The sequence below is a fragment of the Arachis hypogaea genome, chromosome 13 (genome assembly GCF_003086295.3).
Source record: "Arachis hypogaea cultivar Tifrunner chromosome 13, arahy.Tifrunner.gnm2.J5K5, whole genome shotgun sequence".
NCBI classification, from domain to species: Eukaryota; Viridiplantae; Streptophyta; class Magnoliopsida; order Fabales; family Fabaceae; genus Arachis; species Arachis hypogaea.
The window spans coordinates 37042518-37114606 of NC_092048.1; the positions used below are offsets into that span (position 1 = coordinate 37042518).

At 38.4% G+C, this 72089-nt stretch overlaps 3 protein-coding genes, 1 long non-coding RNA gene and 5 other non-coding genes across 14 annotated transcripts; 3 read left to right on the forward strand and 6 right to left on the reverse strand.

Moving 5' to 3' along the window:
• The first annotated feature begins 4721 nt into the window (after nt 1–4721).
• LOC112738103 (protein LIKE COV 1) lies at nt 4722–8292 on the forward strand. 4 transcript variants are annotated; one of them, XM_025788397.1, is made up of 8 exons: nt 4722–4840; nt 4962–5188; nt 5605–5657; nt 6352–6461; nt 6542–6709; nt 6803–6900; nt 7496–7622; nt 7972–8292. In XM_025788397.1, the coding sequence occupies exons 2-8, from the start codon at nt 5045–5047 to the stop codon at nt 8064–8066; spliced, it is 795 nt and encodes a 264-aa protein (XP_025644182.1). In that variant the 5' UTR covers nt 4722–4840; nt 4962–5044; the 3' UTR covers nt 8067–8292. The 4 variants fall into 4 exon arrangements, with proteins under 4 accessions (XP_025644182.1, XP_072067887.1, XP_072067886.1 ...); XM_072211786.1 differs by lacking the exon at nt 5605–5657; XM_072211785.1 differs by lacking the exon at nt 4722–4840 and having other exon boundaries at nt 4905–5188.
• Nucleotides 8267–10357, reverse strand: LOC112738104 (uncharacterized). Of its 2 annotated transcripts, XR_011869627.1 has the most exons (3): nt 10181–10357; nt 9871–10023; nt 8267–9084 (listed from the first exon to the last, which is right to left on the reverse strand). It is a non-coding gene; the product is annotated as an uncharacterized lncRNA (long non-coding RNA). The 2 variants fall into 2 exon arrangements; XR_011869626.1 differs by lacking the exon at nt 8267–9084 and having other exon boundaries at nt 9396–10023.
• An 854-nt stretch (nt 10358–11211) lies between these two features.
• Nucleotides 11212–13778, forward strand: LOC112738106 (chloroplast processing peptidase). Of its 2 annotated transcripts, none has more exons than XM_025788399.3 (5): nt 11212–11858; nt 12499–12636; nt 12927–13013; nt 13249–13316; nt 13422–13778. In XM_025788399.3, exons 1-5 carry the CDS (start codon nt 11352–11354, stop codon nt 13561–13563), a joined length of 942 nt encoding a protein of 313 aa, XP_025644184.1. In that variant the 5' UTR covers nt 11212–11351; the 3' UTR covers nt 13564–13778. The 2 variants fall into 2 exon arrangements, 1 of the variants encoding a protein (XP_025644184.1); XR_003169255.3 differs by having other exon boundaries at nt 11215–11858; nt 12927–13157.
• Nucleotides 13779–19023: 5245 nt separating this feature from the next.
• LOC140177563 (uncharacterized) lies at nt 19024–19683 on the forward strand. The gene has a single exon (XM_072210685.1). The coding sequence runs from the start codon at nt 19024–19026 to the stop codon at nt 19681–19683; it is 660 nt and encodes a 219-aa protein (XP_072066786.1).
• An 11158-nt stretch (nt 19684–30841) lies between these two features.
• LOC112739550 (small nucleolar RNA SNORD14) lies at nt 30842–30965 on the reverse strand. The gene has a single exon (XR_003170483.1). It is a non-coding gene; the product is annotated as a small nucleolar RNA SNORD14 (small nucleolar RNA).
• A 216-nt stretch (nt 30966–31181) lies between these two features.
• LOC112739668 (small nucleolar RNA SNORD14) lies at nt 31182–31305 on the reverse strand. Its single transcript, XR_003170601.1, has one exon. It is a non-coding gene; the product is annotated as a small nucleolar RNA SNORD14 (small nucleolar RNA).
• A 104-nt stretch (nt 31306–31409) lies between these two features.
• On the reverse strand, nt 31410–31513 carry LOC112739689 (small nucleolar RNA snoR99). The gene has a single exon (XR_003170627.1). It is a non-coding gene; the product is annotated as a small nucleolar RNA snoR99 (small nucleolar RNA).
• A 173-nt stretch (nt 31514–31686) lies between these two features.
• Nucleotides 31687–31779, reverse strand: LOC112739679 (small nucleolar RNA snR60/Z15/Z230/Z193/J17). Its single transcript, XR_003170615.1, has one exon. It is a non-coding gene; the product is annotated as a small nucleolar RNA snR60/Z15/Z230/Z193/J17 (small nucleolar RNA).
• A 511-nt stretch (nt 31780–32290) lies between these two features.
• On the reverse strand, nt 32291–32388 carry LOC112739681 (small nucleolar RNA Z43). The gene has a single exon (XR_003170617.1). It is a non-coding gene; the product is annotated as a small nucleolar RNA Z43 (small nucleolar RNA).
• Nucleotides 32389–72089: the final 39701 nt, after the last annotated feature.

Below are 72089 nucleotides of genomic sequence, written 5' to 3' on the forward strand. Positions count from 1 at the left end.
ATATATCTTTAATCCAATTATTCTACAATTAAAATAACACACAAGATATAGATAATAAGATAATATATATCTCTAACTAATTTAAAGAAGGGGGGAGAAAAATGTTATCAAAGGTGGTGCATTGCATTGTGTACCGTGCCGCCTTATATGGATGAGATCATGAGACCAACTGAAACACAGCATTGACTCTTCTAATCAGTTACTCATTCTTTGACCGGCTGGCTAAGCATCGTCCTTCATACCTCATCACACTTGCGCAATCTCGACTCTTCATCTTGACAAATTCAACCAAGAGATTAGAGATAGGCTTGGAAACTTTGCAGCCACACTTATCTCTCTCTAAAAAACATGCCTCATTTCTTATATTTGAGATTGAGATGCATGGTTGCACATGGACACTCACTAAATAGAATTAGCACAAATATACACCCAGTAACCAACCGTATATGTTATCACTAAAACAAAAAGAAAAAGTCACAACATTGCATTATTAGTGACAACTCATAACCACACTTGACAGCGACAAACTGATGTATCTACACAAGCACCTGTGATCAAAATTCAAAACTAACATAGACTAAACTACACATCCTCCCACGGTCCCTCATAATATACATTCAGTCCCTTACTACCTACAACAATCAACCACATGAATCAATGTAGTAACTTATACTCCACTTTCAGTTTAAGGGTATTTTAATCAGTAATTTGTATATATTTTTGGTTACTAATCGGTCCAATTTTATATTAAACTTAATTTAAAAAAACATTTTAATGAAAAGAGTGGTACAATTTAATATCAATCTTTTTACTAATTAGTTTACTACTAATCTACTATGATTAAGTAGCCAATTTATTAAATAATTAAATAAATTAACTAAGTGGATGAAATAAATTTACTCACCTCGCCTAGTTCTCAATTTATTAAGTTAATAAACTAACTAAACTAAAATTATAATAAGTAGGATTGTTCTTTTTCTTTTTCTTTTTGTTTTTTTGTTGTTTTTCTTTTTTATATTCTTATTTAAAAAAAAGAGGTAATGACCAAATCAGTACCCGAAAGATTGAAACACTGACATTGCGGTACCTGACTATTGTAATCGACAAAATGGTACCTAGTTAATTTTAAAAATTGACAAACGTATCCATAAGCTTGTCGGACCAAAGCTCCGGTGAGGACAATGCTTACCTGGACACCGGATTTTGCTGACAAATCATGTTTTATTTGAGTTGTAATTTCTAATTAATTAATTTGTTAGCCTAGGTGGAAATTAGATCAATTGAATTTCATTTTGCCCCAAATCAAAACTCTTTTCCCTAATCCCAAATTAACAAGTGATGTTACTGCTTGGTGACTTACTGTGACTTAGTGTTTCACTAAGAGTAAAACTCAAAGGTCACGTAAAGAGGGAGAGACGTTGCTCTGGTAACTTGGCGCGAAGAAGAACGAAGACGAGTTGATAGACATTGTCGAAGGCGTAGCGTCAACAGTGAGGGGTTGCTAGTGGCATCATCGTGACCCCAGTCTTCACTAGGAAGAAACCTACGAAGAGGTAAGTTCGCCTTCACTCCATCCTCTCATTTACGTGGCTTTTGTCGACAACATTATGATCATTTTGATTGTTTTATTCATTGTATCTTCCCTCTACGATTTTTTAGATGGATCGTCTAGTTATGTTTGTTTATCATCACATGGGTGCCTTGAAAAGGGGTGTTGACGGTAATGTGATATACGACGGGGGTTTAGTAACTGAGATACACAGGGTGAATGTAGAGACATGTAATTTATTCTTTGTTGAGGGGTTATTTCTAGACTTAGGTTACCCTGGATACAATGAGGTGTACTGGTTAAAACCTGGTTTAGACTTAGGTAAGGGTCTTAGAGTGCTTAGGACAGATGCTGAAGTCATGAGAATGTGTGAGAGTGCGATGAAGAATGACAACACTGTCCACCTATATTTTGATCACCCCATTTATGCAAACTCTGAAATCATTGATGAAGAAGTCATGTCTGATGGTAGCACTGATAGTGTGGTTGAAGTCAATCCAGGTGATGATAATGTCAACGAGGTTGAAGTTACTAATAAGGTTGACGGTCAGACTAATGAGAAGGAGAATGAAGGTGTGAATGAGACCAGTGGTGAGGTTAATGAATTGGATATGGTGTTGAGTGTGGTTGTGAAGGAGAATGTGAATGAGGTTATAAATGAGGCCACTGTTGATGTTAACGAGTCAAACAAAGGTGAGAGTGGTGCAAGGGAAGAAGCTGCGAATGACGGGAATGAGGAGAAAGACACTGAAGGAGCATCAGCTCCAGAGAAACCTACTAAGAAGGTTAGAAAGCTCCATCCAAGACCACCACCTAGTGGTTTACCCCGAGAAAGAAGAGCTACCGAGAATGAGGTTCCTGAGAGTAATCCTCGAGAAGCTGAAGCTGTGAATGAACCCACAGAGGAGACCAATGCTGATGATGTTGCTGATCTGAATGAAGGTTCTGGTTTTGGAGAACTTTTTGTGGATGAGCAAAGGGAAGGATAAGGAACTTAAGGCAGCATTTTGGCAATGTGCAAAAGCAACTACTGATCAAGAATTTAATGATGCAATGGGAGCTGTGAAACGGATCAACAAACAAGCATGGGAGTATTTATCAAAATTTGAACAAGAACAGTGGTCGAGATCAAGATTTTCAGAACCAACACCAGCACCAGCACCAGCACCAAAGAGGAGAGGCAGACCATCTTTTGTAAGGGGCAACCCAGTTCCACCAAGAGGAAGAGACAGCACCACTCGAAGAGGAAGAGGCAGCACCACTCCAAGAGAACTGGCAGCCACTACAACACCTCCAACTCCAGCACAAAATGCAGCAGCTGCACCACCACCCCCTGCTCAACCTAGAGTTGTCAGGCCTGATGTTGGGTCTAGATCCCAAATTCCTGCATCTCCATCCAATGTTGGGTCATTGCCTCAAGGTCCATTACTTAGGCCCACTCTTCAGGCCCAACATACAGCACCATTTAGGCCACCAACTGTGACTAGGGAGACCATGGCAGCAGCAAGCCCAGCCACACAGAGCAGGTTCACAGGCTTCATGCCCACCCCATCCTTGAAGAAGAAAAAGCCATCCGGACCACCACCATCAAAGCCATCAACAAATGACAAGAAATGAGCTGAGATTTTTGGGTTTTTTTAATTTGTTGTTATTTGCATTTTGGACAGGATTTAGTTAACATGCACCCAACTGCCATTATGGCATGTAAGTGCCAACCTAGTGTTTCTGTGTTTTGTTACTGTCATTTTGGGTCTGTAGCAGTTACTATGAACATGTGTCATTTTGGTAATCTTATTTGGGGCCTGAACTTTGTTACTCTGAATAGTTAATGGTTATAACTTGATGTTATTTTGGTGTTTTATTCAGATTCTGTTCACAAAACTATTTTACATGGCTTACATATACTCCATATATCTTGCTCAAATCACAACAACAATAACCCAATCAAAGCACAAGAAGAACACCGCATACATTAATTCATCTCAATTACAATGAGGACAAGATTACAAAATTTCAAAGTCTCACTGTTATACTATTATACTGTGCAATGTCTACCTACTTAGCCAAACTAAACATAATCAAAGCCACATTTATCCCAATCAAAATACACATAAAAATTAGGCACAACTCAACCCTCTTCAGATTCTCCTTCATGTCATTCACCACAGATAGTACCATCATCATCCTTTGAATTTCCTGGCCATCCCACAGTCGACATTGATTCTGCCTTTCTTTTTGGGTTCTGATTTGCCCAGCATATTACTGTTCTCTGAAGAAATTTTTCCTTCCACACATTCCACTTGTATTTCATCCAACCATTGGAAATACTCGCAACGCATTTGTGTGTTCTAGCACAACACGAAAATTTCAAAGGTCAGAGAACAATCGAATACTAAAACTGAATAGGAACAGACGACAAACCAAGAAGGGATATTATTCTACTTCCTCACATATTCATCACAATTCCAACCTTACCTTTCACATAGGGCAGCGTAAAAACCATCTATCAGGGTTGCTACTTGTCTTCGACTTCAACAGAACCACTGGAAGGGGACAAAAGCAATAGCCATCGTAAGTTTTGCTCACAATACCCAAAGCACCATCCACGTCGAAGGCTTGCATCGATGAATGTCTTCTCAGCGTTGCAGCTTTTTCACAAGCCCTTGCTGTATGCATCTTCCAATCTTGGATCCCCTCCTGTGAATGAACGAACAGAGAGCTTGTTAATTTGGGATTAGGACAAAGAGTTCTGATTTGGGGCAAAATGAAATCCAATTGATCTAATTTCCACCTAGGCTAACAAATTAATTATTTAGAAATTACAACTCAAATAAAAATGATTTGTCAGCAAAATCCAGTGTCCAGGTAAGCATTGTCCTCACCGGAGCTTTGTTCCGGTAAGCTTATGAATACGTTTGTCAGTTTTTAAAATTAACCAGGTACCATTTTGTCGATTACAATAATCAGGTACCACAATGTCAGTGTTTCAATCTTTCGAGTACTGATTTGGTCATTACCTCTAAAAAAAAGGTCTAAGAATCAATAAAATTTATTATTCTTTTATAATATTTTTAATTATCAATCTAATTTTTTAATTTAACAATTCAACAATATATTTTTAATAATCCAACATTATTAACTAATTATTATTTAAAAAAATAAATTCTAATAGCTCAGCATTACTCTCAAATTTTCGCTTCACCTGAGTTAACCTAATCCTTCACAACTCACAAGTCACGACGGGGAAAAAGAAGACAAAAGGCGTTACAAGCGGGGCGTCACGACTCGCGCGTAAGAGAAATATCGAAATAACCAATTAATATAATTTAAATAAATAGGTATTATTATTTCAAATTTTCAACTTTTGAGCTAATTTCGAAAATATTGTCATTTCTGAATCTATCGGTTTCAGAACAAAAGTTGCAAAAAGAAGGTTCTGTGCTTCCGGAATCTCAAAACGGCGGCGTTGTTAGTTGGCGTTCTATTTCTGAAGTGATGGCCGAGGAAAAAGTTATGGCGAACAGAGATAGAGATCGAGAGCTTCTTATCCCCGTCGGTGATTCCGGCGATGAAGGCGCCTCCTCCAAGCCATCACCGTCTTCCTCCTCCTCCTCTTCTGTGCATCATGCTGGTCGCGAGGTCACGATTTCTTCCTCAACTCTTTTAGGGTTTCACTTGTTCATGCTTGCTGTGTTAGGAGCTTCTTTGACTTTTTTTTTGGGACTCAATTTAGGGATTTTATGAACTTCAATTTTGATTCATTTCTTTTTACATCACTCGATGAGCTCGTTGCTTTGAAATTCATACCAGTATAGATAATAAAATTTCACAACATAATCCTCTTTTTAATTCCCCCCATTTCGGTGATAGAATTAAGCGATTTGTGTAATTTCATTGAATTTGCATTCTCGTGTATTGGAGTGTATTTTATGGTGGATTTTGATTGAATATCTAGCAAGAGTTATCTGACTCTTTCTGTTATGTGAATTTCTCTGCATTTATGAATGAGTTTTTGTCTGACAAAATGCCTTGTGTTCTCTCTTGTTAATTTGTAGACCTTTTACAAAGTTGTTAGGAGCTGGGCTTCAAAAAAGTTCATGACTGGATGGTGGGTAACTCTTCCTTCACACCATCGTGCTCCGGTTAAACGCTTGGATAAATGCTATGTCATTATACCTTCGTTAAATATTGAACGAATGTGTACACTGCGCCTTGATCTTCGTTTAGTTATTACTATTTCCTGAAGGAATCTTTCGATGCTTCTCTCTCTCTCTCTCTCTCTCTCTGATCATGAATCTCCAAATTGCTTATAGAACCATACTAGCCAAACTATAGCCCTTCTATTCCCAATTCCCCATGATGTTTAGAGTAAAAAATATATACAGTCCTCAATACTATCCCCGTCGTTGATTTTAGAAGAATAAGAGATGGAGAAAGTTATTGTTATTATTATATTTAAGTCATCAAAGATGATTCTATTTAGAAGGCTTACGGCAAAGAATTTTCATTCTTATCCAGTGTTCATCTTTCTATTTGTGCGTATCTTAGGTGTCTCATGGCTGTCTTCATGTTCCAACCTTTTAGACTATTAGTTGCCTAGTTTTACAATATGGTCTATTATGCCATCTTTCCTTTTTATTAGCACATGCCTGCGGTTTTTTGTATTTTATCTTGTCATTTAGGTTCTATTCCGGTTCTGGGACACTATACCTGAATAATAGCACTGGCAACCAAGTGTATGAATTCCTGTAGTTACCTGTTGTGGTGAATTGGTGATAGATTACTGTTCTTATGTTTTGCAGTGTCATTCTTTTTCCAATTGCAATCACCTTTTACATAACATGGTGGTTTATTCATTTTGTGGATGGGTTTTTCTCTCCAATCTATGCTCAACTTGGCATTAATATTTTTGGTAAGAGTTTCTATTTTATGATATTCCACTTTTAACCTTTACATGTTGACATTAGTTGCTAATGGTTAGGGTGTGTTCAGGTCTTGGATTTGTAACGTCAATAACTTTCATCTTCATGATCGGGGTTTTCATGTCATCATGGTTGGGTGCATCTGTCCTGGGACTCGGGGAGTGGTTTATCAAGCGAATGCCCCTAGTTCGTCATATCTATAATGCCTCCAAGCAGATTAGCGCTGCTATCTCACCAGGTGTGTTTAGCGACCCAACTCTGATATTGTGCTGTTTATAAGAGTGTAGTGTTGGGTGGGATCTACTTTTATTAACATATATGTTTATCACAGATCAAAATACGCAAGCCTTCAAGGAAGTAGCCATTATTCGGCATCCACGTATTGGTGAATATGCATTTGGATTTATCACCTCATCAGTCGTCCTTCAGGTTTCTTAGACACCTCTATGTTTGATCGCTTATTTCAGAAAATTTTATTTCATCTTTGCTTGAATATATTTCAATTGTGAAAGCCATGATGTCACTATTTTAAAGTTGCTTATTTTCGTAAATGTTGTTTTTCAATGGATTTGTGTCAGTCTGCATATTTAATAGTTTGAACTATTCCATTGCTTAATACTTACTGATAGTGTGGTGATCCATGTGTTGCTGGTGATATATGTAATAGTACTGGTCCATATGATAATGCGCTATGAATCAATGTGTTACGAATTTATGATCTGTTTATATTCTTTAGCACCTATAACTGATGTTTCTCTATTGGGTTAATTAATATTACAACTATTATATTTTTGCCACCCTGTTATTGTTCTTGCTTGTGCCACCTACCTTACAGTCATTCTTCTGATAATTTTGGTTGCCAACTTGCCATGTAGCCATCTGTATAGGTTTATTTATATAATTTTGGTTTCCAAGTCAGTTCTTGTGTTAATAAATGAAAATGTTTTATGATTACCAGAGATTTAAACAATCTGTACTTGGGTTAATAAATGAAAATATGTTTATGTAGTTTATTATTTCACAGAATTATGCTGGAGATGAGGAGCTATGCTGTGTCTATGTTCCAACAAACCATCTTTATATTGGTGACATATTTCTTATCAACACCAGGGATGTCATTAGACCAAACTTATCAGTCCGGGAAGGGATCGGTGAGTTATAGTTTTGAAAATTATTCAGGGTGTTTATTATAGAAGTGAGAGTAAAAAGCAGCCTCAATTATTTACTCCTAATTATTTAAAGGACTGGGATAATGGTATTTGTATTTACACTTCAATCAGATACTCTGAATGCGTTCTGTGCAAACCAGAACATGGTCTCCAGAGTCATGTTGCAGTTTGAGTGTTACTCAAACTAACATCTGTAGGCCAACTCATGCGTTCATGTTGAAACAATAAACAAATATATTCCATTTTAAGTGGGAATACAAGCAAACATTAAATTGTAAACCTAATCCAATTTAATTCCTTCCAATATATTAACATATGCTAAGTTTTGCAGAGATTGTCGTTTCCGGAGGCATGTCCATGCCGCAAATCCTATCAACCCTGGATTCTCGTGTTCCTTCGGATTCAAGTAGACATGAGATAAGATGACGAGGCTAATGGGCATTATAGTTTGCTGGCATATGTAATATTTTTTTTCTGTGTATTAAAGTGTAAAAGTTAGTTTGTTTGAAATATAGTTTTGATAATTCAGGCGCAGAGGATTCTAGTTTTTTGTTCGAGTCTCAAATAACTTTAGTTGTGCATATCATGGGTTGCTGTTACAATTTATACCTAATGCGATGAAATAATTATGATAAAAGGTTATTTATTAAAATAGTTATGTTTTTAAGGCCAAAGATTTTACACTTTCACATTTATGTAATAGTAAGATAGATCATCACAAAGATAATTATAAATTGATCCTTTTCGTTCATAATTATATATTTATCCTTTTATATTTTTATTTTTCCAAAATTTTTTCCTTTTCTTTTAAAACGTTCTTTTGAAGAGGAGTCTTTCCCTTTTCTGTTATCCACCCTGTAGCATACTCAGCACCTCCTCCCCTGCTTTTGTCATCACTCATCACCACATAACACCTTTGCCTCCTTCGGGTCCACATTTGGGTTACGCTTCGCGGTTGTTGTTCTTGCTCTCCTAGGAATAGGATTGTAGAAGATCGTTGTCGCCGTTCTTGCTCTGCGAGGATTTCAGAAGATCATCGCCAAGTCTATTACTACAGTAGTCAGCACCACGATTCTGCTGCTGCTGCCCCATACAGTCTACCTCTGTGTTGAGTGTCGTCATCCCTGCCTTGTTCCTCTTTTTTAAATAGCTTTAAACATATATCTTGAGATGCCTTAATTCTCTCAATATAATTATCATGATAACAAAATAACAAGATCCAACAAGAGACAAATTTTGAAAGAGAATGGCAAGTCGCTATACCAGTCAAGAAGCAAACAAATTAAATGTAGAGACTGACTCCAAAATCCAGAGCCTACTAGCTATGTGCCGACTATTCCAATTCCAATTCCAATTCCAATTATTCATTCTTTATTTACACTGCATGCATTCATCATTTGTCCCGATACATTCATCTATGTACAGTTGTACATACACTTATACCCTATAATAATAATACTCGTGAAAATTAGTGAAGCAAAAAGGTTTGCAGCACTATAAAAAGACAAAGATAAAATGGTGGGCTGTATTAGACTATTAGTTTATCCAACACAGAAGCTGTTACGAGTTAACTTGAGATGTCAATCTAAATTATACATATTTCGGTGAAAAATTCATTCCGATCGAAAGGAAATAAATTCTTCTACTCCTTTTGTATACTCATTTATTTTAGGTACAAATTAAATTTCACAGTATATTCATTTATTCATGCCAGTGCATCCGGAAAATGCAAAATTTCACTTGCAGATAGAAAGATAACAATAAACTCTCATAATAAGAGCATAGGTAGGTATTCATTTTGATTATTTTCTATTAAATTAAAAGTTTATGACCAAACAGAAACTAATAATCACATATAAAATCTGTGCTTCATTCTCTCTAAAACAGATTCATCACTGATTCAATGGATTATTCATCAACAGAGAAAATTAAAGAGACTATTTAACAAGAGGTACACATATAACACAGAACTTCAATTGCAATTCCAGTATAAACACCTGATACAGTCCAAAACATATTTGACATATATATTCATCAATAGCACCACAGAGAAAATAAATGTCACTATCTTCTTTCACCGACACATCTATTCAATAATGATATACATGATCTAATAAACTTGCTGGAAAAAAAAATTATGCTTAATAGCAGAAGAAAATGGATGGAAAAAGCAGGCATATATATAGGGTGAGAGAGAGAATGAGTATAATTTGTGAATTATTGTTGTTACCTCTGATTCTGAAACTGAAAGCATGGTGACTCTGGGCTCAAGCCGTCCAGTTGGGAGAATTAGTTGATAGAAAAATGATGATCAGAGAAACAAGACATCAAGTAAAAGAAGACGCTGAGACATCAATTTTAGCCATCACATCATGTTCGAAAACTTCAATCACAAACAATTCAATTCATAATCACAAACACTTAAATTAATTCCAATTTAATATGTGCTTACAGGTAACTCTCCTTTGTTACTACTAATTTTTAATTAGTTACTTTAGGTATAAAAAATAGGACACAAATATGCACATCACTATACTTACTCTGTATATAATTCATAATCTTAGTGGAATCACATTCACTTGCAAATACAGATCAGAACATGTTCTTAATATTATTATACATTGAAACTAGAAAAGTCAAAATCAATTATATGACTCTATGGTCCTCTGCATTTCTTTTTCTTCTTCAAAACAACATATGCGACTCTGAAATTACAATGTTCTATAGCACACTTCAAAACAATATATTATTTTAGGCTTGATTTTTATATCTTTGAGTATATAGACGAGATAATTAAAGAAAAAATAGATCTCTAATTAGAATTAAAATATGTATTTAGACATATCCTTGAGTATGTACTTTTCGAATTAATATGTATTTATTAAATTTCTTTATTTTTAACCTTCATTTTTTCATTTTAAAAAATAATTTTGTTATGAAAGTATCATAATAAAAATTAAAAAAATACATAAAAACTTAAAAATATTGACAAGAAAGTTGGTTTTTTATTTTAAATTTTTTTAGCTTTAATATTTATTTATTTATTATTTAATTAATAAATTATTTGTTAAAAAAATTATTTACATCAATAAATTTTGATATTAATTAATTGATTCGGTTGGTGTAAAACTAATTTTAGTTTCAATTGATGTTTTTTATTGTTATATAGGAAATATAAAACCAACTAATAAAATAGTAATTTATTTCATATTGATATCATATAAAAATTAATTGTTAATTTAATAAAAAATTAAATAACTAAAACCATACATTTAATAAAAATATAGTTTTATAATTTTAAAATATTAAAAATACATTTTAAAAATAAACCAACCAAATATATTTTTATTATTTTGGATACTTAAAAATAATCTTCTTTTCACAAATCAATTACATTTTCTAAAATACGAAAAAGTTAAAAATAAAAAATATTTTCCCAAACCAATGGTTGTTTACAAATTTTTAATATTTTTTTACATCTGTTAGAAATATTTGAGATTGTATTGGCAAAAGCAAAAAAAAAAAAAAAATGAGACAGCCTATGTAAAAGCTAGTATAACACTTGGCATATATCAATAGTTCAATACTAAAGTCTAAACCCCCTACCAAGTGAAGTGAAGAAGATAAAGAGCACCAAAAACTGAAAAACGGATTTTATTTGTTGGCAGCAACAGAGTGTAACAGACGGAGCAACAAACGAAGACTGAAGATATGCCTTCTCTGTCTATCTTCCCGTCACTGCCATCGCTTCAAAACCCTAACTTGGAGCATGCCCACCTCTTCAAATCCATTGGAACCCTAAATTTCAGTTTAACTTCACGAGCAGAGTGTCCCTGCCACTTCTCGCACCACTTCAAAGCCACTCTCTCTCTTCTCTCTAGGGTACAGAACCATAGAATCCCGTCCCGGAGGATACACTGCAAAGTCTTGAAGGATCCTGGGGAAGAGGTTAAGGTGGTTTTGGACTCCGACGGTGGAGATGGCGGCGGCGGCGACGACGATGGCGATGGTGGGGATAAGAGAGAGGTTAAGAAGAAAGAAGGGTCTTCGGGGCCCTTGCCAGAATGGTTGAATTTCAATTCCGATGACGCAAAGACGGTGTTCGCGGCTCTGGCTATATCGCTTGCGTTTCGTGCGTTCGTGGCTGAGCCGAGGTACATTCCTTCGCTGTCAATGTATCCTACCTTTGATGTTGGAGATCGAATTGTTGCTGAAAAGGTAGTAACTTCGTTGCTATATTTTAGGAGTTTCACAATGATGTGCTTGAACTTGTAATGAGCTATGCATTTTAACTGCCTCAACTATAATTATTGACAAGAAAACTTTACAAAACAACGGCTTTAACTAAAGAATCCTTTGTGATGAAAGTTAAGTTTTCCTCTTTCATTCTGTAATTTATCACCAGTTACCTTGTTGGAATTTAGTGCCTTATAGCATATAGGGAGCCTGGCAGGCACAGGTAACATGGAAGCTTAGTCATCTTAGATACTAATTTTAGAAATTTATGGTGTAAACGTGTTTTTGTTTATAGAAGTTCACGATGCAATATGCATTAATCAATAAAATTTAATATGCTGGTAACTTGATTGATTTTCTGTTGAAGCAGAATAATTTTCGCTGAGGTGTTTACTAATAATAGTAGATGGACTCACGATTTGTGAGTACATGTTGAATGCAATGAGATTAATTATGTTAAGTTGACAACTGCAATAAGAAATTGTTAACCCCCCCCAAAAAAAGTGAATGTTAAGCTGAAGGTCTCAAAATTGGAGCAATATCATATATATATATATAGGCTATCTTCAATAGAATTTGTCAATTTGAAGTTACTCTATGTAAACATCTTCCTTTTTTTCAGGTTTCATACTACTTTAGAAAGCCATGTGCGAATGACATAGTGATATTCAAAAGTCCTCCAGTCCTTCAAGAAGTTGGATATACTGATGATGATGTTTTCATAAAACGGATTGTTGCAAAGGGAGGTGATATTGTGGAGGTAAGATTTTTGAGGTTGACACTCCTTCTATTGCTTAATGATGGTCTATCATTGTTTGTTCAATATCTGGTATATCATGCAGTGTTCTACTTTGTGACCAAACAACCTATTTAGCTTAATATGTATACTGTGTTCTCTACGTGTATTTCCATCAATAGCCTTAATGTTTCTTGACGACTGTAGGATCTTGCAGTTAGTATTCAGTTACAACCTAGGCTTGAGAACTTGGTCTTTTTTTTTTTAAAATCATATTCTTGGTCTCTTAAAGGCTACCAACCGAATCATTGCAGGTTCGCAAAGGTCGTCTCATAGTTAACGGGGTTGAGAGGAGTGAAAAGTTCATCCTTGAACCACCTTCTTATGAGATGAAGCCCACGGTAAGTTCCCCCTTCTGCATTAAAACTCGGTTCTCTGAGACTCCTTCTATCCCTTTGTGCAATGTGGTATGCTAAGAGTACTGGGGACTAATCACTGCATCATCTTTGGAATATAAGAGAGTGATTGGCATCCTTATGCAGAAGGTGGCATATTTGTTTCCGGCTTAACTGATTTCTATCATTGACTACTGTTAATTGATCTTGCATTTTATTAAATGATGATATTGTTCTGCAGCGTGTTCCAGAAAACTACGTCTTTGTGATGGGGGACAACCGCAATAATAGCTATGATTCCCATGTGTGGTAATGTTCACAAATCAGAATAATGCATATGCATACTATCTGGCTAGTGGCTATTGTTATTTCCTTTCTTGTTCCTTAAATGTTGGTGTGATTTGGTTTTGTTAGGGGTCCGTTGCCAGCCAAGAATATCATCGGAAGATCAGTGTTCCGATACTGGCCTCCAAATAGAATAGCCGGCACTGTTTCGGAGGATACTTGTCCCCTTGAAACCAAGCAGGACACAACTACTCTAGTTTCTTCTCAATGATGCCCACTTTAACTGAAAGGATATTGTGAATTTTGTAATTTTTGTATCCTATGTATTCTTCAGTACGTCAATTCTTATTTATGTATTCCTATGTATCCTATTAGTTGGAGAAGGAAAGAAACAAAGTGTTACTTCTCGATTTTCGCATTACAAGTGTAACTGACCATGCTGTTGGTCAAATTAAACTTCAGATAATTATCGGGGTTTAAGTGCTATAGGGCCATCCTTAAACTCTGCTCCATAAGTAGGGAGTAATGCACTCTTTGTTAATTCAACAAAGGGATAACCACAAAAAATGTCTCCGAATTATTCAAATTCTAACAAAAATGTACTCAAAATTTATTATCGATAAAAATTACTTCAAATAATTTAAAAACGTGATAAAAATACAAAATAGTAAATATATATTTTTAAAAAATGTCTTAAAGATTGAATTTTTATGCGATTTTTTGCAAACATGACTATAAAACTAAGATGTTATTATTCATAAAATTTGGTAATTTTTTTTAAGGATATATTTCCAAGCAGACAAGAAATTAAGTATATATTATCCATAAGATATTATTACTCATAATAACATATTACAATTTAATTATAAAATTAGTAATATATAATAGATGTCATAGTTACAAGCAGACAGGCCATAGGCTTGCCAAATTTTCCATATGAAGCAAGGGAGGCATCACATTGTGATAATAGGTAAAAAAATTAGTATACATACACCCTCAAATTTATTTTTTTTGGTACAAAATAAAAAGCAAAACTTAAAGCTAAACTTAAACACTTAAAAACTTGAAGCTTATTTATTGATTTCTCAAGGAGTTTTTGGTAGGCCAAGAGAAGGTAGTGATCTTGATAACAAAATCCTTGAGATTTTTCATCGTGATTGGACTATTAGTGTGGCTCTTATTCAGCGAACAGCAAATTTTACAACGAACCATATGACTAGACATGCAGCAAGAAACAGCTAATGTACTTGGAATGTCTCCAACCATAGGTTGCTTTAGATAATATTGTAACAGAGTAGAAGAAATTCACCCCTTAGTCTCTCTTCCTTTTTCTTTTATTGTTATCTTCAAACACACACACAAAAAAAACACTTAGTTTCCGTGCAGTGATAAATCTGGACTATGGCTAATTCAGTGCCTTCTAAGAATAGAGATTCCTAATTTATTCTTGATCGAAGAACTCCAAAATTCAGAAAAACAACAAATGATCTTGTACAATACTACCATCACATACAAACACAAAAATTATTGAAATTGTCAGGATTTAAAAATATATTCTATAATCAGTACACTACAGATAAAAGTTTAAGCTCGAAACATTCATTCCCTGTTTAAACTTGAGTATTGACAAACTTTTCTAAAATATTTTTTTGTTTTTCATTTCTGTTGTTATTCTGCAATTCACACTGCAAGAGTAAGTGGTACAAGTTGAATCCAATGATAATTAACTAGTCAAGATTTTAACTTATTTGAGAAACCAAGCCATGATTGTCAACAAGCCAATATGGCTCTACTTCCCTATCATTCCATGAACACACCAAACAAGCCAAAATTCCTAAATTGCAAAATCAGCATCCTGCTTATGAGATAGAAAATCATTGGAATTGCCCTTAAGTTGGAATGGAACATCCTCTTCTCTCTTCTTCTTAAACATTAAAAATTTTTAATTCTTTAATTTATAGTACACATTATAACTTCTCATATATTCGAATACAAGGGAACATATTCGAAAGTGTTTTGTGCACTATATTTGAAACTCTAAATGTCAAAAATAAGATCATATTGGACTGTATAAATTAAACAATGAAATATATAATTGAATATGTCGTGCGAATTCCATTGTTAACATGCATGAAAGAGATGAGTAATTCGAATACAACCTATATTCTAATATTACAAGGTTGGTTGTCTTAGGTAGGGAAAGATATATTGGGACCTTGATGGTCCAAATAGAAAAAAACTAAAATATAAGATAGTAAATTGTATACATACCATCATCTTCTTCCTCTTGTTTTTCTCTATAACCATAGCAACTATCACACCATTTACTGTATCTTTATCTTTCTCCATAACGATAGCAACCAACACACTATTTACTGTTGTGCAACCAACATTATAATATTATTACTAATTTTTTTTCCTTTTCATATTATTATTACTTTTTTTTTTTTTTTTTTTGATGAGCATCATATTATTATTACTAATTATGAAAGAATGGGTGGTGAAGGTTCTGGTACTATAAATTTTCAGTGAACTATTTTAAAATATGACCATTCTTTCATGGCACTCTATCACTTGTATCTGTAATTAAGCATTTGGAATTGCAAATTTTGGGTCTAATATTCTTCTTCGTCCATTAAGTCTTTTTCTTAGTTCAATGCAACTCAATAAAACAAATAGAAAGGCATAGAAGAACTCTTTGTCGAATGAGTTCTATTTTTTCTGCTTTCGAGATACACTGGAGGCAAAATTTCCTCCTAACTAATAAGTTAAACTTTGTGCCTAGATCGTCCTGAAGATGGATGCCACAGGAGGAAGTGGCATTTGGAAGTGTTGCTGACTTAGCATTTAGGTTTCGGCATAACAAAGCTTGCACGGTCTTTTCGCACTTAGGCGCACAACGCGCAATTGGTAATGATTCTACTACGGTCCCACAAATTCGTAAACTGATCCTAAGTAATCGTTGTTGTTCATTAAGTTCCGGAGGAACTACTTCGTTAGGATGGGGAATTGCTGCGATTCTTCCTGAATAGCCTAGATTCTCCTGTCGAGAGTTACTTTGAAAGTCTCACCTAAACTCTTCCGACTAAATATGATGAAGCCTATAAAACAACGAGCTACTATCATTTCTTCATTATAGATTGAGATCTTCTTTGAACTAAATGCACAAATAGATGGAATAGCAACAAATAGCATCTTTCTAGCTTGCATATTCATGGAACTCATTCCCGATTAGAAAGGTTCTCTCTATCTTTCAGCAACTGAATGGGAAGGGATTTAGGAAAGGATTTTAGAATCAATGGTTGCGCTCGCCCAACGAGAAAGGCCCTGACCATGCCAACCAAGTCAAAATAAAAAAGAAAGAGAACGAAAGGAAAAAATAGAACTTGGTATTTTTGTAATTCTCTAACAGTCTGTTTGGACATGTTTAAACGATGGAATTAGAATTCAATTCCATCAATAAATGAATTTCTAAAGAAATAGAATTTAATTCCATAGTTTGGAACAACTAACTCATTTAATGAGATAGAATTGAATTCCATTGTTTAAAATGACTTGTTGATGAATTACATTATTTTTTTAAGATATTTTTATCCCTCAATAAATATTAAATATAATTTTATTTATCAATTAAATTAGATAATATAATTATATAAATCACTTATAAATAAAATTGGTCTAACACAACCTCACCAATTAGATTCATCTCACCCATGAAATCATGATAGGTGGAATTTTTTTTAAAATGAGAAATTTAAATTATTTTTTAAAAATAATCAATATCTCATAACTTTTTCATTTTTTTTCTATAATCTTATTTGTGTGTGATTATGACACTTGATACGTTACCTGTATCCTCGGTCACCCGAAATACTCGGCACACAAATATCCGAGGCTGACGTCACATTAAACAAGCTCGGAACAAAAGCAGATAAGCTCGGCCTCACCCATTCGAATAAAAAGACACGTGCATCATAAAGCTCGGTCCCGTATCAGCCGTCCGAAAATCTCGGCACGTGAGCAGGACCGAAGCAGCATCACCTAATTGAAAATAAGAAACGTGCTCAGCAGATTTATAGCACCATAACAGAATATCCTGACCAATCTATAAACTAGGACTCACCCACCAACGGGTGAAAACGGACTCCTATAAAACCTAGCTGATATACTCAGCTAGGTCTCAGGCTCCACTATCAGTTTTCATATTTACTTATTCACTCTCACTTAATTACTCTCTCTCTTTTCTGAGACTATTACTAACTTGAGCGTCGGAGTATCTTTTGCAGGTATTCCCGCCGCGGTGTTTGACCATTGGCCGGCGTGAAGCTCTTCCTCTCAGTTGACGACTCACCCGGAAGTGCTTAAGCTCGGCCTACCCAGTGTTCAGACGAATCACTTGGCGCCCACCTTGGGGCTGGAGTACATCTAACCCCACTGTTTCCTTCGTTTAGTCTTTTACCTTATCTTGCAGGATCCCCGATCCTCGGACATGGCTGACAAGGAAAATCCACAACTCTCACAGGATGACCTCCTGGCTCAGATCGCTGAGCTTCAGGCGGAGGTACGAAGGATAGCCGAGCTCTCAACACAAAATAATGGAGAGAACTCCAAAGGCTCGGCTCAAAGTACGGCGGACCCTTTAAACATCGTCCCGCCAAAGGAAAAGCTCACCCTCGACAACCCCTTCTCCGAGGAGATCACGAATTACCAGATGCCAAAAAACTTTACGCTGCCCACCGCGCTGGAGCCGTACAAGGGGTTCGGCGACCCCCGAGCCCATGTGAAGAAGTTCCAATTGATGATGTTCTTCAACGGCCCGAACAATGAGCCCGTCCTCTGTTGAGCATTTCCCACTTACCTAGATGGTGCGGTGTTACTCTGGTTTTCTAAACTTTCTGCAGGTTCGATCTCCTCCTTTGAAGACCTCGCCAGATCATTTATTGATTACTTCGCCGCATCAAGAATATATGTACATGGCTCGGACTTTCTCGGCACCATCAAACAAGGTCAGCACGAGAGTCTGAAAGACTACATGACCAGATTCGCTGACGCCACTATGGAGATCCAAGACTTGGACCCGGCCGTTCACCTGCACGCTCTCAAGGCCGGCCTCAGACCTGGCAAATTTCGGGAGACCATTGCCATAACAAAACCAAAGACGCTAGAGGAATTCCGAGAAAGGGCGGCTGGGCAAATGGAGATCGAAGAACTCCGAGAAGCCCAGAAATCAGACAAACAGCCACATCGGAGAGATGAGGAAAGGACTTTCAGATCGCCGGGCAACAGGGACACAAAGAAACCTCCTAAGCCCGCGTCAAAGTACAACACATACACCAGATTTAACACCAGAAGAGAGAACATCATCAGAGAGATCCTCAACGCTAGAATCATAAAACCACCAGCCCGAGCAGGGAACTACCAAGATCAATGATTCGTGGACAAGACAAAACATTGTGCCTTCCACCGAAAGTTCGGTCATACCACAGATGACTGCATCGTTGCGAAGGACCTCCTGGAAAGGCTAGCACGCCAAGTTCTCCTGGACAAATACATTGAGACCCGGAAGGGCAGAGGAGGAAACCCGGACAGGGCAGAGCATAAGCAAGCAACGGCTGACGACAAAAAAGAGAGGACGACTCCTGATCTGCCAAGAGGAGTCATCAACCACATATCAGGAGGATTCGCAGGCGGAGGAGAAACAAGCTCGGCCAGGAAGCGGAGCTATAGAGCAATGCTGGCAATCGAAGGAAGCATACAACCAAAGAAGGGCAAAGAACCAGACATCACAATATCCTTCAACCAAACAGACTTCAAATCGGCAAGCCCTAACCTCGACGACCCCGTGGTAATTTCCATCCAGCTCGGAGAACTGTTGGTAAGAAAAACATTGTTAGATCCAGGTAGTAGTGCTGACGTTTTATTTTACTCTACTTTTACAAAAATGAAATTATCAGAAAAATTGATACAACCCTCCTCTGTAGAGCTAATTGGGTTCTCCGGAGAGAGAGTCCCCATCATGGGACACATATGGCTAAAGACCACGATGAGAGAGATCCCAATGTCAAAATCAATTGATATCCAATATCTAATAGTAAACTGTTACAGCCCTTATAATATTATACTTGGGAGACCCGCACTGAACATATTCAGGGCAGTGGTGTCCACATTACATCTGTGTGTCAAGTTTCCAGTGCAGGAAAACAAGATCACTACGGTGTATGCTGACCATCAAGAAGCTCGGCAATGCTATAACGCTGGTCTAAAACCAGACCAAACAAAACAGGAAGCTCGGCCCCAGGTCCAAGCCATCCAAACGTCTGCCAACACAGCAACACTAGCCGATCTTGACCCAAGGAAAGACCTCGGCCAGTGGACAATCTTCAACAAGTAACACTAACAGCAGACGACAACCAATGCACATATGTTGGAGAAGCCTTAGAAGGGGCAGACCGAGCAAGACTCATTCACATACTGCGTCAGAACGCCGACCTTTTCGCATGGACGCCAGACGATATGCCCGGAATAAATCCAGAGGTCATCTGCCACAAGCTAGCAATTGACAAAACAGTCCGACCAATTGCACAGAAGAAAAGGAACCTCGGAGAAGAGAAAAAACAAGCAGCACTCGAAGAAACCCAGAAGCTCCTCAATGCAGGCTTCATCAGAGAGATTCGCTTCACCACATGGCTGTCTAACGTGGTAATGGTAAGGAAGAGCTCAGGTAAATGGCGCATGTGCGTCGACTTTACAAACTTAAATAAAGCTTGCCCTAAAGATGCATATCCACTGCCTTGCATTGATAAATTAGTTGATAACGCCTCTGGTTTCAAAGCTTTGAGTTTTATGGATGCATACTCTGGCTATAACCAGATCCTAATGCACCCAGAAGACCAAAGCAAAACAGCTTTTATAACAGAACATGGGAATTTTTGTTACAAGGTAATGCCATTTGGCCTAAAGAATGCAGGTGCGACATATCAAAGGCTAATGGACAAGGTGTTCCAACAGCAGATAGGCCGCAATATGGAGGTCTATGTAGATGACATGGTCGCAAAAACACCTTTGCAGAGGTCCCACTGTGACGACTTAGTAGAAATCTTCAGACAACTCCGAGCATATAACATGAGACTCAATCCAGACAAATGCGCGTTCGGAGTACAAGGAGGGAAGTTCCTGGGATTCATGTTAACATCTCGAGGCATCGAGGCCAACCCGGAAAAGTGCAAGGCCGTGCTGAACATGACAAGCCCAAAAACGGTAAAGGAGGTTCAGCAACTTGCAGGACGAATAGCTGCCCTGTCACGTTTCCTACCTGCAGTGGCAAACCGATCTTATCCCTTTTTCCAGACATTCTCTAAAGGCAGGAAGTTCAACTGGACAGACGAATGCGAAAATGCTTTTACCGAACTTAAACAACACTTAACATCACCACCAATCCTCCAAAGACCAGAAACAGGTAACCCACTGTATTTATACCTATCAGTATCTAACCATGCTATAAGTTCGGTTTTAGTAACAGAAACAGGAAGAAAGCAAAGCCCAGTATACTTCATCAGTAGGGTGCTACAACCAACAGAAACAAGGTATCCGAAGATAGAACAACTGGCGCTAGCACTAATCACCACAGCAAGAAGACTGCGGCACTATTTTCAGAGCCACACAATCATAGTACGAACGGAGCAACCGCTAAGGCAGATATTAACCAGACCCGAGCTCGCCGGCAGATTGATAAAGTGGTCAGTCGAGCTCTCCGAGTTCGACATCCAGTACGAATCAAGGAAAACACTGAAGTCACAGGTGCTAGCCGACTTTATATCGGAGATGACTAATGACACACATAATACAGAGGTCAGTTGGAGCATACATGTGGATGGAGCGTCAAACAAAGAAGGCAGTGGGGCAGGGATACTACTAAAAGAAGGAGACAAGGTGGTGGCCGAGCAGTCACTACAGTTTCGCTTCAACGTAAGCAACAATCAGGCAGAATATGAGGCCCTACTTGCTGGACTAAAGCTCGCCCTACAACTACACATACCTCGAATAACAGCCTACTGCGACTCTTCCTTAGTGGTACATCAAATAAAGGGCGAATTTCAGGTAAAAGATCCTTTGTTAGAGAAATATTGGCTCATAACAAAGGATCTAATTTCAAAATTTAAAGAATTTGATATTATCCATGTAAACCGAGAACAAAACACCAGGGCCGATGTGTTATCTAAGTTAGCCACAACACGGCAAGCCGAAAACACATCGGCACTGTCCCAGCTAACACTTGACAAACCAAGTTTTGAGCAAGAAACAATTTTAAGTATTACACAGGTCCCAGATTGGCGAACACCTTTTTTCGATTACATCAATACAGGCACCACTCCAAAAGGTGAGCCGAACTTGCCGCTCTTCAGAAGAAGAGCAAGCTTCTATACAGTGCTCGGAAACACCTTATACAGGCAAGGACATTCACAACCATTGGTCAAGTGCATCAGCAAAGAGGAAGCCGAGGAGGTTATGGCTGAAACCCATGAAGGAGTCTGTGGCAACCATATCGGCGGCCGAGCATTAGCAACGAAGATCTTGCGAACAGGATACTATTGGCCGACGATAAAACGGGACTGCATCACAAAAGTCAAAGCATGTGATAATTGTCAAAAGCATGCCACCCTCTCAGAGACCCCAGCCGAGGAGCTCCATACCATAGAGGTAAGCTGGCCTTTCGATAGGTGGGGATTGGATATCCTCGGACCCTTTCCGAAAGCGCCAGGCCAGGTAAAGTTCCTCTTAGTGTCAATTGATTATTTCTCCAAGTGGATAGAAGCACAACCACTAGCACACATAACAGCAGAAAAAGTGCGATCCTTTATATGGAAAAATATCATATGCAGATACGGTATCCCACGAGAGATAATCTCGGATAACGGGAGACAATTTACAGATCATAAGCTCGCCACTTTTCTGACAAATTTTAACATCAAACATCACTTCAGCTCAGTAGAGCACCCGCAAACTAATGGACAAGTTGAATCAGCTAACAGAATTATCTTGCAGGGATTAAAGAAAAAACTCGGCGAAGCTAAAGGGGAGTGGGCCGACCTCATTCCAGAAATTCTATGGAGTTACAACACCAGCATCCAATCTGCCACAGGGGAAACTCCCTTCAAATTGGTATATGGCGCAGAAGCGCTCATTCCAGTAGAGGTCAGCGTCCCAACGTTAAGGACCGAGCTCTATAATCAACCAAACAATCAACAAGCTCGGTCAGCTGAACTGGACCTCGTAGAAGAAGACAGAGACATCTCCGCCATAAAGCAGCGAGCCAGAAAACGATACCTAGAGCAAAGACACCACAAAAGAGTAGTCCACAGGTCTTTCAACAATGGAGACCTTGTACTCAGACGAACAGAAGATGCACGGAAACCACCAGCACATGGCAAATTAGCGGCAAATTGGGAAGGTCCTTTCCGAGTTCTCCAAAACCTCGGAAAGGGGGCTTACAAATTAGAAACCCTTAGAGGAGAGCAACTCCCGGGAACATGGAACGTCTCCTCTCTAAGGGAATATCAATCGTGACATAGCCTGTGTAATAAGCGAATGATGGTACTCTTTTTTCCTCCGACGGTTTTTTCCCAAAACACAAGGGTTTTACCCGGAAAGGGTTTTAACGAGGCCAGACGCAACAAATCATTGTACCCATACAACTTAATGTTCTCATTTTGACAGTTAGCATACATTTCAGTTAAAAAACACTTCAAACTATCCGAGCATAATCCTCGGAACCCTAAACATCACGAGCCCAGCATATTCCTCGGAAAACTACCAGCATAAGAATAAGTCAAGGTTTATCTAATTAAACTGATCCGAGCTTCATACTCAGAAAACAACATGCGCATGCCGAGCATACTGCTCGGAGGAAGTACAAACAAACAATATCATCAAGTCACTTAAACAAATCCTAACGCGCTTCCATTCAAAAATACAAGTTCTACATTAGAACATCTACTCTCATTTCCAACAAGTTCACTTAAACAGAGAATGGCTTTGGCCATCTTCGATACATATATACGATTACTTCCAACACACAATCATAAGTTTATCCAAAAAATCAAATTTTATAAGATAAGTCATCATCAAGCCGAGCTATATGCTCGGAAAACAAAAGTATCACAACCAAGTTATACACTTGGTACCCAAAACATTACCGCCAAATATTCAAAAAACAAAGTTCAAGATAGACAGCCACAAAGTTCAAAAGAGGCCACAAATGTACAAAATAATCAAATACTAAAGGCCTAGTCTGCCTTATCGCCAATACTAGACTCCCCGCTATCATCTGAAGCAGCAGCACCATCATCCACAAGCTGCCCGTTCACAACCACTTTAGTTGCATCAAGCATGTCCGCATCTGATCCAGGAAACAACACCCGCACTTGAGAAACAACGCACTCAAAGCCTTGTGCATATGACTCAAAAACCTCAGTCTGCAACTCCTTCACCCTTGACCCCAAGCGATCATTGTCAGCCTGAACAGTCTTCGTCTCCTCTGCACAAGAGAGGTGAAGACGTTTTTCCTCAGCAAGCTCGGACTCTTTCAACTTTAACGAGGAGGACAATTCCGTAATAGCTTTCTCCTTTTTTCTCCAAAGCTGAAGACAGCTCAGCAACATCCAGAGCAGACTTGTGTTCTCTCTCAAAAACTAGCTCTTGAGCACGACCAACAGCTACCATACGTGCACCAATCACCTAGAACAAAAACGAAGAACATCAAACACAATATAACAAACGCACACCAAGACAAAATACAACCCTCACCTGCATAAAACAGCTCACTCCTACATGGCCGACATCCTCGACCATCTTCATATCATCCGGGAAGCAACAAAGCTCATCAGCCATGACAGAAAAAGGATACAATTTTCCCCATAATGAACGACAATGAACATTTTCCGAATAGCCATGCAGTCTTTTTTGAAACTCATAAGCAGACTCCACTCGCTGAAGCTCCACAGAAGACTCCCCTTCCTTCAGGAAAGCCTCAGCAATTTTTTCTTTCGCAAAACCCCTCTTTCGTTTAGACTTAATAGTAGCCTCGGGCTGAATCACAGGGCCTTTATCAGCATTGGTAGCCGAGCTCTCCTTCTCAGCCTTCTTCCGCTGATTGAAGAATGACTTCAAACCAGCAGTAGTAATCGTAGGCACATTCTCACCTGCACCAAAAAGGAAACAAGGTAAGAACAGACAAGGACAAAACAACAAACTAAGCAAAAAACAACTAATTTACCTAGATATCTCAGAACCGCCTCTCTATCAGAATCCCATTTTAACAATTCGGACACAGATAGCAACCCCTTTGGGCCCAACTTCTCAAACAGAAACTCCATCACAAGTTGATCATCAACCGACCTATCATCCACGTCTAAAGCTTGCACAGGCTCGGAACACCAAGACAAAGGGAACTTCTCAACAAGAAACTCATTTAAATAAAAAGGAAACTCCTCGGGTACACTCCTCACTTTAACATACATGGTTTTAAAGTCCTTAAAAGAAGACTTGTAGAGGCCAAAAATAGCGCGATGGGGGTAACTACTTAGATTAACCCAGAGACCTCGGTTAACCCCTTTAGCTTGAAACAAGGAGAAAAACAACCGAAGAGAGGGAGGCTGCTCAAGGAATTCCATCAACACCTCAAAAGCCCTAACGAACCCCCAGGAGTTTGGGTGAAGTTGACTCAGAGCACAATTCAACCAATAAAGCACACCACATTCAAAATCAGTAAAAGGGACCCTAACTCCCAATTCAGTAAAAAGGCAGCTGTACATATAAAAGTAAGCCCAATCATCACGAGAATGAAAAACCCGGTCATCAACACCACAGGGAAGTATCTCTATCCTTATATCACTACCACTCCTAACCCAAACATTCGAACCCAGCATATCAACAGACTCTTTATCACTGAACTGAGACACATACTCCTTAACCCTAGAATCAACCCAACCATATAAACCCCCTCACCCTCATTAGACATTTTACCTTCCATAAGAACAGGGAGCAGAAAATCAAAAGTAAGAGAAGAAGAGAGAAGCAGCAAGAAAATGAATCAACACTCACCTTTCTTACTCATTTTCTCTGAAAACGCAGAAGCACCCAACACAAAAAGGAAAAATATTTGGGAAGGGGAGCACGTTTATTACATAGTGGAAAGGCAGTTACATATGAAACGTTTCCCTCTGATCTACACCCTTAGAAAGCCCACGATCAACGCTCAGCAGATCAAACGGTCAGGGGCTCCTCGAAACTTACAATGCAATCAAATCAATCATTCATTACCGCACGAAGAATAACGCAGGCAATAAATGCCACAAACCATTTCAAAACACCAATGCGCCAAAACTAAGACAAGCTCGGGGGCTGTAAGGAGCACACATAACAAACAAAGTGACCGAGGATTTTGCCATCCGAAGTATACAAAGCTCGCCTTAGTCTTGTCCAAACCAAGGCAAGCTTGGGGGCTATGATACGTTACCTGTATCCTCGGTCACCCAAAATACTCGGCACACAAATATCCGAGGCAGACGTCACATTAAACAAGCTCGGAACAAAAGCAGATAAGCTCGGCCTCACCCATTCGAATAAAAAGACACGTGCATCATAAAGCTCGGTCCCGTATCAGCCGTCCGAAAATCTCGGCACGTGATCAGGACCGAAGCAGCATCACCTAATTGAAAATAAGAAACGTGCTCAGCAGATTTATAGCACCATAACAGAATATCCTGACCAATCTATAAACTAGGACTCACCCACCAACGGGTGAAAACGGACTCCTATAAAACCTAACTGATATACTCAGCTAGGTCTCAGGCTCCACTATCAGTTTTCATATTTACTTATTCACTCTCACTTAATTACTCTCTCTCTTTTCTGAGACTATTACTAACTTGAGCGTCGGAGTATCTTTTGCAGGTATTCCCGCCGCGGTGTTTGACCATTGGCCGGCGTGAAGCTCTTCCTCTCAGTTGACGACTCACCCGGAAGTGCTTAAGCTCGGCCTACCCAGTGTTCAGACGAATCAACACTCATTTGATATGATCATGTTTTTGTTAAAAAATAATAAAATTAAAAATGAGATAATAAAGAAACGGTATGTTGATGATAATAAAGAAACGGAATGACATTGCATTGGATAGGAAAATGATACATGTTTAAAGAAAGAAACTTAGTTTCCTCTTATACCCAAAAGAACCATCGCATGAAAGGGATGACATCACAATCACAAACCCATACAAAAGCCTTGAAAATTAATTAACAGTAAAAGGCTCAAAACAAAATAGCCATTCCATCCAAATTTGTAATCATGTGTCAAAATATCTTTCGTCGAGAACGGTTCTTTAATTGAGTCCTATCCAATTTAACATGGGAGCAACAAAATAATCTATAATGAAATAGCCTTTGATTTACATACACCACACTATAATAATCACCAAACAGTAGCAACAAAATCAATTATACATGAGAATTGCGGGCTAAAAATAAAATCACAAGTTGTTGCGGGTATGAGCATGAAGAAGTGATCAGTCATCAAACAGATTGGAATCGCGTGCTCAAAATAAAAACAAAGATTGAAGATTATGACCATCAGCAATAACAAGCCAAAAAATCATGACAATTTATGAAACTAGAAATCAAATTAGACATTTCATCAAACAGATTGTGCACATTAAACAAATACACAAATCTAGAGTATAGGTAACAATTTTTTGCCAAAGTAATCAATATTCTCCTACCTCTGATTCCAGCTCCTAGCAATTGACAGAGTGAAGAGTTTGCGTTGCTCGAAGAGGAAGGCTTCACGGCACTGCAACAAAGAGCTTGCACCTTGTCAGAGAATGGTGAAAGTAGCGAACAATCCTGACGAACACGAACAGGGTTTCATGGTGTGCAGCTTCAATCCTCCAACAAATAAGCAAAATAGGGTTTAAGAAAGTGAAGGGATTATGGAATATTATAATTTAGACAGGGGTATTTTTGATACTGCACAGTTTGAGTGAGATTTAGGTGAGAATTGATTTTGAAATCAGACCAAAGTAGGTCTGATTTGTAAATGTGGGTAAAATGAGAATTGAAATTCTCACCGAAATTCAACTTCATGTTTTTTTTTCTATTCCAAAGTAAGGAATAGAATTCAATTCATCTATGATTTCAAATAAGATGCATTCCAAATAGGCTATAAGAGTCATGTTTAACCTTGAATGCTATTAATAAATTCTACAGCAATAGTCCCTCCAACTCAGAAAGTTGTAACGAAAATGGCTAACCCAATAGCTTATTCTGCAGCCACTGTTGAAACCGAGGAAGCAAATGATTGACCCATTATGTGTGTGTTTGGATTACAGTTTGCAAATAAGAATTTGCATAAATTTGATTTTGTAAAATTGATTTTGATGATAAGTTAGTTTGGGTTAACGTGATTTATGCTTGTCAATCTTTATATCAAAATTGATTATAGTAAAATAAATGTTGTTTGGATTATACTACTCAAAATCACTTTTAGATGAAAAATTACTAAAAGAGACATCAATCTTATATACTGCAAAATCAGAATACTATAAAAAATAATATAAAAAATATTTATCATATAAATAAAATAAATACAATAAAAATAAAAATATAAAAGAGAGTACTATAAATTTTATAATGTCAGATAAAAAAAAAATATTCTATAATTTTTTTGATATCGTTAGTACTCTTTAATTTAATATTATTTTAGGCTATAAATTTTAATTATCTATGACTCTATTGTTACTTATAATTAATTTTTTATTTATTTTATCCTTTTTTTATAGGATTATAATTTATATTATACAAAATTTTGATAATAAACGTAGTATATAATAATTACAATTACAAATTTTACAAAATTAGAATAAAAAATGTTAATACAAAATAAAAATAGAGTACATCAAAGAATTTAAATATAAAAAGGGACCAATGTAAAATTTTAAAATAAGATTATATTTTATAATATTTAAATTATTATATAATTAATAAAAAATTTAAATCTTATCATTAGTTTAAATTTTCAATGGCCAAGGTTTATAAAAAATCTTGGTCCATGAAAAACCAAAATATACTTTTTCTATTTAAAAAAAGCTCTTAGGATATATTATTCTTGTGCACAAAGATATTCTTTGGAACCGTCACTAAACTAGGTGAATTATTAGATACAGGATTCACTAGTGAAGTGTCGTCCAGACCACACGCACAGGGTAAAAAAAATTGGAATTTCAACTGTTGTCAAGGAAGAAGAAGAATTAACATTAGCAGAGATCCATTTGAAATGCAAAGTGTGACTAGATCTTCATGTCTTCCGACAACTAGAGCATCATGTGACTCAGATTCCTTTGGCACGCTAATATTTGGTGTAATCTCTGCAGAATCCCAAACAAGGACAAAAAAGTCACATTTTTATAAGATAACATGTTTATCCTCCATTTTTTAAAAGTAGATTACAACTAGAAAAATGTAATACCAATCCGGTAAGAATTGAATTGAGCCAGAGTTTCGAAATTTTTTTTCTCTTTGCACAAAAAGTGTACTATACTAGTACTATGAATGTTTTATATATGTTTGGAGGTTGGATAAGATTAAATGTTGTGTGTGTTTAGGGTAGAATCATTAATCTAATGGATGAAGGCTGTTCGTGCTCGAAACAAAGTCACCATCTGAAGAGGTGGAGACCGGAGATTGATTCCAACACTTGACCTCCAACTTCGTCAAGTGCAACACCAAGCTGGGAAGGCAAATTACAAGACATTTCGATACTAAAGTCAGTGAGCTTGTAAGTGAGTGTAGTGTATTTACCTGGTGTTGACCTCTCCTTTTTAGTCTCTTTTGGGATGTCGTTTTTCCGATATTAAGTACTCATTACGGCACATTATTTTGCTGGGATTCGGTGGTTACAGAATATAATGGCATATCTGTTGTGGTATCTGATCGTTATCCCGTGAAATCGATTATGGCATTAATCACTTAGTCGGTTATATTCTCTTTTGTTCAGAACATAGGCATAACCATAAGAGGAAATGTGTTCTTCAAGTTCAAGAACTTCAATTTAAAAGCCTTGCCGATCAACTTCAAATCAATTTGATATTCTAAACAATTTTGTTGCGAAGAAGCTTCAAGGATGCAAAACTTTAGGCACCAAAGCTAGCATCAATTTGGGGGTTGAGAAGGTTTTTGTCCATGGAGAAGAGAGGGTCGAGCTCAAGCCAGGACGCAAATATAAGGAATAGTGGTAGAGCCACCTTACACTACTACCAGCCACATGCCACAGGGCCACATAGCGACACTCCGATTTTGCGATTTCAGACTTTTGATGCAGAAAAATTGAGATTAAAATGGAGGTAAGGACTAAGGAGGTTAACCAAATAGATAAATAAAATTAAGAAAACACCCCATTCTTAAAAATTATAACCGAACAGAACCAAAGAAAAAACATATTTACATACAAGTTTTTCTACACATTGGTGCACCAAAATTGTTTTCGGGCGCTTGGTGACACAACATAGGTTGTGCACGAAATCTGTGCCCTCATTTAATCCTCCAGAAGATGAAATCAAAACTAAAAACCACATCTTCCTTTATGGCAGCAAACCTCTCTCTCTTTAGTCTCCTTCCTTCTCCCTCTTTAACAACCTTTTCCTCGACTTAGAAGTCATACAACACATGTTTGCCACCGCCTCCTTTTATTTTTTGCCACATTGTCATTTTTAAATTTTTTGGAAAACCGATTAGGTTTTTCCATTCAGTTCAACCAGTTTTTGACCCATTTTTTAGTTCAATTCGAATTTTTAAAATTTCCGATTCAAAAATGTCAAAAATATTTAATAACCAAAACAAATTAACAAAAAACAGTGGAAAATATAATTAGTGACCAAAACAAATTAATCAAAAACTTGTGGATCCATCGCTCTGTCTCACATTATTTTCTCCATTTCTTGTTTGGAATTTTTGTATGACGTTCCGCTTATTTTTGTAGCATGTTCAGTGGAGCTCGGAGTTGGAAGCACGTATATTGGAAAAGAGGCTAATTTCATGCTCAAAGCCTCAAACTCTGATTAAAATCCCTAAAAGCCAAGGCATTTTCTTCGGTTCATATTAATTGTGTATTTGCCATTGGCCATTTAGCTTAATTAGTTCCATCCTTTAATGATACACTTCTCAACAATCTTTCTATTTTCCTTTAAGACGTTGATGTGATTTTGCCCGATCAATAAGGTCCCATTTATTCCTTAGTAAAACGCGGCCACAGGGCCACATTTATTTGATTTCATCTTGACTAAACTTAATGTCAATACTCTTGATTTCAATGTACCCTACACTTGAAGCTATGTATTATTTTCATTACTAAAGCTCCAACAATAGGCTACCGCACCGAAGTTAGTGTTTTCAACAAAATAATCCTGAAAATAAAGCCAATAACATTTTACTAGAAACCGTAACATTATCAAAAAAACTAACCAGCAAAAAATATATTAATGACAAATTTTGGCAAATTAAGTGACCTCAGACATCCAAGGAAGGATTAAAGCAGCACAAGCTCTCAAGCCTGGCGAAGGCGAAAGCTCTTAGGCGGCCACTGCGAATGTTTAGAGAAACAAGCCTTTGGATTTATCATCATTGGCCATTTAAACTTGATGAGCACACTAAACCATCTAACAAAATATAGCACAAGACAAATCAAAACCAGAATCAACGACAAGTTCGAATAAACAAACTCTTAAAGCAGATAAAAAACTCAAGGTAGCAATTGCAAAAGCTATGAAAAATAAGCCACACATTGTACTCAAGCAACATTATATGTAGAAATAAACTAGAAAGTAGTTGAAATATTAGTTTTGAAAGCTCAGACATCCAAGGAAGGATATAAACAGCATTAGCTCTCGAGCCTGGCGAAGGCGAAAGCTCTTGGGCGGCCACTGCGAATGTTTTGAGAAACAAGCCTTACAGGATATCATCATCGACAGAAACTACTCAAATACAATAAATGCATCACACAAGATTTAGAACAGTAAAACTTATCCAGCATAGGAAAACATACTTAAACAGTTAAGTAGTTAGTAAAATTTAACATATTCCATCCTATAATGATCAGCGATATATGAAAAGAAAACAAACTGACAAAGTGATTGGATGGTAATTAAATGTTAGGGACATGTTCATCCCTAAAGCAATCAGAAACACTGCTAAAGGGGCAGACGTAAAGTCCCATATACATATCATTCCAGAATAATAATCAACAAAAAAATACAACTTCAGGACAATTGATGTGATTTTAATAACTTGTTAATGCAAAATGGCATCCTAAGAAACTAGAACAGATAAGGAAGTGCGATGAAATAACATGAGGAGTCATCAGATAGGAGCGAAAGACTAAAACAAGAAATTAATCACAGAAAAATCATCTGAACTATGCATTTCTAATCATCATATGACCCCCCTATGAAAACCATCGCACAGATCAAATACATTTTGGGTTATTCAACCGAACATTGCAGAATAACATCAACAAAACATGTAAAAATAAAATCGCAAACAAACAAGAGCATATGACTTCCTAATTATAAAAAAAAAACACAGGCCTCAGAAGGAAAGCAGCAGTTATATTGAAATCATGGAATATCATACATTACCCATTTATTATAAACCTTCATCACTGGCAAAGCAAAGTATTTGGGTATCTGAGGGAAAAAGTAAAATCACGTATTAAAGCCTATGCAGCAAAAACAAGACATAATGCAAGAAAATAAAATATTAAAACTCAAAATTTTCAGCTAAATTCTGGAATTTGATCGGCCTCATAGAGAAGATTAGATTGATCCACACGAATTACTTCAGACATATGCTTGTCTTTTTTGTAATTTTAATCATTGGCCAATTGAAAAAGCACGAGCCTTTGTAACAAAAAATCGAAAATTAAAGAAAAATAAGGAAATGGTTGCAGAAAAAAGGGACTCAGAATATGGGTGGTGATATAGCAGAATGGTCGGCAAGGCCGATAAGGCCAATTACGACGAACGAGACCTAATCACAATAATCGTCACGGTCCCAAATACATGAGTTTGATTGTAAACTAAAGTTGAAGACGGTGAGGAAGAATGAATAGGATAAAGATCTGATCTTTGTAGCTTGGAAGTAGATGTAAAAACCCTAAACAAGATATTAGATTTAGATTTAGACGAGGCGTAAGGGAAATAGGAGGAAGAGGATGATGCTTTATAAGGTGGGGATGAGAGGCAACTAGGGTTTTGGGTGATGCGCTGAAACGGTCAAATCTCTAGAATGTGCGAAGGGTGCGCCGCTCCTTAACCTGCACTGCCACATCATAACAACAACATAACTGCACGGAATAACTCATATTATAAAATACAATATTTTTGTTTATTCAAATACAATATTCTTTTATTATAAATTAAAAAAATATATACCAATAAGTTATAGTTCAAATGGCATAATTTTTCATATTTTTATTTTCAGTTAAAAAAAAATTATGAGTTCCAAAATTTAATAATAATAGCAGCATTGTTGTCAAACTCTCGAGTTAACTCGTAAACTCGTACGAGTTTACGAGTTTAGATATCGAATCGAGTTGACTCGGGCATAGACTCTATCTTGAGTAAACTCGGCTAGACTCGACTAGACTCGGTCAAACTCGGACAAACTCGTGAGTCTAGGACCGAGTTAGCGAGTTTGTATTTTTCTTCATTTCTGCTAAAAAAAGCGTCATTTTAAAAGCAAAAAAACACTTTTTTTATTAGGGTTAGGATAATACTCCCAAAGAATGAAAGAAAACTCACTCACAACTCACTCACCTGCGTCGTTTCTCTGAAGTCTCACTTTCTCCATGTTCTGCCGAAGTCGCCGTTCCACGTCGAGCTGTCGTTGTTCGCCTGCGTCTGCTACCTCTGCTCTGATTTGCGCCGTTGTCTTTGTGAATTTTACCTATGTTGCCCTCTGCTTTGTATTTCTTCACATCTCCATTATCCGCAACTCCATCGTACTATCACCGTTCATGAGTTCGACTATTTCTCCTACAGTCCTATCTCTACTCTGGTTTGAACCATCGTGAAATCCATGACTATTTGTTGCCATTATTTCGTGCTGCTGCTGCACCCTCACCACCGCTGCCTGCTGCACTCTTGTCTTTGATCTGCTGTTGCTGGGACTTTGCCCCTTCTTTTTTTCTGTATCCTCTATTTTTTGTATGCCTTTTGCCCTTTCTTTGAGCCTTTGCTTCTTGATTTAGTTTTTTTTTTTTTTTACTTTTTAAATTTTATTGCTTCTAATTTTAGCCTATTGCTTATCGTTTATGTTAGATGGCCAAATGGTTCATCCATTCATGGCTGATTAGTAATTAATTATTTTTATTAGAATTAATTTGATTATTTGATATTGTTCAATGTTCAATTAAAGATTAAGTATTACAGATTTATAATTTTTAATTTTGTGTGTTCTATGTTGTATTTGTATAAGAATAATTATAGAGGATTTGAATGTGTATTTTAAAGTATTTGTTATAATGTATGCTATTATTTTAATTTAATATATATGTGCTTTAAGATTGATATTATTAATTTTGAAGGGTTAGAATTGAGTAAATATACATTATACACACACACACACAGAGATATATAAACTTTATAACAGGTGAACTCGTACAAGTCTACGAGTTAACTCGCGAGTCGAGTCTAGGTCAGCTCCACGAGTTTACTTAGACTCGCGAGTTTGACAACCTTGAATAGCAGTTAAAAGACCATTCTTTGGGCAATTCACCTAAATAAATTGTTTCACTTTTAAAATTACGCAAATGCATTGTCGCAGTTTCTGCATGATTATCGTTGGTCATAAACCACTGCTACCAGTAGTGGTTTATGTGCATAAACCGTTAGAGGCAAAACGGAAGTTCACTAAATTATATCTTTTTCTCTTTAAAAATCACTTCATTCTCTTTTGTTTATATCAACCATATAAAAGATATTCGGAGAGTTTGGAACATGGGTTATGTTCTTTGCTGCTTATTTGCATTTGACGTTCTAGCTAAATGAATTTTTTTTATTTATGCAACTTTGTTATCTTATGCCAAAAAATAAAAACTATTTGTATTTTATAGTTGATTGATTGGATAAATAATAGTGATAGCATCATAATTTTAATGAATAAAATAAAAAATATAAATATGCATGTAATAATTTTTTATTTGTATTTATTATTAAAATGAGACTAAATAGCAAATCAAAAAGTGAGTATTTAAAGAGTACTAAAATATATAAACTAAGACTAATTTTTTTTATTATTTTCATTCCTTCTAAAACTCATGAATGATAAAATAATTTATTTTTAATAAAAAATTCACTAAAAATAGCAAATCAAATAAAAAAATTCTTTATTTTTTAGTGAACTTTTGGCTAAAAATAAATTATTTTATTATTTATAAATTTTAAAAGAGATGAAAATAAAAAAAAATTAATCTTGATTTATATAATTTAATACTTTGAGTATTGTATTTTTTTATTTGTAATTTAGTCTCACTTTTAATAATAAATACAAATAAAAAATTTATTACATACATATTTATATTTTTTAAATTATATTGTGAAATGATAAATTAAATTTTTTTATTTATGATATTATTTAAATAGTATATACCATTAATTATTTGTTTTGTAATTTTTTTTAGATAAAGATTAGTTTTACTATTTGTTTTCATACTCAACGTAAACTAGTCACCAAAAAAATACTCAACGTAAACTGCTGCTGCCTCTAGCGGTTTACACACGTATCCCAATGCACATAAACCGCTAACATAATCATGCAGCGACAGGCAACAGCGGTTTTCATGCTGCCACAACTCAACGTAATTCACGACTGGCAGCAGCGGATTCTGTGTTTGTGTAAACCGCTACTGTCAGTAGCGGTTTTCATAGATATGTGAAACAATGCATTTGCGTCTTCGTTTTGGAAACAATGCATTTACGTAATTTTGAAAGTGAAACAATTTATTTAGGTGAATTGCCCCATTCTTTATAGTCAAAAGTAAAAAATTGAGAATGTTTTTAGCCAAAATCTTCCACAACTTGTTTCCAACTTTGTTCCAACCAAACTTCATCTTCATTCTTTTGAATCCAATGGACTCTTTGTTTAACATTGTTTGGTAGCTTTAAACACTATAGGATTTGTAACCAAAACAAGCATGTAAATAATAACTAATTAATATTATCTATATATTATGAAAATAGAGAATAATATAAAATAAAATTAATTAAAAAATTAAGGAGAAAAAAAAAAGAAAAAGAAAACTTACCAACTCATGCTGAAAGCTATGAACAAGAACTTTAAAGAAACCTCTTTCATGTAAAGGCATTGTGAATAGTTAAAAAGAAGAAGTAAAAGAAGCTAGGTTAAGTTGAAGAATCTAGACAAAGAAGAAGAAGGAGGATTTGATACTCCTCTCCAATATTCTTTCACAAAAACAGTAGGAATTTTCTGTAACCAAAGCAAGCATGTAAATAATAACTAATTAATATTATCTATATATTATGAAAATAGAGAATAATATAATATAAAATTAATTAAAAAATTAAGGAGGAAAAAAAGAAAAAGAAAATTTACCAACTCATGCTGAAAGCTATGAATAAGAACTTTAAAGAAACCTCTTTCATGTAAAGGCATTGTGAATAGTTAAAAAGAAGAAGTAAAAGAAGCTAGGTTAAGCTGAAGAATCCAGATGAAGAAGAAGGAGGAGGATTTGATACTCCTCTCCAATATTCTTTCACAAAAGTTGTAGGAATTTTCTGTAACCAAAGCAAGTATGTAAATAATAACTAATTAATATTATCTATATATTATGAAAATAGAGAATAATATAATATAAATTTAGTTAAAAAATTAAGGAAAAAAAAAAGAAAAAAAAAACTTACCAACTCATGTTGAAAGCTATGAACAAGAACTTTAAAGAAACCTCTTTCATGTAAAGGCATTGTGAATAGTTAAAAAGAAGAAGTAAAAAAAGCTAGGTTAAGCTGAAGAATTCAGACGAAGAAGAAGAAGGATTTGATACTCCTCTCCAATATTCTTTCACAAAAATTGTAGGAATTTTCTGTAACCAAAGCAAGCATGTAAATAATAACTAATTAATATTATCTATATATATTATGAAAATAGAGAATAATATAATATAAAATTAATTAAAAATTAAGGAGGAAAAAAAAGAAAAAAAAAACTTACCAACTCATGTTGCTATGAACAAGAACTTTAAATAAACCTCTTTTATGTGAAGACATTGTGAATAATTAAAAAGAAGAAATAAAAGAAGCTAGGTTAAGCTGAAGAATCCAGACGAAGAAGAAGAAAAAGGATTTGATACTCCTCTCCAATATTCTTTCACAAAAACTGTAGGAATCTTCCGTAACCAAAGCAAGCATGTAAATAATAACTAATTAATATTATCTACATATTATGAAAATAGAGAATAATATAATATAAAATTAATTAAAAAATTAAGGAAGAAAAAAAGAAAAAAAAAACTTACCAACTCATGCTGAAAGCTATGAACAAGAACTTTAAAGAAACCTCTTTCATGTAAAGGCATTGTAAGTAGTTAAAAAGAAGAAGTAAAAGAAGCTAGGTTAAGCTGAAGAATCCAAACGAAGAAGAAGAAGAAGAAGAAGAGATCCAACTATTATTTTCTCTTCTTTTCTCTTTGCTTTAATTTTCTCTCATTCTTTTTTTGCTTTATAACTACTTAGCATTTTGAAGTATAGAAATTATTTTAATAATTGTTTAAATACAAATAATTTGAAGATTTAAATTTTTTTATATAAATTTTAAATTTGAAGATTTAATTGATCGGAAATGAATAAACATATATTGATTTAATTTTAAAATTTATGCCATCATTTTTTCGACTCTAACTTATAATTTTTAAAATATTTTTTACTAGGTCTTTTTTGAGAATAATATGCTTCCTTAATTTTTTTTTAATGGAAGATAGGGAGACTCGAACTTGCAACCTCTCAAGTGAATATTGAAAAATTATGCCATTTGAACTATAACTCATTGGTATATGTTTTTTTTAATTTATAATAAAAGAATATTGTATTTGAATAAACAAAAATATTGTATTTTATAATATGAGTTATTCTGTGTAGTTATGTTCTTGTTATTGTCATAGCCCCTATGCCGGCGCTGCTACCTCGATAAGCGGGATTCACCACCGTCCTTGCCCGAGGCACATAGCGACTTACCAAATCTCAACATTTCAAGTTCCAAACTCATCATCCATCCTCAATTTCAAAAGTTCATCATCAATCCGGCTCTCCATCAGTTCACATAACAACTCCATCCAACTGACATATCAGGCCTAAGTCACCGTCTTCCAGACTCACTAACAGAAAATATCTAAGCTTAAGTCATCTAACTCATCCTTAATAGTCTCAAGGCCTAATCACTAGCTAAGAATCTTAAATAGAAGTTAAAGAAATTTGGAAGGCTAGAGGAACCTTTAAAAATGAAGAAAAATAAGTTTCCAGCAAAACAGAGATCATGCGTACGCATGCCCCTGTCCCGCATACGCACAAGGCAAAATTGGGTAGTCGCGTACGCAACACCTCATCCGCGTACGCAAGAGTCCCCAATAGAAGGGAATTCCCGTGTCGTATGCACTGTTCTACGTACGTATGCCTTGCAAAGCTTAGAAATTTTCAAAAGCTGCAGAATTTTAAAATTTTTTTTACCGAACTTTAAATGTGCATAACTTTGTCGTTTTTTAAAATATTTTTCATCCGTTCGTTCTTCGAACTTATTAAAGCTCTCGAACCCAACTTTCATTTAAATCGAATTTCATAAAAAACCAAGTTCGGAGGCCAAGTTACGCCTCGTCAAAGTTCATCAAAAACAAGGTTTTGTCAAAATTCACAAGGTTCTCTAGTTTTTCAACACATCAAACCAAACCAAATTCAAATACACTCTAATCCATACCAAAACTTACCATTTGACACCAACAATCATATACATATGCTCCATCACTTACCAATTCACTTTCTCAACTAATTCCACATCTAATTATTATTCAATTCACCACTCCACCAACCCAAAATTCAACAACATCATCCCTCTCTAAATACCATACATACAACCATCATTAATCATCAAATATAATCCTATTAGAATCCACCATAATCATATCTCAACACATACAATTTATTCAATCTCCATCAACATGCATATACCACAAACACAATTCAAACACCCATATATTCAATTCAATCCTATCCTATGGTCCACTAGCCTAAGTTTCACGAAACATTACATATTACCTAAAGAAAACTGAAACCATACCTTGATCGATTTTCAACATGCTCACAACACCAAAACAAGGCCACCAAGCTTAATCCGAAAGCTTCAAACTCAATCTCAAAGCTCCAAGTAGCCAAAACAACTCCAATAATCACCAAACATCTATCTAACATTATATAATTCATCACAATAAGCAACTAGGGTTCACAATTTCACTAAATCACAAGAGCTAAGAGGAATCTTAACTTATCCACAGTAAATTAGGATGAAACCCAACAATTTTTCACTATTGATTGGCACCTAAACAACCAAAATCATGAAACTCACTCAAAATCAAAACCTAAAATGCAAAAATGCATAGGGCAGAGAACTAGAGCATGAGTTTCGAGTTCTTACCTACTTTGTTTTGCTAGAAATGACGGGATCGGTAAGAGCCACGTGTGGCTGTAAACGGCACGTGAATCGGAGCACCGTAACTCAAGTTATGATCGAAACAAGGTGATGAGAATAGTGTTTTGTGTTCTTCACTCTCTTCTCTCACAACCAGCCCCCCTCTCTTGTGTGTGCTGAAATGAGCTAAAAGCTCATTAAATGTGTATTTATATGTTGGGCCTTGGTCTCAACTTGGGCCCGGTCCAATCCGTTAACGTTGTGGGTTCATTTGGCCTAACTTCGGGCCAAAACTTTTAGGATTAGTGTTTGGTTTTTAATTTTAATTGTTTTCTAAAGATTTTTACAGTTTTTATTACTCTCTCATAGTACCGGACAGACTTAAGCCGGTACTGCCGACTAATCTACCGGTATGCATTTTTATGCAATTTTCCGCAGAAAATCAAAATTTTCCCACTCAGAAAAATTCACTGAATTTAAATCTCACCTTCAAATTTTTTAATTAGCACTTCTAGATTTTTGAATCTATTTTGGACAATTAATTTATTGTTTTATTTTATCTAAGCGGTCGATTAATTCTGATTCTTACAATGGGTGGATTCTGTTTGGTGATTTTTTGGGATAAGAAACGTTCGGTTAGTGGGAAGAGAGAGAGTGTGTGTGTATGTGCTTTTGTCGTCTTTGTAACTTCCAAGTAAGACAAATATCTTGTAAACTATTTGTCTTCCTGAAGTTGTACCATATCTGAAGGAAGAGAAAACCATGAGTAAAAAAATATTAGTGTATATTTGTCGAATTTGGTGTTGTCTGTCTTTTGTGGGTTTTGTCGGGTTATGGGGAAGAAGAAAGTAGCTGTTGTCAATGAGGGGGACCCTTATGGTTGGTTTGATGGTGACGTAAAAAGTCGAGTTTCAATTTTTAGGACAATGAGTTTAATGCCGCAATTGAATGTAGTGAGTTGGATAAAAAATGGTGAACAATTAGAGGTGAAGTTTTTGCCTTGTGGAGAAAGTGATAGAGTATATGAGAGGGTGTCCGATTGGTCTTAATTTTATTTATATACCTGCATGTTGACGGAGTTGGGCATGAGACTTCCATTTTCAGATTTCGAATGTGGAGTTCTGTTTCTATTAAATTGTACTATGAAGTAACTGCATCCTAACTCTTGGGCCATTGTGCGAGCTTTTGAGTGTTTGATGGAATATCTGGAGTGCTACCTGTCTTTAGGATTATTTTTTTTATTTATTTCAGGCGAATAGCGTATGGAAAGGGGCTTGGGTGAATTTGAGTAGTTACCCAAGACGTAGCATCTTTAGCATGTATAAGTTCTCATTTAAGGACTATGTGGGATGGTGGTTTCGTCCTGCCTATGGTAAGGATGGTGGTGATGTCCCACTCATGAGATAGCAAAATTGATAAATTAATAAAGAAATTGGGGTTAATGAATTTAATAACTTATGAAACTAGTTGAAGTAAAGGATTATGACTGATTGGGGTCTGAATTAGCAAGGACGATGGTCTCATCTTGCTTGTATATTGATTTAGCAATTATTTTGGGTAAGGACGGTGGTTTTATCCCCCTTGTTCGTGGTTGTGGTATGACGTGAAACAAGTGACAGGAAACTCACCATGCGAGGTGTACAGGGCACTCTCCCAGCGAGGCTATATTAATGATTTTAAATTGTGATTATGATTACTGATTAATTTCCTGGGTAAGATGCAAGGATTGTGGCTTAGTTCCACTTGCTCCGGGTTAAGATTTGAAACACCTAGGTAAGATGCAAGGATTGTGACTTACTCCTACTTACTCTGGGTTAAGATTTGAAATACTTGGGTAAGATGCACAGGTTGTGGCTTAGTCCCACTTGCTCCAGGTTAAGATTTGAGACACTTGGGTAAGATGCAAGGATTGTGGCTCCGTCCCACTTGCTCTGAGTTAAGCGGGTAAGATGCAAGGGTTATGGTTTGGTCCCACTTGCTCTGTGTTGTGGTGTTTCATATCTGGGTAAGCTACCATATGTGTGTTGGATTTGACATTATAATCGACAAGTGAGCTCACGGTCATTAATACAGGCACGCATCATATGCATTTGTTTGCTATTTTTTGGGTGCACACATGTATTTGGTTTGTCTGACTGTATATTTCTGTTTAATTGCTAATTGTAATACTTGCTATAATTGCTCTCTAATTATGTTTGCTTTCTGATGCTTATTGTTTGTGTATGATTTTACTATTGGGACTTGAGACTTGGGATTAACGATGATTATGACTATGGGAATGAATGAGATCAGTAGTAATTCATAATATGTTAAACTTAGCGAATTAACCCGTATTGATTTATGTTTGTGATTGATTTCTTTGAGATTTCTTGGGATTAATGTTTATGTATATATTACATAAACAAACTACAAACACTAAGTACCAAAAGAGTTCTTCGCTTCCAAAGAGTCTCCAGAATGCTCAGTGAGGTGCCTCTCGACCTGCATCTGAAAACAACAACATATGTATAGAATGAGAACCAGGGGTCCTCAGTATGGTAAAAGTGCCCGCATAGTTAATATATAAGGTCTCGGGAAAGCCAGATGCATTCTTAGAACTTCATCACTCATAATCAAACTTAAAATCAATACTAAACCATAAAGTACGGTAATCAACCTAAAGGATTCCCATTTCTAGACTAACTCTTCATCTCTTGGCTCTTTCAAACCTCCAAATCACCAATGGAACAACCCTCATCACGCCTCCTCCATATGAGGAGTCTCTCAGATACAGGCAGAAACAAAACAGATAAGAAAAGCACAGATATAGATAACAGTTACACCAAATCGATCTGATGGTAGTTAATCACAGATAAGCAATTAGGTAAACCAATACAAATGCATACTCAAACAAATCATACAAATGCACATGATGCATGCCTGCCCTACTAGCCATAAGCTCACGTGTCGGTTACTTTGCCAGAACTTGACACACTTGGTAGCTAATCCGGGTATCGTCTATCTGTCATGCATCCACACTTTTGGGATATAGGCCCGCCACAATAATAGGATATAGTGCCTGCCGCATTTCCCAAGATAAAGTGTTCCCATACTCTTAGGATATAGCACCCATCACACTCTAATGGTGCCCGCCACACTCATGGGCTATAGTGCCCGACACACTTCCCAGGGTAAGGTGCTCCCACACTCATAGGATATAGTGCCTGCCACTCTCTTGGGATATAGTGCCCGTCACACTCATGGGATATAGTACCCGACACACTTTACAAACAGAGAAATGATGCAACAAAACAGAACAGAATATACAGTCTCACTTTACAATCATAATCTTCGTCCTCATAATCACTTTCAATCATTCTCATCAAACCAATCATTCACTTCTCAAGTCTCCCTCCATCTCAATTCTAACTTCCCTAATATACTTACTCTTATTCTGTAGCCTAAAACCTAGCTATTGGACCTTAAATAGAGTCTTCAGAAGTTTGAAAAAATTAGAAGAATGATTGATAGTTCAAAGATTGTGAATTTTCATCAAAACAGTGGTTTTGGAGGTTTACAGACTTGCTGGGAAGGTCAAACAGTAAAAATAGAATTTTAGTGTAAAACAGGATATCGTACGTATGCATTATGCATGCGTGCGCACGCAACACACAACTTTCTTAATGTGTGCATAGGCATGCACCAGGAGTAACTTTCCAGCTTGTGCGTACGCATCATAGTGTGCGTATGCATAACTTGCAAAACTCCCAGAGTTTGCGTAAGCACGAGCCTACCCACACGCTTTGGTCTGCGCGTGCGCACGATAGCGTGTGTACGCATGCAAAACAGAAATTCTAGTTTTTTGCAAAATTGTATTTTCAAACCCAAACTTCAAACGTGCATAACTTTTTTGTTAAAAGTCATTTTCATTCGTTCTTCAAACGTTATAAGCTTCATGGACCCAATTTTTATTCAAAACAAGTTTTACAAAATTTGGGGGTCCGAAAGCCAAGTTATGGCCCGCCAAAGTTGGTCAAAAATCATGTTTTTAGCAAAAACTCAAATCTCAAGTTTTCCAAACTTTCCAAATTTAAACCAACCAAATCTTAACCAATTTAACACAATTTGTACCTACACAATATCACACACGTCTATTCACTACACCATTCAATATCAACATCCAACCTTTTTATTATTCAATAGTTTCAAGCATACTTTTTCACCAAACTCACATATATATGTTACCAATCCAAACACAACCACACAAAGCTTCATTTACCATACACCGGTCCCGGCCTCTGGCCCAAAATTTCTCATACTCATCATCATACATATTATGCATCACAACCTCACCAACCATCATCAAGGCTCATATCACATCATTATCATCAACAAATTTCAATACAATTCACATATATATATACACATTAATTCCATCGTACATATCATACACCACCTTTCTATATACATTTCATCCACATTACTCATCACACCATAAATATATATAATTCATCAAGTTCAACAATTCAATATATTCAAGCTTATCCTATGACATCTAGCCTAAGTTTTCTCGCAGCATTATAAATTAATTACGATAAACCAAAATCATACTTTGGCCAATTCTCCCTATGCCATAAACGCCACAAATTCTCTTCTCCATAAGTCTCAAGGTCTTTACATCAACACAACCAGCTTATATCTACCACAACTTTGTTCCAAATCACCACTTTGACTCTAATTTCATATATTTCAATCTAACACCACACAATTTCATACATAGCCACAATTTTAATACCCAACCTTATAAAAATCCAAAAATTCACAAAGGGATATGTTCATACCCTGGGTCGAGCTATCCGACCCGGGATGTTTAGCGACAAGGCGACCGACCTCTTCAGATCCGACTATCCGACCTCTTCTCAAAAAGTTCGGCCAAATTACCAAGAAATCCCAAATAAAGGGCCCGAACAGAGAAACACGATCCAAATCCAAAGGTAGCCCAAGCCTATAGAGATAAGGGCGGTTTCCTTGAAGATAAGATGACCTCACCCAAAGATAAGATAAGATAAAGATAACTAACTTATCTTATCTAAAATGGTCACTCCACACCATTATAAATGCACTGGAGCACCCAGGTATAACTCATACTCTGATTCTACTAAAAACCTGTTTAATACCCTTGCTAACTTAAGCATCGGAGTCTCTTGCAGGTACCCCCCACCCTCCGGTGACTAAGGATCAGCAGCATAGCCAGTCCAACAAGTCGGACACAACCGCTCCGGCCGCCACTCACTAGCTGGACACATCATCTCCGACCAGTACAAAAGATCTCATCCGAGATCGATCTACAGTTTCAGGTAACCCTCGGAACATTGGCGCCATTGCCGGGGAACCTGGAAGTCATCCCGTCACCATGGCGGACGACCATGACAACGACCACGATTCGGATCTGGAAGATAGAACGCTGCACAAGAACGCGGACACTACACCAAAAGATACTCCTCAACCTAACAAAAATAACGATTCATCAACTGTGGGAGCTATGGAGGCACTTCAAGATCGCTTAAAGCAACTCAAAAAAGAGGCGGAGCATCAATGAGAAGCTGAGAAAAACCTACAAAGAAAAATAAGACGACGCCAGGAATTGGAGGACAAACTCCTAAAAATTGAAGCCGATCTCAAGGCCAAAGCTAATCGATCCTCTCATGAGGATAGCTCCCACAAGGACCAAGATCCATTTACCAAGGAGATCATGAAGACCAAAATCCAAAAGACTTTAAACTCTCGGATACGACTTTGTACGATGGCACTACAGATCCCGGCCATCATCTTAGCAATTTTAGAAGTAGAATGTACCTCACCTACGCCTCAGATGCAGTTCACTGCAAAGCCTTTCCAACTACTTTAACAAAGACAACAATTAGATGGTTCGACAATCTACCTCCTAGGTCCATCTCAAGCTTCGACGACTTAGCCAAGAAGTTTCTAGCCAGATTTTCCATCCAAAAAGATAAGGCTAAACACGCCCCAAGTCTATTAGGAATCAAGCAAGGAGATCGGGAAAGTCTTCGCAACTACATGGAAAGATTCAACAAAACATGTCTGGACATACAAATCCTACCAACAGAGGCCGCCATTATGGGCCTCATCAATGGCCTACGAGAGGGACCTTTTAGTCAATCTATATCGAAAACACCCCACATCTCTGAACGAAGTGCAAGAACGAGCGGAGAGGTACATCAACATGGAGGAAACTCTCGACTAGGAGAGACCTCAAAATCCGGATTCACCTATCCCTCCCGGGATAAGGATAAAGAGTCCAAAAAGAAGGAAGATCGACATGGGGAAAAAATAAAAAAATACCACAATTACACCCCTCTTCGGGTGTCTCTTGTGGATGTCTACAGAGAAGTCTGCCACACTGAAAAAATACCCCCAGCTCGACCACTCAAAGGCAAAAAAAGAGGAGAAAATTGGACCGAATATTGTGAATACCATCGAATCCACGGGAATTTCACCAACGAATGTTTTGACTTAAAGAATGTCATAGAAAAACTAGTAATAGAAGGTGTTCATACCCTGGGTCGAGCTATCCGACCCGGGATGATCGGCGACAAAGCGACCGACCTCTTCAGGTCAGACTATCCGACCTCTTCCCAAAAGAGCTCGGCCAAATCGACAGAAAAGCCCAAAAAAGGGCCCAACTCAAGGAATACGACCCAGATCCAAAGGCAGTTCAAGCCTATAGAGATAAGGGTGGTTCCATTGAAGATAAACTGACCTCACCAGAAGATAAGATAACCAACTTATCTTATCTAAAAAGGTCACTCTACAACTACTATAAATACACTGGAGCACCCAGGTATAACTCATACTCTGATTCTACATAAAACCTGCTTAATACCCATGCTAACTTAAGCATCGGAGTCTCTTGCAGGTACCCCCCACCCTCCGGTGACCAAGGATCAGCAGTGCAGCCAGTCCAACAAGTCGGACACAACAGCTCTGGCCGCCACCAGCCAGTCGGACACGTCATCTCCGACCAGTACAGAAGATCTCATCCAAGATCGACCTCCAGTTTCAGGTAACCCTCGGAACATTGGCGCCGTTGCCGGGGAACCTGGAAGTCATCCCATCACCATGGCGGACGACCATGACAACGACCACGATTCAGATCTAGAAGATAGAACGCCGCACAAAAACGCAGACACTACACTGAAAGATACCCCGGAATTCAACGGAGACAAAAACTCACCAAATCCGGGAGCAATAGAAGCGCTTCAAGATCGCTTAAAGTAACTTGAAAAAGAAACCCAACAACAACGAGAGATCGGAAAGGATCTACAAAGAGAGGTACGGCGACGTCGAGAATTGGAAGAAAAACTACAGCAATTAGAAGCCGATATCAAATCAAAAGCTCCTCGGACCACCCCAAACGAAAATTCACACAAAGAGTAGGACCCATTCACCAGGGAAATCATGAAAACCAAAATTCCAAAAGACTTCAAACTCTTGGATATGACTTTGTATGATGGCACCACAGATCCCAACCACCATCTCAGTAATTTCAGAAGCAGAATGTACCTCACCGACGCCTCAGATGCCGTTCGCTGTAAAGCATTTCCAACAACTCTCACAAAGACAGCAATCAGATGGTTCGACAACCTACCTCCAAAGTCCATCTCAAACTTTGACGACCTGGCCAAAAAATTCCTAGCCAGATTCTCTATTCAGAAAGATAAGGCCAAGCACGTCCCCAGTTTACTAGGGATAAAGCAAGGAGATCGGGAGAGTCTCTGCAACTACATGGAAAGATTCAACAAAACATGCATGGACATACAAAGTTTACCAACAGAGGCTGCCATCATGGGACTCATCAATGGCCTACGAGAGGGACCTTTTAGCCAATCTATATCAAAGAAGTACCCTACCTCCTTAGCGAAGTACAAGAGCGAGCAAAAAAATATATCAACATGGAAGAAAATGCTCGGTTGGGAGAAACCTCAAAATCTGGGACCCCCTACCGAGATAAAGATAAGGAATCCAAAAGGAAAGAAGATCGACAAGGGGAAAAAATAAAAAAATACCATAATTACACTCCTCTCAGGGCATCCCTGGTCGACGTATACAAAGAAGTCTGTCATACAGAGAAAATCCCCCTAGCGCGGCCACTCAAAGGCAAAAGGGGAGGAGGAAACCGGAATGAATACTGTGAATACCATCGAGTCCGAGGGCACTCCACCAACGAGTGCTTTGACTTAAAAAACATCATAGAAAAATTGGTGAGAGAAGGAAAATTAGATCGATTTCTGGCCACCCGAGATGAGGACCAAAGAAAAAGACGAAGGGACGAAGATGCCGGACGAACTGAACGATCACTTCGGACACCAGAAAGACACGTCCACATGATACACGGTGGATTCGCAGGAGGTGGGATCTCCAAATCATCTCGCAAAAGACATCTCAAAGAAGTATATCATGTCAAGGAAAATGAGGAAGCACCCGACATCCCTGCGATAACATTCACTAAAGAGGACGCATCCGGCATCATCTCGGGACACGACGATCCCATGGTCATCACTATCATACTGGCAAACGCCAATCTACACCGCATATTAATAGACCAGGGAAGCTCTGCCGACATCTTATTCAAAACTGCCTTCGACAAGCTCGGACTAGAAGACAAGGAGCTTAAGGCAGACCCGAACAGTCTGTTCGGACTGGAAGATACCCCTGTACAACCATTAGGATACGTATCACTACATACAACCTTCGAAAAAGGGAACCAATCCAGAACACTCAAAATAGACTACATTATGGTCGACGTGAGTTCAGCCTACAATGCCCTAATAGGTCGGACCACACTAAATCAACTTGGGGCAATAGTCTCGACTCCACATCTATGCATGAAATTCCCAACTACAGATGGGATATCCACAATAAAAGCAGATCAAAAGATGGCACGCCGTTGTTATAATGAAAGTCTAAACCTCAGAGGCAGAGGAGAAGAATTCCACACAATTGAGCTCGGCGAAGTTCAGAGACGAGAAGAGCTCCGTCCACAGCCAGAAGGTGAGATAGAGAAGGTTCAGATCGGAGACACCTCGGACAAAACGACTAATATCGGCACGATCCTGAGAGGAGACTCAAAAGAATTACTGGTACAATTCTTATGAGATAATGTCGATCTCTTCGCATGGAAAGCCGCAGACATGCCAGGCATAGACCCCAAGCTAATGTGCTACAAGTTGGCGGTCTATCCAGGATCTCGGCCGGTGCAGCAGAGACGAAGAAAACTTGGACCAGAGCGATCCCAAGTTGTGGAAGAACAGGTGCAAGCACTTCTGGAGGCATGATTCATAAGAGAGGTCAAGTACCCACTATGGCTAGCTAACGTCGTCTTGGTGAGAAAATCAAATGGGAAGTGGCGAATGTGCACCGATTACACCGATCTCAACAAAGCCTGCCCAAAAGATCCTTACCCACTCCCAAGTATCGACGCTCTGGTCGATGCTTCCTCCGGATATAGATACCTCTCGTTTATGGACGCATACTCGGGATACAACCAAATTCCCATGTATCCACCAGATCAAGAAAAGACCTCGTTTTTAACGCCAAAAGCAAATTACTGCTACATCGTGATGCCTTTCGTTCTTAAGAACGCAGGAGCTACTTATCAAAGGCTAATGAATAAAGTCTTCTCAGATCACATCGGAAAAATCATGGAAGTCTATGTGGACGACATGTTGATAAAGACACAAAGCGAAGATACATTATTGTCCGACCTGGCTCAAGTGTTCGACACTATAAGGAAGCACGACATGCGACTCAATCCCGCAAAATGCACCTTTGCAGTAGAAGCAGGCAAATTCCTAGGTTTCATGCTCACATAAAGAGGAATTGAAGCAAACCCGGATAAATATCAAGCCATACTCAACATGAAGAGCCCCACCTGTGTCAAAGAAGTACAACAACTCAATGGGAGATTGGCCGCCCTATCCAGATTCTTAGCAGGGGCAGCGATAAGATCTCTCCCCTTCTATGCTACTTTAAGGAAGGGAAAACAGTTCAAATGGACGACAGAATGTGAACAAGCCTTCCAAGACTTCAAAGAATTCTTAGGACGGCCGCCTATCTTATCTCGACCACGAGAAGGAGAATCGCTCATATTATATCTTGCAGTAGGAAGCCGGACAATAGCCTCAGCACTAGTCAGAGAAGACAAAAATGGGCAACAACCCGTCTACTTCATTAGCAAAGCGCTACAGGGATCCGAGCTGAACTACCAGAAAATAGAAAAATTTGCCTATACTCTCATCCTAACATCTCGACGACTTCGCCCGTACTTCCAGGCTCACACCATTAAGAATTCACAGATGCCTTGGAAACCCCCCACAGAATGGAATCTCTACGTGGACGGTTCTTCAAATAAGACTGGAAGCGGCGCAGGCGTGATAATAGAAAGCAACCAAGGAACCCAAGTTGAGCTCTCCCTCAAATTCGGGTTCCCGGCCTTAAACAACCAGGCGGAATATGAAGCGTTATTAGATGGTTTGAAGCTGGCTAAAGAGGTTGGAGCTCAAAAACTCAACATTTACAGTGATTCACAAGTAATCACCTCACAGATAACAGGGAGCTATCAAGCCAAAGATCCCACTATGAAGAAGTATTTGGATAAAACCAAGGAACAGCTCGGACAACTCGGGGAATATAAGATCTGCCACATACCCCGCGAACAAAACGCCCGAGCTAACGCACTCTCGAAACTAGCCAGCACCAAACCAGGGGACAACAATAGAAGCCTCATCCAAGAAATACTACAGAATCCGTCAATCTTGGAAGAGGAAAAAGTCCTAGCCGTAACAAGTCAGGACCAAGGATGGATGACCCCCATAATTAACTACCTCAAAACAGAAACACTCCCCACAGAAGAAAAGGAGGCAAAGAGGTTAAAAAGGGAGGCACAATACTACACTATCATAAACAACATCCTGTACAAAAGAGGGATCTCAATACCATTACTAAAATGTATGCCGACCAACAACACAAAGGAAGTGCTAGAAGAAGTACACGGCGGCATTTGCGGGAATCATCTCGGAGCACGAGCTCTCGCCAAAAAAGTACTCCGGGCGGGATTTTATTGGCCAACTCTACAGAAAGAAGCTACAGAATTTGTAAAGACATGTCCACCATGTCAGAAACATGCCAACTTTCACATCGCCCCGCCAGAAGAGCTCATCAGCGTGACTTCGCCTTGGCCGTTTGCAAAATGGGGACTCGATCTTCTCGGCCCCTTCCCCCAGGGGTCAGGACAAGTTAAATTTCTCATAGTAGGGGTAGACTATTTCACAAAGTGGATCGAGGAAGAGCCCCTAGACAACGCCACCACCCAAAGAAGCCGGAATCTCTTATATAGAAACATTGTCACAAGGTTTAGGATTCCATATTCAATAACCACAGACAATGGCACTCAATTCACAGATGCAGGCTTCAGAAAACTCGTAGCCGACTTAAATATAAAGCACCAGTACACCTCCGTTGAACACCCACAAGCCAATGGACAGGTCGAAGCCGCCAACAAAGTTATATTGGCTGGGTTAAAATGAAGATTACAAGATGCAAAAGGAGGTTGGGCAGAAGAGCTTCCACAAGTCATATGGGTGTATCGAACGACGCCACATTCCACCACGATGGAATCCCCCTTCCGGCTAGCATATGGAATAGAAGCAATGATCCCAGTGGAGATCGAGGAAGGATCGCCTAGAGTGGTTCATTACAATGAGGGAGCAAACTCCCAACTTCAGAGGGAAGAGCTCGACCTACTACCTGAAATCCAAGAAAGAGCTTGGATCAGGGAAGAAGCATTAAAGTGTCGAATGGCTTCCAGATATAATCAAAGGGTAGTGCTAAGAAGTTTTGCAGAGAATGATCTCATCCTAATCCAAAATGATATTGGAACAACCCGACCAGGAGAAGGAAAGCTGGTAGCTAACTAGAAAGGACCCTACCGAGTCGTAGAAGTACTTGGGAAGGGCTACTACAGACTGTCCGAACTCGATGGACGAGAGCTTCCCAGATCATGGCACGCCTGCAACCTAAGAAGGTACTACAGTTAGAAAAAGTAAAAGATCTCATTATTGGATGCACTCTTTTTCCTGAAAAGGTTTTTTAACGAGGCACCAAGTTGAGACTTATACACTATCCGACTTAAAGGGATGAAAAATTCTCACATGTATATATTTGCACTTTCCTTTGAATAAAATATATTTTAGATATTCTACAAGTCTTCAAGATGCATTAATCTGAAGCATTCATCGTCCGATTATAAAGCAACAGATCGGCAGAAAGTGAAAAATAATTTCACTGCACGATCACGATAAAGATAACTATCCGATAAAGGTGAAAACGCAATTCACCCAAAAGACGATCTAAAGATAACAACCACTTTCTACAAATCGGCAAAGATGAACACAGAATAATGTAAGAAGTTATCGAAAGCAATCCGGAAAAGAACCTGACGAGGTCTTATGGATTGCTAAATAATAACTTAAAGACTGGCCGACGTTAAGAAGTCGGACCAAGTGAACCCAAGTTATAAGTAAACCCTGGAAAGAGGTCTGGCCAACCCTATTAAAGATGATTACTTTAACTTAGAAGGGCCCGACATGACAAAGTCAGCCCAAAATGAAAAAGTTATAAAAGTAATCCCTGAAAGAGACCTGACAAAGGTCCAAGAAAGAGGATTACAAAAAATAACTTAGAAGAGATCGACCTAACGAAGTCGGTCTCCTACAACAAAAAAGTTATAGAAGTAATCCCTGAAAGAGACCTGACAAAGGTCCAAAAAAGAGGATTACAGAAAATAACTTAGCAGAGATCGACCTAACGAAGTCGGTTTCCTACAAAAACAAGTTATCAAAGTAATCCCTGAAAGAGACCTGACAAAGGTCCAAGAAAGAGGATTACGAAATAACTTAGAAGAGATCGACCTAGCAAAGTCGGTTTCCTACAAAAACAAGTTATCAAAGTAATCCCTGAAAGAGACCTGACAAAGGTCCAAGAAAGAGGATTACGAAATAACTTAGAAGAGATCAACCTAACGAAGTCGGTTTCCTACAAAAACAAGTTATCAAAGTAATCCATGAAAGAGACCTGACAAAGTTCCAAGAAAGAGGATTATGAAATAACTTAGAAGAGATCGACCTAACGAAGTCGGTTTCCTACAAAAACAAGTTATCAAAGTAATCCCTGAAAGAGACCTGACAAAGGTCCAAGAAAGAGGATTACGAAATAACTTAGAAGAGATCGACCTAACGAAGTCGGTTTCCTACAAAAACAAGTTATCAAAGTAATCCCTGAAAGAGACCTGACAAAGGTCCAAGAAAGAGGATTACGAAATAACTTAGAAGAGGACGGCATAAAGAAGTCAACCTACTACAAACAAGTTATAAAAGTAATCCCTGAAAGAGACCTGGCAAAAGGTCCAAGAAAGAGGATTACAAAAATAACTTAGAAAAGGACGACATAAAGAGGTCGACCTCCTACAAACAAGTAGTCCCTGAAAGAGACCTAGCAAAGGTCCAAGACAGAGGACTGCAAAAGTAACTGGAAAGAAAACCAAGAAACAAGTTGGAACCACCCATCCACAAGCAACAAGTGCAAAGCAATCCAAAGAGGCCGAAGGCTCCGACATTTTAGAAAAAGTGCTAGGACAAGCGCAAACAAGCATGATATGAAATACAATATTATAAAAGCTTCAGGGTCAGACCCAAAAGCCTAAAAGCTACTTGTTGTTTTTCAAAATAAAAGTTGCTAAACAAGCAACCAAAAGGAATATCAATAGTCAGCAAAATATTCAAACTATGAATAAAGAGTTTAAAAGCCCACAAGTCGGGCCAACTACACAAATATCCAAATAGAAATCAGCAAAGATCGGGAGCCTTTCCGGCAGCATCAGTACGGAGAGAAGGAGGCCGAGTCTGGATAGGCACAGCATCCACGGTTCCATCATCCCAGTTCAGAATCTAGCAATCCGAATCAGACACAACCGGAGGAACTGAAGAGGTCGACACTTTGGCAGAAGACACAGGGGGAGGTTCAACATCATCATCATCATCCTGGTCATCAGGGACAATCTTACCATCCCTCACAACATTATCCAGGCTGAGGAGAGTAAGGTTGGCCTCGGGAGTAATAATCCGAACCTGCTCTTTCAGGTTCTCATAGGCAGCAGTCACGCTGCCAACAAGATGACCCTGGAGCTCGGAGTAATCAGCTCGGGCATTCTCCAACTCCTCCTTCAGATGGATTCCCTCCCGATAGGATGTGACATAGCTGTCTTTATGCCTCAGGGCTGTGTCCTCGGCCAGCCTCACAGAAGCCGCCAGAGAAAGGGAACTCGCCTTCTCATTCTCCAGATCCTTCTCCAACTTGGCTATCTTTACCTCAAGCTCTTCCTTCAGGCCTTCATCCGGTCAAACTCCTGTTTAGCCTCCTCCATAAATTCTTTGGTGGCATGAAGAAGAAGATTATGAGCAGTTCGGTACAGGACAGCCCCCATATAGGCCATTTTAACACTATTTCGGGTCATAAAATCCAGATGGCGAAGGATTGATACATCATCCATGGAGAGGGCACCATAGGGACCGATTTGCTTATCTACGAACTCGATCACATTAAAATCAGGGGCGTCAAGGTTAAAGGCCTCAATTGTTTTTTGTTTCTTGTTGGGAGGAGCACCAGAAGAAGTGGCAGAAATCTGTGGAGGATCAGTCAGACGAACTCGAGGAGTGGGGATCACCTTCCTCGGCCCAGGAGAACTCGGCACGGGCGGCTTCACTTGAAATTGAGAAGATCCCTCTCCGGTCGCCTTGGCCGAGATGTTTTGAGCAGCAGTCGCCTTCTTTGCCTTTTTGAAGGCCTTCATGGAATCATTGTTTTTTGACATCTCTGCAAATACAGAAACCAGTCACAGTAAAGGGTTACAATCACAAGAAGAGGAAGCCAAACTAAGAAAACAAGTACAGAAACAAGTTAGACAAGTACCCAAAACAGTCTGAACCAGGGACGGGTCATTTAAAAACTTTTTTGTATCAAGATGGGGTGGTTCCCCCCATAAATCCTCAAGAACAACAACAAAAGCACGCTCAACCTCATCAAGCATCTCCCAGGTATAACGAGACACCCTCACATCTTTCTGCCACTCTAGAGGAAAAGCAAGTTCATCATTCTCGTCAAGAAAAAAGGGTCGGGCCCCCTCGACAGCACGAACTCTAAAGAAGTAATTCTTAAAGTCCTTAAAAGACTCGTCATACATGGCAAAAATTTTATGGCCCTGGGCCGACCTGAAAGAAACCCAGGAAGCTTTCCTTTTGGAGGAACCTCCAAGCTTGGCAGAGACAAAAAGATAAAGAAAAATAGTCTGAGAAGGTGTTACACCTAACTCTCGGCAAAGCAGCTGGAAAATCTTGATAAAACCTCAGGAATTCGGATGAAGCTGGGATGGGGCAATGTTACACGACCACAACAGGTCGGTCTCGAAAGTAGAAAAAGGGAAGGTAACATCCAACTGGCTGAAGAAATATTCATAAGCATAGAAGAAGGGACGCTCCCCCTCGACAGAAGTAGGAAAACAAACCCTCTCGTCAGAATCAAGAGTTACAAGCTCATAATCCCTCTCCCGGGCACCGCTACCACAAATCCTATGACGTTTCCTCAGCTTTACATAAAATTTAGCATCCGCGACAGAGACACACATTAAGACAAGGGAGTCCAGCCAATCGGACATCCCCTCGGGAACTTTGGAAGACACCTCTACAATGTTATTGCGAGAAGACATGAGGCCGACTAATCCTACAAATAAGAAAAGAAGATTGGATCACTAAAAAACATCTCAGACGAGGGGCAAAACAACTCGACTAATATGATACAGGCCAACAAACAGAAAAGGAAAACCCCAAGACTTAAACCAAAGTCCTGGGGCATCCTTTGGAGGCAGTAACAAAGCAAGGTTTCAGGAAATTTCCACAGCTTACGTCCCGGCATTCATTAGACAAAAAAGAAGGTTTCAAGTAAAACAAGGAAAAGCAAAAACACAAAAAAGTCATTTAAGCCACTATCTTTTTATATCAGCAAAAAGCATCGCCAACATCAGACATGCCAAGCGAAAATCATCAAAGACACAACCTTTTTTCAGAATCAAACAAAATCATCATCAGAAGCACAAGTATAAACGACGGCAACATGCAAAAAGCCCTAAAAACAGCAAGCAACAGGAAAAGCGAAAAATCATGCAAAGAGGCAAAGAAACTACAGAACACACCACGATCAGGCATAAGCAAAGGCAAAAAGATCCAACCTTTCTCTAGCCAAAATAAAAACTTTCTCAAAATAAATGGCGTAAAGGAAGGAAGGAAGAAGAACCAAACCTGGAAAATGGGAGAAAAGCTGCAAAGGAAAGCAGAAAAACGGAAGGCGAAAATCACCCCCTCTTCCGCGAAAACAGCAACAAAGCAAGCGTCGTAGGAAGGAGCTATGGACTCAAAGCCAGAAACAGAAAGCGAGAGAGTAAAGGGAGAAGTTACGAAGAAAGAGTGAAGAAGAGAAACCGTTTCCTGAAGTGTAAAGTTCAAAAATAAAGGAGTTAAGGGAAACGGGGCAATTAATGCCAAATTAATTGGGGCATTAAACCCTCGCACGTTCCCCATAACAAGGCGCTAATACAAAAGCGTGTGCTTTTAGAGGAAAACGTTCTACATTCAAAAAGGTTCTACAAAAGAGGAAGTCGACAAAATGCTCGAGTTCGGCTTCACCCGAGAAGGATCGAAGTCCTAAAACCAAGACTCGACCTCCAAAAGAAAGACCGAGCTCGAGCAGGGGCACTGTTCATACCCTGGGTCGAGCTATCCGACCCGGGATGATCGGCGACAAAGCGACTGACCTCTTCAGGTCAGACTATCCAACCTCTTCCCAAAAGAGCTCGGCCAAATCGACAGGAAAGCCCAAAAAAGGGCCCAACTCAAGGAATACGACCCAGATCCAAAGGCAGTTCAAGCCTATAGAGATAAGGGCGGTTCCATTAAAGATAAACTGACCTCACCAGAAGATAAGATAAGATAAGATAACCAACTTATCTTATCTAAAAAGGTCACTCTACAACTACTATAAATACACTGGAGCACCCAGGTATAACTCATACTCTGATTCTACATAAAACCTGCTTAATACACATGCTAACTTAAGCATCGGAGTCTCTTGAAGGTATCCCCTACCCTCCGGTGACCAAGGATCAGCAGTGCAGCCAGTCCAACAAGTCGGACACAACAGCTCTAGCCGCCACCAACCAGTCGGACACGTCATCTCCGACCAGTACAGAAGATCTCGTCCGAGATCGACCTCCAGTTTCAGGTAACCCTCGGAACAGAAGGGAGATTAGATCGGTATCTGGCCACCTGGGACGATGAGCAAAGAAAAAGAAGAAGGGACGAAAATGTCGGACGAACCGAGCGATCACCTCGTACACCAGAAAGACACGTCCATATGATACACGGAGGGTTTGCAGGAGGAGGAATCTCCAAATCATCTCGCAAAAGATATCTTAAAGAAGTATATCATGTTGAGGGAAAGGAGGAAGCACTCGACATCCCTGCAATTACTTTCACCAAAGAAGACGCATCCGGTATCATCTCAGGACACGACGATCCCATGGTCATCACCATTATACTGGCAAACGCAAATCTCCACCGCACACTGATAGACCAACGGAGCTCCGTCGACATCTTATTCAAAACTGCCTTCGACAAGTTCGGCCTGGAAGAAAAAGAACTTGGAGCATATCCGAACAGCCTGTTCGGACTGGGAGACACCCCAGTGCAACCAGTTGGATACATCTCACTACATACAACCTTCAGAAAAGGAAACCAGTCAAGAACACTCAAGATAGACTACATCGTGGTCGACGTGAGTTCTGCCTACAACGCCTTAATAGGTCGGACAACATTGAATCAGCTCGGCGCAATAGTCTCGACTCCACATCTATGCATGAAATTCCCAACTGCGACAGGGGTAGCTACAATAAAAGCAGACCAGAAGACGGCGCACCGCTGTTACAACGAAAGTCTAAGCCTCAGAGGCAGAGGAGAAGAATTCCACACAATCGAACTCGGTGGAGTTCAGAGGCGGGAAGAACTCCGTCCACAACCCGAAGGTGAAGTAGAGAAAGTCCAGATTGGAGACATCCCGGACAAAACAACCAATATTGGTACGAGCCTAAAAGGAGACATAAAAGAATCACTCGTACAGTTCTTACCAGATAACATCGACCTCTTTGCATGGAAGGCTGCAGACATGCCAGGCATAGACCCCAAATTAATGTGCCACAAGTTGGCGGTCTACCCAGGATCTTGGCCAGTACAACAGAGACGAAGAAAACTCGGACCAGAACGATCCCAAGCTGTGGAAGAGCAGGTACAAGCTCTACTGGAGGCCGGATTCATAAGAGAAGTCAAGTATCCACTATGGCTAGCTAACGTCGTATTGGTGAAAAAATCAAATGGGAAGTGGCGAATGTGCACCGACTACACCGATCTCAACAAAGCCTGCCTAAAAGATCCTTATCCACTCCCAAGTATCGATGCTCTGGTAGATGCCTCCTCCGGATATAAATACCTCTCGTTTATGGACGCATATTCGGGATACAACTAAATCCCAATGTATCCACCCGACCAAGAAAAAACTTCATTCTTAATCCCAAAAGCAAACTACTGCTACATCGTCATGCCTTTTGGTCTTAAAAACGCGGGAGCTACTTATCAGAGATTAATGAATAAGATCTTTATGGATCACATCGAAAAAATCATGGAAGTCTATGTGGACGACATGTTAATAAAGACACAAAGTGAAGAGACACTATTGTCCGACCTGACCCAAGTGTTCGACACTATAAGAAGGCATGGGATGCGACTCAATCCTGCAAAATGCACCTTCACAATAGAAGCTAGAAAATTCTTGGGTTTTATGCTCACACAAAGAGGAATCGAGGCAAATCCGGATAAATATCGGGCTATACTCAACATGAAGAGCTCGGCTTGTGTCAAAGAAGTACAACAACTCAACGGGAGGTTGGCAGCCTTGTCCAGATTTCTAGCCGGATTGGCAATAAGGTCTCTCCCCTTCTACGCCACCCTAAGGAAGGGAAAGAAGTTCGAATGGACAACGGAGTGCGAACAAGCCTTCCAAGATTTCAAAAGATTCCTAGGACAGCCACTTATCCTATCTCGGCCACGAGAAGGAGAACCACTCATATTGTACCTCGTGGTAGGAAGTCGGGCAGTAGCCTCAGCATTAGTTCAAGAGGACGACAGTGGGCAACAACCCGTATACTTCATCAGTAAAGCATTACAAGGATCCGAGCTGAACTACCAAAAAATAGAAAAATTCGCCTACGCTCTCATCTTAACATCTCGATGACTTCGCCCATATTTCCAAGCCCACACCATTACGGTTCGGACCAACCAACCCATAAAAGAGATATTGCAGAAAACAGACCTAGCGGGCAGAATCTTGCAATGGGCAGTCGAGTTGTCCGAGTTCGACCTTCAATACGAAGCACGGACAGCCATCAAATCACAATACCTGGCCGACTTCATTACAGAATTTACAGACACTCCGGAAACCCCACAGAATGGAATCTCTACGTGGACGGCTCCTCGAATAAGACTGGAAGTGGCGCATGTGTGATAATTGAAAGCAACCAAGGAACCCAAATCGAACTTTCCCTCAAATTCGGGTTCCTTGCCTCAAACAACCAAGCTGAATATGAGGCACTATTAGCTGGTTTGAAGTTGGCTAAAGAGGTTGGAGCTCAAAAACTCATCATCTTCAGTGACTCACAGGTGGTCACTTCACAAATAACAGGGAGCTACCAAGCTAAGGATCCCACCATGAAAAAGTATTTGGATAAAACTAGGGAACGACTCGGACAACTCGGGGAATATGAGATTCGCCACATACCCCACGAACAAAATTCCTGAGCTGACGCACTCTCAAAGCTAGCCAGCACCAAACCAGGGGGCAACAATAGAAGTCTCATCCAGGAAATGCTGCAGAACCCGTCAATCTCGGAAGAGGAAAAAGTCCTAGCCGTAACAGGTCGGGATCAAGGATGGATGACTCCCATAATTAACTACCTCAAAACAGAAACACTTCCTACAGATGAAAAGGAGGCAAAGAGGTTAAAACGGAAGGCACAATACTACACTATCATAAACAATACCCTATACAAAAGAAGGATCTCAATACCATTGTTAAAATGTGTACCGACTTCCAACACAAAAGAAGTCCTAGAAGAGATACACAGTGGCATCTGTGGCAATCACCTCAGAGCACAAGAACTTACCAAAAAAGTACTCTGGGCAGGGTTCTATTGGCCAACTCTACAAAAAGAAGTTGCGGAGTTCGTAAAGATATGTCCCCCATGTCAGAAACATGCCAACTTTCACATCGTCCCGCCAAAGGAACTCATCAGCGTGACCTCACCGTGGCCATTCGCAAAATGGGGACTCGACCTTCTCGGACCCTTCCCTCAAGGATCGGGACAAGTTAAATTCCTCATAGTAGGGGTAGATTATTTCACAAAATGGATCAAGGCAGAACCTTTAGCTAATGCCACTGCTCAAAGAAGTCAAAATTTCCTATATAGGAATATTGTCACAAGGTTCAGAGTTCCATACTCCATCACCACAGACAATGGCACCCAATTCACAGATGTAGGCTTCAGAAAGTTAGTGGCCGATTTAAACATAAAACACCAGTTCACTTCCGTAGAACATCCCCAAGCCAATGGACAAGCCGAAGCTGCCAACAAAGTCATATTGGCTGGGCTAAACGGAGATTATAGGACGCAAAGGGAGCCTAAGTGGAAGAGCTCCCACAAGTCCTATGGGCATATCGAACAACGCCGCATTCCACCACAAAGGAATCACCCTTCCGATTAGCGTACGGAACGGAGACAATGATCCCAGTGGAGATCGAAGAAAGGTCGCCCATAGTGATTGACGATCGGATTTCCTGTCGGTAAAGAAATTCACAAATATATGATCGCGTTGTAAGTATAGCTTCTAAACCAACAGAAAATCCTTTCGTACAAACGTTTGGTTGTCACAAGTAACAAACCCAATAAAATTTATAAACCGAAGTATTTAAACCTCGGGTTGTCTTCTCAAGAAATTGCAGGGAAGTGTGATTTATTATTGGTTATGGAAAATGTATGTTTTTGGGGTTTTTGAAATAGAGAACAAGTAATTTAAATGGCAAGAAAAATAAATTAATAATTAAGAAAATCTCTTGGCAAGATATGAGAACTGGAAATCCTATCCTAGTTATCCCTATCAGGTGTGATGAGAATTGTGGTTGCTCCCGCTTAGTTAACCCTTACTAAATAAAGGAAAGTCAAGTGGATTAATTAATTTGATCTCAAGTCCTAGTCAACTCCTATGGAAAGACTAGCTTTAGAGCGATCCAAATCAATCAGCAATTCCCAAATCTCAATCAACTGCTGAGTTTGACAACTCAAGTATTACCAATTACTTAACCAAAGCCAAAAGGAGAAAATAAATCTAAATTAAATTGAAAGCATCATAAATAGAGTAAAACAATCATTAATCTGAAATACCTCAATTTATATTAAATAGAATATTCAAATCCAACATGGGAAGGTTCATAAGCCAATTTGGGAACATAAGTAAATATAAATAAAAGTATTAGAATAAATAAAAGTATAAAAAAAACATAAATTAAAGGAATATTGAACCTGGAATTGGAGAAGAAATAAACCTAACCTTAAGAGAAATCCTAATCCTAAATCCTAAGAGAGAGGAGAGAGCCTCTCTCTATCTAAAACTACATCTAAAACCTACAATTGTGAATTATGAATGTTGTATGAATTGTTATGAATTAGTCGTCATGAATGGATGCATTCCCCCACTTTATAGCTTCTAATGTGTGTTTTCTAGGCCGAGAACTGGGTCAAAAATAGCCCAAAATTCGCTGGTTATGAAATCAAGCACGCTGATTTTTGTCATTGCAATGCATCCGTGTGGAGCACGCGTTCGTGTCGCCTATCTATACGGCCACTATAGCAAATTATATATCAAATCGAAGCCCCGGACGTTAGCTTTCCAACGCAACTGAAACCGTATCATTTGGACCTCTGTAACTCAAGTTACGGTCATTTTAGTGCGAGAGGATCAGGCTGACAGCTTTGCAGTTCCTTCAACTTCTTGTATTCCTTCCACATTTGCATGCTTCCTTTCCATCCTCTAAGCCATTCCTGCCCTGTAGTCTCTGAAAACACTTAACACACATATCAAGGCATCGAATGGTAATAAGAGAAGATTAAACATATCAAAATTAAGACCAAAGAAGCATGTTTTCAATCATAGCACAAAATCAGGAAGGAAAACGTAAACTCATGCAAATCATATGAATAAGTGTATGAAAGATTGATAAAATCCACTCAATTGAGCACAAGATAAACCATAAAATAGTGGTTTATCAACCTCCCCACACTTAAACATTAGTATGTCCTCATGCTAAGCTCAAGAGAAGCTATAAAGGAGTGAAGAGGAATGGTAGAATGTATGAAATGCAACCTATCTATATGAATGCAACTACATGCAAAATATTTCTACCTACTTGGTTAAAAGTAAATAAATCTTTTGAGAACAAATATGAACTGGATTTCACTAATTCAAATCACAAAATAAAGTACAAGTAAACTTGCAGAAAAAAATAGCTTATGAAAGCCGGGAACAAAGAATCGAGCATCGAACCCTCACCGGAAGTGTATACACTCTAATCACTCAAGTGTTTAAGGTTCGATCTCTCAGTTCTCTACTAATCTTTCTTTATAAGGCTTACTCTTCATCTAACAATCAACATAAATTTAATGCACAGATACACATATCAAGAGGTATTTTAAGGGTTGTAATGGGGTTAGGGTCAAGGTAGGATTGTATTTGGTCAAGTGGACTAAAATCTGAATCCTTAATTAACTTAAACTTTCCACCTAACTTTAGACAATCCATGTAATTACAATACAAAATCTAACTATCCATTAACCATGTTTTCCACATATTCATGCATTCTAATTTCGAGTACAGTACATATGCATTGCTTTCACCATTTACTTTGGGACATTTTGTCCCCTGTTTATTATTTGTTCTTTTTCTTTTCTTTTTCTCCTTTTTTTTATATATATCTATATTTTTTTTTCTTTTATTTTTCTCAATGAATATGATTAAATTATTGAATGCATGAACATGTCCTAAACATTTCTTTCACATTTTCAGAAAATTCCAACATATTCAATTCTCAAACCAAATGTTTCCAAACCCAATTTTTTTCCCACACTTAATTCATGAGCACTCTCACTAGTCTAATCTAACCAAGGATTCAAATTAAGGACATTATTATTTTCCGCTTAGAGTTAGTGATGAGTTAAAGTAAAGAATAAAGGGGTAAAATAGGCTCAAAATTGATTTGCAAGGGACAATAAAATGTAAGGCCATATGGGTATGTAAGCTCAGTGAAACAAAGGCCTCAATCATATAAGTGCATGCATACATCAAACCATGGAAATATAGAATTAAGCAAGACAAAGATCACAATTTTAGAGAGAAAAACACACATCAAAAATAAATTATTGGTTGATAAGATGCAACCAATTCAAATAGGCTCAAAAATCTCACAAGTTTTGTGTGTTCGAGCTCTAAACCATGTTCCAGTATAATATTTCTTCAAACAAGTTTTTCAAAAAGTTTAATTCAAATTAGTGAAATGCTATAAAAAGTTTCTTGAAAAAGAAAATATTACTTTAACCAGATGGTGGTAAAATATGCACAAAATCAAACAAATATGCAATCAATCATGCAAATGCAACAATGAACAAACAAAGAAAATAAAAATTGGTGTTGAGAAGAAAGTGACTAACCCATAGAGATCGGTATCGACCTCCCCACACTTAAAGATTGCACCGTCCTCGGTGCATGCTGAGATGTGTAGGTGGACGGGCTGCTACAACTGATACTTTTCTCTAGAGATTGTACAGATGGACTTGTCTGTCTCCCCTTTTAGAAGTTTCTCCCTTTTTCCTTCTTCGGTGGCCAGCCTGAAAGAAGAGGAAAAAGAAGAAAAAGTAACCCAGAAATAAAGATAAGAAAATAAATAAAGTCTGGGTGGGTTAATGCCAAATAATGAGGGTCTCAATTACATGGTAGCTACAACATGCAAGTGAGAAAATAATAGAAGCAAATGGCATATCAATAGTGCAAAAATTGCAACAAATGGGGGAGAAGTGTGGGTAATGAAAGACAATATAAATTCATGTCAATGCAAAAGGAATACCAGTATTATAAAAATTTGCATTGACTTATAATTAATAATACCCAACAGTTTAAAACAAGTCACGAAGCACCAAAATAATTCAAGATGCATAGTTGAATAAGAAAATTTAACACCAATGGAAAAGTAATAAATTTAGAAAAGAAACTAAAAATATGCACAAAATTAAAATGCAATGAATGAAAGTATGCAGATAAATTAAGTAAAATAGAATGAAAGAGAATAAGGATGAGAAGTTCAAGAGATGAAGAAGAAGTAAGAAAGAAAGAAGAAAGAAGAAAAGATAGAAGAAATTAGGATTAGAAAAGAAAAGAAAAGATAAGATAATTGGCACTGATCCGGATAAGTTGTGCAACGCAGGCGACGCGGACGCGTGAGTGATGCGGTCGCGTGGTGTGCAATAATTATTAGGTGACGCGGATGCGTGGGTTATGCGATCGCGTGGCCTGATTTGAGCGATTGGCGCGAGTGTAGCCTCGCGTTCGCGCAACTCTCTGTTTGAAACTCATTTTGCCAAATTTTAGGGTGACGCGGTCGCGTGGTTGACGCGATCGCGTGAATGGCCATTTTTTTAAAAGCGACGCGAACGCGTGGGGCACGCGTTCGCGTGGTAAGGCTTGTGCTTCTAGCACCGTTCCAGCCCCATTCCAGCCTAACTTGCTGCCAAACACCCGTTTACGTCGATTTTACAGGGCCACGCGTTCGCGTGGGTGACGCGGACGCGTGGGAGGCATTTTTCCCACATGACGCGGACGCGTCAGCGACGCAGTCGCGTGGATCAATTTGTGCCAAAGACACGCCTCCAGCCACGCTTTCGTGACTCTCTGTTCAATCTTGTTTTCTTCCCAATGCACATATGACGCGGACGCGTCGGCGACGCTGTCGCGTCGCGTACATATTTTTTTTTTATATGCAAAATACAAAATGCAGTATGCAGATGCTGATGCAGATGTTATGAATAATTTCAGGTTCAATAAAATAAAATAAAACTCAAAAATAAACAAAACTAAATAAGATTGAAAATGGAATGATCATACCACGGTGGTTTGTCTCCCACCTAGCACTTTTAGTTAAAGTCCTTAAGTTGGACATTTGGTGAGCTCCCTGTAATGGTGGCTTGTGCTTGTATTCATCCAAAAATCTCCACTAATGTTTGGAATTCCAATGGCCTCCGGGATCCCAAACTAGGCGCAGAAAGCCTTCAAGCAGGTTAAAGTAAGTGACAAGGCCCCAAGAGTGTTGATTTCTAGACTGAATTTCGGGGTCCCAAACCTTTCTTTTGCCCCCGTCTTCTTGTTGATCATCATGATTCCATCCGGGTAGCAAGCAATCTGAATTCTCACTAAAGCGTCCAAACAGCTTCCTAGACCCATACAATTTAATATTCTTCCAACCATGATACTTCATCCATGAGCTTCCTACCACAATAAACCTAGGATTGTGTTGCCAACCACTAACCATCTCTCTCTTACTCTTAAAGCCACAAAGAGCTCTAAGCTGACCATCTGTCTCAAGTAAACCATATTCAAGTGGAATGAAAAAGCTAAGATATATGAATTTTACCCACTTGAATGTTGTGAAGGATGATGGTGACTTAGGTGGAGAGGTCTCTAGCAGCTTTGGCAAAGTGATATCAAGCTCTACTCCCTTGTGTTCTTTCTTGACAACTTCCACCTCCTTGCAAGCTTCTTCAGTTTTAACCTCTTCCTCTTGGTAGCTTTCTTCCAATTCAATCTTCTCTTCATTGCTCACCAAGGGCATGGGAGGTTGTGCTTCTTCTTTTTTAATCTCCATGTCAAGTCCAATGGGAGATGATTCAACTGCAGATAAGAATTCATTAATGATTGAATCCATCTCTTGATCAACCTCTTCAAAGTCTTCAACCATGATATGCCTTGGAGGTTGTACACCTTCCTCAACATCAATTTCAAACATCTTTGAAGGAGGCTCTATAACTTGACTTCCCCATGGAGGTTCAGCGTCTCCTAGATCTTCATCCAATTCTTCTTCTTCGATAATTACAGCTCCCTCTACTTGTTCCAGTACAAAGTCATGCTCCGTACTGTCCATTGGAGTTTCTAGTATCTCCTTCATGCTACGTTCTTCATTAGATTGTCCACATGAAGCCATGGGGGTTCCTTGAGTGTCCGAACATCGGAAAGGTAGTCTATTATCGCTTGATTCAATTGGTGAAGTGTGGCATGAAATCTTTCAAATGTTTCCTTGAGTTGCTCCCTTGTTTCTTGGGGCGATGGATATGGACATGGTGCATAGGAAAGTGATGGTTCTTGGGAGTAATTGGGATGGAATTGGGGTGGATATAGGTTAGGGTCATATGGAGGTAAATGGTGGTAGGGGACTTGTGAGTGTGGTGGTTCAAAGCTGTGTTCAGGAGGTGGTTCATAGGCATATGGCGGAGCTTGTCGGTAATTACAAGAGGGTCCACCATAACTATTGTCTCTACATGCATTGGTAAATAGTCGTTGTCCATGGTAGTTTGGAAGGTGTTTTTGCCTAAAGGGTTGATCAGATCCACGTGGCTCCATCCATCTCTGATTGTTCTGACCTTGATGCATGTTCCTATTATAATTTTCATTCCTTGCAACAGCATTGGAACCAAACTCAAAGTAATAGGGGTGAGAACTCATAGTAGTTAATAAAAATTAAAAATAAAAATAAAAACAAATAAACAAGCAAAATAAAATATTTATAATAACCAATAATAAGGCACACGTTTGCAATTCCCCGGCAACGGCGCCATTTTGACGAACGGATTTCCTGTCGGTAAAGAAATTCACAAATATATGATCGCGTTGTAAGTATAGCTTCTAAACCAACAGAAAATCCTTTCGTACAAACGTTTGGTTGTCACAAGTAACAAACCCAATAAAATTTATAAACCAAAGTATTTAAACCTCGGGTCGTCTTCTCAAGGAATTGCAGGGAAGTGTGATTTATTATTGGTTATGGAAAATATATGTTTTTGGGGTTTTTGAAATAGAGAACAAGTAATTTAAATGGCAAGAAAAATAAATTAATAATTAAGAAAATCTCTTGGCAAGATATGAGAACTGGAAATCCTATCCTAGTTATTTGATGAGCGGATAATTTATACGCTTTTTGGCATTGTTTTTAGTATGTTTTTAGTATATTTTAGTTAGTTTTTATTTAATTTTTATTAGTTTTTAAATAAAAATCACATTTCTGGACTTTACTATGAGTTTGTGTGTTTTTCTGTGATTTCAGGTATTTTCTGGCTGAAATTGAGGGACCTGAGCAAAAATCTGATTCAGAGGTTGATAAAGGACTACAGATGCTGTTGGATTCTGACCTTCCTGCACTCGAAGTAAATTTTCTGGAGCTACAGAAGCCTAATTGGCACGCTCTTAATTGCGTTGGAAAGTAGACATCCTGGGCTTTTCAGAAATATATAATAGTCTATACTTTTCCCAAGATTTGATGGCCCAAACCGGCGTTTCAAGTCATCATAGAAATTCTGGCGTCAAAACGCCAGAACTGGCATAAAAGCTGGAGTTAAACGCCCAAACTGGCACAAAAGCTGGCGTTTAACTCCAAGAAAAGTCTCTACATATGGAAGCTTCAACGCTCAGCCCAAGCACACACCAAGTGGGCCCGGAAGAAGATTTCTACATTAATTACCTATTTCTGTAACCCTAGGCTACTAGTTTTCTATAAATAGGACCTTTTGCTATTGTATTTTCATACTTTGATCATACTTTCAGAGACCTGTTCACGTTTGAGGCTGGCCTCACGGCCATGCCTAGACCCTTTTGTCCTTATGTATTTTCAACGGTAGAGTTTCTATACACCATAGATTAAGATGTGGAGCTCTGCTGTTCTTCATGAATTAATGCAAAGTACTATTGTTTTTCTATTCAACTCAAGTCTATATCTTCTCCAAGATATTCATTCGCACCCAAGAACATGATGAATGTGATGATTATGTGACACTCATTACCATTCTCACCTATGAACGCGTGCCTGACAACCACTTCCGTTCTACATGCAAACAAGCTTGAATATGTATCTCTTGGGTTTCTAATCTAAGATTAGAACCTTCGTGGTATAGGCTAGAATTATTGGCGGCCATTCCTGAGATCTGGAATGTCTAAACCTTGTTTGTGGTATTCTGAGTAGGATCTGGGAAGGGATGACTGTGACGAGCTTCAAACTCGCGAGTGTTGGGCGTGTGTTAGACGCAAAAGGATCAATGGATCCTATTCCAACATGATCGAGAACCGACAGATGATTAGTCGTGCGGTGACAGCGTGCGTAGAACATTTTCACTGAGAGGACGGAAAGTAGCCATTGACAACGGTGATGCCCAACATAAAGCTTGCCATGGAAAGGAGTATGAATGATTGGAAGAAGGCAATAGGAAAGTAGAGGTTCAGGAGGAACAAAGCATCTTCATACGCTTATCTGAAATTCCTACCAATGAATTACATAAGTATCTCTATCTCTATCTTTATTTTATGTTTTATTTATCTTTAATTATCAATCCTCCATAACCATTTGAATCCGCCTGACTGAGATTTACAAGATGACCATAGCTTGCTTCAAGCCGACAGTCTCCGTGGGATCGACCCTTACTCACGTAAGGTATTACTTGGACGACCCAGTGCACTTGCTGGTTAGTTGTGCGGAATTGTGACAAAGTGTGATTCACGTTTGAGAGCTCCAAGTCTTTGGCGCCATTGTTGATGATCACAATTCGTGCACCAAGTTTTTGGCGCCGTTGCTGGGGATTGTTCGAGTTTGGACAACTGACGGTTCATCTTGTTGCTTAGATTAGGTACTTTTCTTTTTATTTTTCAGAATTTTTAAGAATGAATTCTAGAGTTTCAAGGTGATGTTCTTATCATCACAAAAGCTGATTGATTCTCATCAATTTAGCTGCTGAATGTAATGTCCTGCTGAAGCTTGGCTGGCCATGTCTAATCTTTTTAGATTGAAGCTTTAGACTAACATTGCATGATTCTTGGAATTCTTATTAAAAGTTTTGAATCTCTTTATTCTCTTTTCCATATAATTTTCGAAAAATCACAAAAAAAATTTTTATAAAACCATAAAAATCAAAAATATTTTATGTTTTTTGTTTGAGTCTAGTATCAATTTTTTAAGTTTGGTGTCAATTGCATGTTTCTATTCTTCTTGCATTTTTCAAAAATATGCATTATGTTCTTCATTGATCTTCAAGTTGTTCTTGATGATTTCCTAGCTCTGATCTTTAAATTCTCTTGTTTTGTGTGTTTTGTTGTTTCTTACATGCATATTCAAATTGTTATAGTCCTTAGTATACAAACTTCTAAGTTTGGTGTCTTGCATGCATTGTTTATTTGATCTTAGTTGTATTTTTTTATTGTTTCTCATCATTAAAAATTCAAAAATATTTTCAAAATTGTGTCTTTTCAAGTCAATAATACAGAGAATTGAAGATTCAGAACATTCAGCAGAGGAATTAAACAGAAAAAGCTGGGCATTCAAAACGCCCAGTGAAGAAGAAAAACTGGCGTTTAAACGCCAGCCAGGGTACTTGGCTGGGCGTTTAACGCCCAAAAAGATAGCATTTGGGCGTTAAACGCCAGAATGGATACCATTCTGGGCGTTTAACGCCAGGAGGACACTAGAGGGAAGATTTTGTTTTTAATTCAATTTTTTTTTAAATCTTCATAATTTTTCAAAATCAAATATTTTTCAAATCATATCTTTTCAATCATATCTCTTCAAAATCAATTTCTTTCCATTTTTATTTATTATTATTTCCGAAAATCCTTGCTACAATTAATGATTTACTTCAAAATTTTCAAGTTGTTACTTGCCTATTAAAGAAAGGATCAAATTTTAAATTTTAGAATCATATCTTTTAATTTCTTGTTAGTCAAGTAATCAACTTTAATTTTAAAACTTTCTTTTTTAATTTGATTTTCAATCATATCTTCTCAATCATATCTTTTCAATCATATCTTTTTCAAAATTAATTTTTAATCATATCTTTTTAATTTCTAATTTCAAAATCTTTTTCAAAATCACTTAATTTCTTTCCCAATCTTAATTTTCGAAAATCTCAATCAAATTTTCAAATTTCTTTTTATTATTTAAAAATCTTTTACTTTAATTTCGAAAATTCTTCCCCTCTTCTTACATCCTTCTATTTAAGGACTAACGCTCCTTCACTATCAACAATTCGAACTCTATCCCTCTTGATAAGTTCGAATTCTTCTCTTTCTACCTTCTCCTTCTATTCTTCTTTTCCTCTGATACTTCAAGGAATCTCTATACTGTGATATAGAGGATTCTATACTTTCTTGTTCTCTTCTCTTTCATATGAGCAGGAGCAAGGACAAAAGCATTCTTGTTGAGGCTGATCCTGAACCTGAAAAGACCTTGAAGCAAAAGCTAAGAGAAGCTAAAGCACAACTCTCTGTAGAGGACCTAACAGAGCTCTTCAAACAAGAAGAAAACATGGCAGCAAAAAATAACAACAATGCCAATAATGCAAGGAAGGTGCTTGGTGACTTTACTGCACCTACTCCTGACTTCTATGGGAGAAGCATCTCAATCCCTGCCATTGAAGCAAACAACTTGAGCTTAAGCCTCAATTAGTTTCTCTAATGCAACAGAATTGCAAGTTTCATAGACTTCCATTGGAAGATCCTCATCAGTTCTTAGCTGAATTCTTGCAAATCTGTGACACTGTCAAGACCAATGGGGTTGATCCTGAGGTCTACAGACTTATGCTCTTCCCTTTTGCTGTAAGAGACAGAGCTAGGACATGGTTGGACTCACAACCTAAAGAATGCCTGAACTCTTGGGAAAAGCTAGTTAATGCCTTCTTGGCAAAGTTCTTTCCACCTCAAAAATTGAGTAAGCTTAGAGTGGAAGTCCAAACCTTCAGGTAGAAGGAAGGTGAATCCCTCTATGAAGCTTGGGAAAGATACAAGCAATTAATCAGAAGGTGTCCTTCTGACATGCTTTCAGAATGGAGCATCATAGGTATCTTCTATGATAGTCTGTCTGAACTGTCCAAGATGTCATTGGATAGCTCTGCTGGGGGATCTCTTCATCTGAAGAAAATGCCTGCAGAAGCTCAGGAACTCATTAAAATGGTTGTAAATAACCAATTCATGTACACTTCTGAAAGGAACCCTGTGAATAATGGGACAAGTCAGAAGAAAGGAGTTCTTGAGATTGATACTCTGAATGCCATATTGGCTCAGAACAAAATATTGACTCAACAAGTCAATATGATTTCTCAGAGCCTGTCTGGAATACAAGCTGCATCAGTCAGTACTAAGGAAGCTTCCTCTGAAGAAGAAGCTTATGACCTTGAGAACCCTACAATGGAAGAGGTGACTTACATGGGAGAACCCTATGGAAACACCTATAATCCTTCATGGAGAAATCATCCAAATCTCTCATGGAAGGATCAACAGAGACCTCAACAAGGTTTCAACAACAGTAATGGTGGAAGAAACAGGTTTAGCAATAGCAAGCCTTTTCCATCACCTTCTCAGCAACAGACAGAGGATTCTAAGCAGAGCCACTCTGACTTAGCAACTATAGTCTCTGATCTAATTAAAACCACTCAAAGTTTCATGACTGAAACAAGGTCCTCCATTAGAAATTTGGAGGCACAAGTGGGTCAGCTGAGTAAGAAAATTACTGAACTCCCTCCTAGTATTCTCCCAAGCAATACAGAAGAGAATCCAAAGAGAGAGTGCAAGGCCATAAACACGTCTCACATGGCCGAACCTGGAGAGGAGGAAGAGGCAGTGATCTCCACTGAGGAAGACCTCAATGGATGTCCACTGGCCTCCATGGAATTCCCTGATGAGAAACCATAGGAATCTGAGGCTCACACAGAGACCATAGAGATTCCATTGAATTTACTCTTGCCATTCATGAGCTCTGATGAGTATTATTCCTTTGAAGAGGATGAAGATGTTACTGAAGAGCAAGTTGCTAAGTACCTTGGAACAATCATGAAGCTAAACGCCAAGTTATTTGGTAATGAGACTTGGGAGAATGAACCTCCATTGCTCACTAAAGAACTGGATGACTTGACTAGGCAGAAATTACCTCTGAAGAGACAAGATCTTGGAAAGTTCTCAATACCTTGTACCATAGGCACTATGACCTTTGAGAAGGCTCTGTGTGACCTAGGGTCAAGCATAAACCTCACGCCTCTCTCTATAATGGAGAAGTTAGGGATCATTGAGGTACAAGCTGCAAGAATCTCACTGGAGATGGCAGACAATTCAAAGAAATAGGCTTATGGACTTGTAGAGGATGTCTTGGTAAAGGTTGAAGGCCACTACATCCCTGCTGATTTCATAATCCTAGAGACTGGAAAGTGTATGGATAAATCCATCATCCTTGGTAGACCCTTCCTAGCCACAGCAAAAGCTGTAATTGATGTTGACAGAGGAGAATTGATCATTCAAGTGAATGAAGACTCCCTTGTGTTTAAAGCTTAAGGATATCCCTCTGTAACCATGGAGAGGAAGCATGAAGAGCTTCTCTCAATATAGAGACAAACAGAGCCCCCACAGTCAAACTCTAAGTTTGGTGTTGGGAGGCCACAACCAAACTTTAAGTTTGGTGTTGAACCCCCACATTCAAACTCTAAGTTTGGTGTTGGGAGGTTCCAACATTGCTCTGAAC

What these genes read in the sequence shown, in the direction of transcription:
- LOC112738103 (XM_025788397.1), top strand. Translation starts at nt 5,045, where the DNA reads ATGGCCGAGGAAAAAGTTATGGCGAACAGAGATAGAGATCGAGAGCTT. An exon ending in TGCATCATGCTGGTCGCGAG is followed by an intron (nt 5,189 to 5,604) that starts GTCACGATTTCT and finishes GTTAATTTGTAG; the next exon opens with ACCTTTTACAAAGTTGTTAG. An exon ending in ACTTGGCATTAATATTTTTG is followed by an intron (nt 6,462 to 6,541) that starts GTAAGAGTTTCT and finishes GGGTGTGTTCAG; the next exon opens with GTCTTGGATTTGTAACGTCA.
- LOC112738106 (XM_025788399.3), top strand. Translation starts at nt 11,352, where the DNA reads ATGCCTTCTCTGTCTATCTTCCCGTCACTGCCATCGCTTCAAAACCCT. An exon ending in ATCGAATTGTTGCTGAAAAG is followed by an intron (nt 11,859 to 12,498) that starts GTAGTAACTTCG and finishes CCTTTTTTTCAG; the next exon opens with GTTTCATACTACTTTAGAAA. An exon ending in AGCTATGATTCCCATGTGTG is followed by an intron (nt 13,317 to 13,421) that starts GTAATGTTCACA and finishes TGGTTTTGTTAG; the next exon opens with GGGTCCGTTGCCAGCCAAGA.
- LOC140177563 (XM_072210685.1), top strand. Translation starts at nt 19,024, where the DNA reads ATGCTGGCAATCGAAGGAAGCATACAACCAAAGAAGGGCAAAGAACCA.